A 72089-nucleotide genomic window follows, 5' to 3' on the forward strand; every position below is an offset into this window, starting at 1 on the left:
CTGGGTTGGGCCGTGCAGCCCATTATCTCCTTATCTATCGATTTGACCATACTTATGTGTCAGGTTTAGGAATTAATCATGAATGTCACAAAGTTGATATGACAAATAAGAAGGTCACGGGATGACCTCCTTACCAACTTCCAGGTGCCTTCTCCTATAAATATGGAGACCCTGGGAGTTGATAAGGGTTGGAACAAATAGTCTCTGGAGAGATATACTTTGTAACCAAATACCCAGAATATATCAATAATATTGACTAGTGGAGTAGAAGGATTTTAACCTTTGAACCACTTAAAAACGTGTCTCGAGTCACCTATTTCATTCACTAAGATCTTATATCTGTTACGGTTCTATATTTGGCACTAATCCTTTTCTCTCTTTCTCTTAATTACCTGTTGGCGAAGAACCGCGTCAACAGTTTGGTGCTTTCATTAAGAGCAAGTTCGATTAGTGCTGCTACAAACATCTAACTATGGTGACTACTCGATCCAGGCATGGCAACGAGACAGAACAACATGATGGGCAGGAGGCTCATCATACCGCCATCCCTGATGAACAAATTCCTGAAGTCCAGCAGCGGCCAGGAAAGCAGCTAGCGGGCCAAAACGATACTGGTAGTTCGGCGCCTCGGCCACCTAATCCGAACTCGTGTTATTATACTGCGGTGGAGATGGAGAACGCTCAGCTGAGGAGCCCATTAGCAACTGCTAGTCGGCAAATCCAGGATATCCTGGCCCGATTACCCCCTCTCACAACCAACGTTAACGTTGGAGAGAGGCAAGGTGAGGCTCCTAAGTCTCCCTGGGGTAATCGGTCCAGGCATAGCCATTCGGATAGACTTCCAGCAGCCAACTCCACCCCTTCATCGCACCATCGAGACGCAAACCTCGGGGAAATGCCTGGGACCGGACAACAGCAATACAGCCGTTCGGTTAGGACGTCGACTCCTAGCTCTCAACCATCCTTGAGGACGCCCAGGAGAGCTCGAGGAAATTCCCGGAGGAGATCCGGGGAGGGCCCACAACGTCAGCTCGTCCCCGAAGACCGTCCTGCTCCTCGTCCAGATCGCCCGGCGCGGGACCAGCAATTTGGCAGGGCCGAAAGGCCCCCGCCAAATTTGATTCGTCCAGACGGAACCAGGATCGCTTCTCCAGTCAGGCATCCTCCATCTCCGATCAGATATTCGTCTCCTCCTCGGCCCGTCCGAGATATTCCAGCTTACGGGAGTAGTAGGAGAAACCCACCATCAGTGGGACCTTCCCGGCATAGCGGGGCGCTGGAAGAAAGCTCGGGTCCTCACCGCCAAAGACAGACTCCAAGCCTATCCAGCAGGAGTCATTGGACCGGCAGTCGCCGGAGTGATCTCTCTGGAGGAGACCTATGTCAGCGACTAAGTTCGGCACAAAGCCACTAGACCACCCAGGGAGGCGACCTTCGAGATCACCTCAACTCTCACAGAGAGGATCGAGCTAGAGATGGTAGTCAGGCTCGCTCAGGGGGGGCCCGATCCGAAGTACGTAACGGAGGGAACGTCCCAAACAACCTATCTCAAGATAGGAGGGGCAATAACCCACCTAATATGTACAATGAATCCAGAGCTGTTGAACAGCCCCGGAATAACCAAGGATCTCAGGACCAAACCCTCGAGCGCCTAACTCAGATGGAGGAACTGATGAGGAAGCTCCTGTCAGAAAAGGAAAAAGACGAATATGATTCAGGAGATGAGATGGAACTCTTCGCCCCCAACATAGCAGCGACGGCATACCCATCTGGTTTCCGTATGCCTCACTTATCAAAGTTCAACGGGGACGGAGATCCGTCGGACCATTTAGGGATGTTCAACACCCTAATGATGGCTCATAACATTGGCCCGGAGCTAAGATGCTTGATCTTCCCTTCCACACTGACCGGACCTGCCAGACAGTGGTTCAAGCAAAGTAAAAGACAGTCAATCAGCTCCTGGAAGACCTTCTCAGCTGACTTCAAAAGGGCATTCCGCGCCTCCCAGGCCGCCCATGTTCAGGCTGACTCCCTGGCCAATGTGAGACAGCAGCCCGGTGAGACGTTGAAGGCCTACCTGAGCAGATTCGCGAACTTCACTGCCCGAGCTAGGGACGCGGATGAAAGCTCCAAGCTCATGGCTATGAGAACCGGAATCCTTGTCGGAGGAGATCTCTGGAAGGATATACAAAAGAAGGGAGTCAGTTCGGTCAACGAATTCCTTAATAGGGCCCAAGAATGGATAAACTTGGAAGAAGCTGAAGCCTCAGCCGCGGGAACCAGCCAGGTTCCCGAGCAGCCTGCTGGAGTGGGGACGGAGGTTGTGGTAGCGACCCCAGGCGTCACACAGAACAACCAGCCCGGTGGAGGCAAAAGAAAGGGGAATGGCAAAAACAATCAGAACGGCCAAAAGAAGAATAAGTCTGTAGACAAGTTCAAGCCCGTGTTCGCGACATATATCGAACTCACCCAGTCAAGGGAAAGTATTTTCCTGGCTAACTCTACTCGGGTCCCCTGGAAGAGGCCGGAACCATTGAAACACCACAAGGGAAAGAGAGACACTTCCAAATTCTGCCGTTTTCATAACGACGTCGGACACAATACCGACGATTGCAGGCATCTCAAAGATGAAATAGAGACTCTCATCCGAGCCGGCCCCTTGGCTCAATACTCACAGAACGGGGTTCTAGCAAGTCGACCTGCTCCGGAAGCCCCAGCCAGCCAGCCCGGGTCTCGGATAGATCAGGACGTCCCTCCTCCCGTGGTCGGAGGAGAGATATCCACCATCTCTGGAGGTCCGCATATGGCTGGCACGAGCAGAGGCGCCCAGAAGAGATACGTGAATGAACTAAAAGCCCACAACGGGGTGGAGTTCGTCCCGGAGCAGCGTCAATCAAAACAACAACGATTAGAGAAACAACCGATCACTTTTACGGAGGAAGATGCAGGCCATGTCCAGCTCCCTCACAATGATCCCTTGGTTGTAGCAGTCCAGCTCGCCAACCGGAAAGTAAGAAGGGTGCTGATAGACAACGGGAGTTTGGTGAACCTTTTATTCCGATCCACCTTAGAGAAGATGGGTCTGACTGTCGCCGATCTAAAGGCAACCTCCATGATGCTGTATGGTTTTTCGGGAGAAGGATCGGCAGCGATAGGGACGATCGAGCTGGTGATCACCCTAGGAGAAGAGTCTCAGATAGTCTCTAAACTACTTGAGTTCGTGGTCATTGACTACTCCGCTGCCTACAACGCCATTTTGGGTCGACCTACGCTCATAGCTTTCGAGGCTATCACTTCCATTCGACACCTCACCATGAAATTCCCTACTTCAATAGGAATCTGCACCATCAAGGGCAATCAGCTCACGGCCAGGGAATGCTACAGCATTTCCATGAAGGGAAAGTCTAAACCCGGGCAGCTGGCAATGGCCATTCAGGGTGAAGAGGAATCTCAGGAACCCTTGGTGGATCCTGAGATTGAAAAACCTCAGAGCGCCGAAGAGGAAAAGGTCGCCTTGGGTGAAGACATTGACCCCCGAGTAGGCGAAGACAGATACGAGCTCCAGGCTATTGAGGAGCTCGAGGAGGTGAACCTTGATCCACAAGATCCATCACGGATGGTCAAGCTCGGGAAAAACCTTTGTAACAAGAGGAAGACAGAGTTGATTATGTTTCTCCGAGCTAATTTAGATGTATTCGCATGGTCGCACGAGGACATGGTAGGGATCAGCTCGAGTGTCATCATGCACATGCTCCACCTGGATAAAAGCGTTCCTGCCAAGTCACAGAAGCAAAGACGTTTAGGAACAACCCGAGCTGAAGCCCTAGAAGAAGAAGTGACCCGACTCAAAAAATGTGGCTTTATCCGTGAAGCCAAATTTCTAATTTGGGTCGCCAATCCTGTGCTAGTTCCAAAGCCCAACGGGAAATGGAAGACCTGCATTGACTTCTCCAACCTGAATAAGGCCTGCCCCAAGGATTGTTTTCCATTGCCAAGGATCGATCAGCTGGTGGATGCCACGGCGGGGCACGAGCTCATGTCCTTTATGGACGCGTACTCAGGCTACAATCAGATCGCGATGAATCCGGCGGACCAGAAACACACCAGCTTCATGACCCCGACTAATGTCTATTGCTACAAGGTCATGCCATTCGGTCTGAAGAACGCCGAGGCTACCTACCAAAGGCTAGTGAATAGAATGTTCGCAGACCAGATCGGAAAAAACATGGAAGTGTACGTTGATGACATGCTTGTCAAGTCAAAGACTGCCGACAACCATGTTTCCGACCTGGAAGAATGTTTTAACATACTACGAGAATATGGCATGAGGCTCAATCCCCAGAAATGCACTTTTGGTGTCGCATCCGGGAAATTCCTGGGGTTCATAGTTAATACCTGAGGAATCGAAGCAAACCCCGACAAGATTAGGTCATTGCTCGAGCTTCCTACGCCTAGGTCGCGGAAAGATGTCCAGGGCTTGACAGGGAGAGTGGCCGCACTGAACCGGTTTATTTCCAAGTCAACCGATAAGTGTTTGCCCTTCTACAACCTGCTCCGAGGAAACAAGAAGTTTGACTGGACAGTAGAGTGCGAAAGCGCATTCCTCGACCTGAAGGTGCACCTGGCTGAACCGCCTGTGCTATCCAAGCCCAAGGCCGGCGAGCCTCTTTTTCTTTACCTAGCTTTCACTCAGGATGCAGCTAGCGCCGTACTGGTACGAGAAGAGGACCAAGCTCAGAAGCCAGTCTACTACATCAGCAAGAGACTCCTCGGGGCAGAATCACGATACCCGCTGATGGAAAAACTGGCGTTCTGCCTAATTACGGCCTCGCGAAAGCTCAGGCCGTACTTCCAATCTCACTCGGTACACGTCATGACCGATCAACCTCTAAGGCAGGTTTTGCAAAAGCCTGAAGCATCGGGACATTTATTAAAGTGGGCGGTCGAACTCAGTCAGTTTGAGATTTTCTATACCCCACAAACTGCCATAAAAAGTCAGGCCTTGGCCGACTTTGTGGCAGAATGCACAGGATTCCAGGAGAATCCAGCGGAGGACTCATCTCAGCTCACCTTGCCCCAATCGTTGTGGAAGATCTTTGTAGATGGTTCATTCAACGAAAATAGCTCCAGGGCCGGAATCATTCTGATATCCCCCGAGGGACATAGGTTCCACTCGGCGCTAAGGTTCGGGTTCAAGGCCTCCAACAATGAGGCAGAATACGAAGCTTTGCTGGCCAGCCTAAGGATAGCCAGTGAGTTAAAGGCGAGCTCCGTCCAGTGCTTCAGTGACTCCCAGCTCGTGGTTAACCAGGTCTTGGGCGAGTATCAGGCACGAGGACCCAAGATGGCCGCCTATCTGGCGAAGGTAAAAGCCGAGCTGTCCGCGTTTGGGCGAGGATCGATCGAACAGATACCTCGAGAATAGAACACCAATGCAGATACTCTTGCCAAGCTCGCCACCTCGGGAGAGACAGACACACTGGGGCTGGTGCCAATAGAATTCTTGGAAAAACCAAGTATAGAAGGATATCGGGCAGAGGTCGAGATGATCGACGCCAGGCCGACCTGGACAACCCCCATTCTTGAATATCTCATCGAGGGCAAACTTCCTGAGGGACGTAACGACGCGCGGTGAGTCCTATATCAAGCTCCGAGATATACGACAGTCGATGGAGTGTTGTACCGACGTGGGCACTCTTTACCGCTCCTCCGGTGCGTTCTTCCAAGTGAAGCGAAGGCCATCCTGCAGGAAATTCACAAAGGATTCTGCGGGGACCACACTGGGGGCAAAGCTTGGCCTTAAAGGTTCTCAAGCAAGGTTATTACTGGCCGACTCTGTCCAAAGACTCGATCTCATATGTGAAAAAGTGCGACAAGTGCCAGCGATTCGCTGCAGTTGCCCGATCTCCTCCAGTCGAGCTAAAAATGATTTCGGCCCCTTGGCCATTTGCCGTTTGGGGAATAGACTTAGTGGGTGCCCTGCCCACTGGAAAGGGCGGGGTCCGTTACGCCGTGGTCGCCATCGACTACTTCACTAAGTGGGCCGAGGCAGAGCCGTTGGAAACAATCACGTCTAAAAAGGTGCTTGACTTCGTGATTAAAAGCATCATTTTTCGCTTCGCCCTGCCCAAGAAGATCGTCTCCGATAACGGCACTCAGTTCGACAGCGACCTGTTCACTGAGTTCTGTAACAGGCATGGAATTGTGAAAAGCTTCTCTTCCGTGGCCTATCCTCAAGTGAACGGCCAGGTCGAGGCTGTCAACAAGACTCTAAAGGCGTGCCTCAAGAAAAGATTAGACAAAGCAAAGGTAGTCTGGCATGAACAGCTCCCCCAGGTCCTATGGGCATACCGGACCTCGCATCGGACTCCTACGGGTCATACTCCTTTCTCCCTAACCTTCGGGAGTGAAGCAGTCCTCCCCGTGGAAGTTAAGGTTTTGTCACATAGAGTCCAGTCCTACAACCAAGGTCGGAACCATGAGCTCCTATGCCATTCCCTAGACCTAGTTGATGAAAGGCGAGAGGATTCGCAACTCCAGCTCGCCCATTATCAGCAGAAGATCACTCACTACTTTAACACCAAGGTCAGAAAACGCGCCTTTAGCGTTTGCGATTTGGTCCTAAGAAGAGTTTTCCTGGCCGGAAAAGATCCCAAAGATGGAGTCTTGGGACCGAACTGGGAAGGACCCTACCAGGTCATCGAAGTCATCAAGGAGGGAACTTATAAGTTATCTCGATTTGATGGAGGGACCGTCCCACGGACTTGGAACGCCGTCCACTTAAAGAGATATTATCAATGATCCACTTGTAAGGCCTGGAAAGCCACTTTCTATGTATTAATAAAAATAAGCTTTTTTACGCATATTTGCAATTGTAATCTTAAAGTAACCACGAAAGACCCTTTCCCAGTTACTTGGGGGGCATATGGTACCTGGATATAACCAGGTCTCCTTAACGACTTGGATGTTGATCCTTGTCTATGGATCGTTTCTCTTCTTAAAGAGCTCGAAATATGGATAAGGGTTAACGCTAACTAAGTCCTATCCTGGATATAACCGAGTCATAAAACTTAGAAGTTAATTTAAATTTATTTCTCCTTGTTCTTCGTAAAGAGCTTGAGATATGGATAAAAGTTAACACGAACTAAGTTTTCTAAATAAGCTCCTGGTTTTAACCGGGTCATAAAACTTAGAAGTTGATTTAAATCTATTTCTCCTTGTTCTTCTTAAAGAACATGAGATAAGGATAAAAGTTAACACGAACTAAGTTTTCTAAATAAGTTCCTGGTTTTAACTGGGTCATAAAACTTAGACGTTGATATAAATCTATTTATCGTTCACTGTTCTTTTCAAAGAGCTCGAGATATACATAGCGGTTAACACGAACTAAGTTTATCAAAAAGATATATATTGTAGCTGAAAGCATGAAAAAATATGAGTTAAAGGTGCAAGGCAAATTGTCTCGAGGTGAAAACACCTCATGCAAAGGTTACAAAAAATACTTCAAAATATATAAAGAAAAAAAAAAAAAAAAGAGCGCCTTAAGCTCCGTCAGTCGACCCCTTCGAGGTCGTCGTTTCATCCTGCTCCGCCGCACTAGAGGCTTCCCCAGTCTCCGAAGGCGGCGCCTCTTTGTCGAGGCGAGCTTGGAACTTCACCAGCAAGCGCGCCCAGAGACCCGGTGGCATGAAAGAGAAGTTAGCCTCCGGATTGTAGGCCCAACAGTGATAGAACAGATCCTGCATGGACTGCTCCGAGATGGCCCGTTCGGCCTCCAGGGCGGCCTGGGCGACCTGGATCTCAGTCTTCGCTGCCTCGAGGTCTGCCTGCGAGGTGGCAAGGGAGGTCTCGAGCTCCTGGACCTTCAGGCGGGTCTTCTCCAAGTCGACCTGGGTCTTCTCCAACTCGACCTTCGAGGTCGCCAAGGCATCCTTAGTCGACTTAACCTCCTGAAGGGTGGCCTGGTGCTCGGTCCTCATGTCATCGAGCTGAGTTCTGGCCCTGATGATGCTTCGGTGAAGGGCGACGACACCCTGCGAGGAATAAAAGATAAACTGGCTCAGAGGAAAAAATAAGGCAGAGTGTAATGGTAAAATCTTTAAAAGAATAGGGCAGCTTACCGTTAGGGTCATGCTCATTGAAGAGTCCATAACGTCAACCGGGCTCATTGTCTCAATAGTCCGGAGTTCCTTCTCGGTGAACTTATAGATATGGCTAACGGCGTAGTTCGCCGATTCGTACACCGCTCCCCAGAAGGCCTCTGGGATCTTCTCCAGGTCCTGGGGATTGACCGGGATGCGTACATCGGAGGCCGCCGCAGACGGAGTCCCGATATCCATTCCCACGTCCTGGGCGGCAGGCGGAACTCGCTGAGGCGGTGGAGGCATTCGTCCTGCTCCAGCAGCAGGAAGGATCACCCCCACGACCTGGGCTGGCGGGGTTTTCTCCTTCTCCTTTGCCGGAGATTTGGTGGAGACCCCAGCAGTGCTCTTGGAACCCCGGAGCCTTTTCTGTCTTGGCCCGGCTGAGGGGTTCCCCCCGAAGACCACGCCCCGCAAGCTATCTTCGGGCTGAGACATCTCTTCTGTCAAACAAAAAAAAAACATGGTTATTACAAGTTAGCAATCATACAGAGATAAAGACAAAGGGTTAACGCTAAAAAGTATACGAATACTAAGGGAGCCCTATCCCCCGAGCTGGAAGAGCCTAAGACGATTATTTCTCGAACTGGCGCAAGTTCTGGGTCTGGTTCTGACTCGGGGCTAGATTCTTCTACATACTGCCTAAGCCCCGGAGCATAGATACCTCTCTGCAGTGATGGCCAGGTGCGTAGGTTGGTCCCATACTCCTCGAATAGGATCGACCTAAAAACTAGGGTATTATCTACTACTACGATGCCCCTAGGCTGGCTCTCTTGGTGATCCAGCACGAGCCGGTCGACACAATGGAGCAAAAGTGTGTTCAAGTCCGAATCGCTCCTGTGACGATGGACGATCTGCCTAGGATTGAACCTAGCCAGCCGGGGGTCTGCAGCGGCCCTATCTAGACTCCTAAGCAAGTAAGAGTTACCTTGGCCAGAAGGACTCGCGGCTGCTCCGGATTGGACCCTCTCCTCGCCCATGCTCTGGACGACGTCCAAGGTCCTCTTCCTGCTCCTCACGAGCAGAACTTCGGCCTCCTTGTCCTCCTCGTCTTCCGCGCCCGCAACCTCCTCCACGATGACAGGTCTGGTGTCCCAAGCTGGGGGCGGCCCCCGGGGCCTCTTTAGGTTCAAGGTCTGATTCGGAAAAATCAGCTTGCAGAACACCATCGTCTCGTCCGTCACGAGCGCGCGATAATCCTTCTCGCTGGGGGGCAAGCCCGCCAGCGTGTCATATTGGCCCCCGAGGGTCACAGACTTTTCGGTCCTCGCGAAGATGGCTGCAAGATTAGTTTGAGTCAGAGTGGAGTACGGGAGGTGCTAAAATAACGCTTAAAAGGCGAGCTGAGGACAGGAGCAACTTACGAGGACGATTGAAATAGTGGTACTCGCAGTTCCGGAAACTAGTCGACATGAAGAACTGGTCCTTGAAATCATTAGGATGGCTAGGTAGCTCGATGACCGCCGCCGTGTTGGGAAAACGGGTTAAATAGTAAAACCCGTCGCCTCACCTCCGCTGGTCCGGGCTGGCTTTGAGGCAAAAGAAATATAAAATATCCGCAGGAGTGGGGACCTCCCACTCATGCTTCTGGAATAAGTACCTCAACCCTGCCAGCAGACGGTAGGAGTTGGGGGGGAGCTGGAATGGGGCCAACCCCACGAAGTTCAAGAAATCAGCAAAGTACTGATCCAGGGGAAGGAAGGCCCCTGCCTTAAAGTGTTCACCGCTCCAGGCCGCGAACGACTCGTCGAGCAGCGAGCAGCTCCGCTCGCCCTCTGCAGCAGGTCGGGCAATGACGGAGGCTTTCCCCAGCGCGATGTTGTGAGTGAGGAAGAGCTTGTTAATCTTTGCCTGATCGGTTATCTTTGAGATGATTCTCTCTGCCTCAAAGAATGCGTCAGGCGCCACCTTGACCTCCTTCTCCACTGCCGGCCCGAAACGGGGGATCGGGGAGCTAGGCATCACCGCCTTTCCTTTTTCCTGCTGGGAGGCCGAGCTTCCAACGTTCTTCTGGGGGAGATTCTTTTTTGGAGCCATCTGGTCGCCTAGCGAACAAAAGAAAACACTTTAGAAAAGGCGACCCAAGCAGGAGGAAGAAGAAATTATTATTAGCACGAGCTAAGGTAAGCCCAGCTCGTGGAGAGTGGAACCACGCGGTTCAGTGAACACGTGCGTATGCTCCCAACAGATCCCAGATTACTCGAAATTCGTGTGTTAGGGGGTTCAGAATAGAATTTGCCTTGGGGGCAAAGTTTCAATAGGCAAAAAATTACGAAACCGCTTATGAGGCGTGTTCCCTAAGCTACCCGGTTTTGCACCCAAAATTCCCAAAACTCCTACCCAGAAATTTTCCCCAGAAAAAGTATCCTGAAACCCATATTCTAAAACGATTTCCTACAACAAATATACCCTAACCTAAAAAGGATTGTCACTCTCCATATCCACAAAACCCAGAAAAACCCTTGCATGCGGCTACAGTGAAATTTTTTACCTAAGCCACAGTAGCATGTTTTCAAAGTACGAAGGGTCAGGAAACTTACTGTGTATGACTGGGAAATAAACGAGAGTGTTGCGTTGACAGGAGCTTCGTCGGTGTAGTAGCTTCCAAAGCTTCGGAGAAATCCGTGCGCCTGAGCTTCTTGAACGATGAAAATGGCAGCAACCGAGTTAAGGGTTTCGTTCTTCTGGAATATGGAGAGGAAAGAGGAAAAGAGGTTTGAAAATTTTCGAATGAAAGGGTGGCCCGTGTGTAGGGTGGCCACCCCCTTTTTATATGCGTGGAGGATCACGTGTAGAAGGCTCTTGGATGGCCCTGATGAGGGATCCGAGGCCTTCCACTCGAAATACGAAACGACGGCTGGGCATAGGCTAGGCCATTAAATGCGGTTCTCGTGAGACATACCGTCACCACCCACGATGTGCCACGTGTCAGGCACCTGCATAAAGAGTGGAATGCGAAGAGTTGTGGGGAAGTCTAAAAGCCCCTACTATGGTCTTATATATGACGTCATATACCACGAGCAGGAGCTTGGGGGGCAGATGTACGCCCTGATTTTCCCACGGGCTGATTAGCAGGCCGAGCTTCGGACTGATCATGGTTAGTCCATAAACATCCCCCAGGTCAGAGATCCTGTCCTGAGGTCGTACCCCCTTAGCTCGAGGAATCCTCAAGGACTCACCAAGACTCTCAAGACTGGAGCAAGGAATCGAAAGGCCGAAGGTCGGGTCAGATGCACAGCTCGTGGTACGAGCTAGATATGGAGGCCATGACCACTTGTAAAGTCAACACACGCAAGATAAACGTGTGTATATCTGACATCACGTGTCTGATATCTCCCTGACTTCTCGGACACGCTGCAGGAACGTGCGTGTTCAGACACCCACGGCTGGGTTGGGCCGTGCGGTCCATTTTCTCCTTATCTATCGATTTGACCATACTTATGTGTTAGGTTTAGGAATTAATCATGAATGTCACAGAGTTGATATGACAAATAAGAAGGTCACGGGATGACCTCCTTACCAACTTCCAGGTGCCTTCTCCTATAAATATGGAGACCCTGGGAGTTGATAAGGGTTGGAACAAATAGTCTCTGGAGAGATATACTTTGTAACCAAATACCCAGAATATATCAATAATATTGACTAGTGGAGTAGAAGGATTTTAACCTTTGAACCACTTAAAAACGTGTCTCGAGTCACCTATTTCATTCACTAAGATCTTATATCTGTTACGGTTCTATATTTGGCACTAATCCTCTTCTCTCTTTCTCTTAATTACCTGTTGGCGAAGAATCGCGTCAACATAAGGAAAAGTAGACAGAAACTAGAAATCTCAGCACTCTCTCTCTCTCTTACTCGGTTCTCTCTCCCTCTCTTAGACATTTAGAAGTTGAAGAATTGTTGAGGATCTAAGCTAAGGAATTGGAGACTAGATGCTTGCTGAGCTTGGGGGAATTTAAAGCTTGTGGCAACTGGAGTTAGCTCAGGGCAAGATCATTACAATGGTAAGGATTAAAGCAAGTCTTTTTATTTTTTTGTATAAATTTCTCTATTCTTGTTAGAGTTTTGGGGTTGGAAACTTGGGTGATTGAATTTGGGTTGTAATAGGGGTTTGTTGAATTTCTTTGAGATTATGTGCTGCTCTGAGCATAGTATAAGCGATTTGGGGCTGAATTCTGGCATTAGCATAGGTTTGGATTGATTTGCAGGAGATTTAGAATTCTAAAAATGGCGGTATTTATGGGTTTTGAGGCTCAAGCCGCGGCCCTGCTCATCAGGCGCCGTGGCCCGCTTGAACGTAGAGGCCTAAGGGCCTAAAAAATTTGCCCAGGCACCGCAGTGCAGGGTTTAGAGCATCGCAACCCGTGTCCTTCAATATAGGGGGTTTTTCCCTCTGCCTTGAGCACGCTATGGCCCTTAAGGGGTTGGGCCATGACTCAAATGCAAAATAATGGCTATTTGAGGGTTTCAAGCTCGGGAACCCAAACGTTAAGGCTCAGGAAGGATCCTACTACCCGGATTAGTAGAATCCAAGGTCCAGGAGGCTAGATTAATATTCCGAAGTTATTAATTGGTTTAAGGCTTGATGAATGGTTATTATGAATGTGTTGTGACTAGGTTTTCAACGAGGCCCGAATTAGGGGACTGTGCTCAAGATCGCATTGACTTATCATCTTGGGACACAGGTAAGAAAACTGTTGTACCCGTAGAGCAGGGCATGGCCCTATTGTTTATGTTTAGTATATGTGTGAATATCTGTGAATAATATGTTGTTTCATGACAGCTTATGAATGAACAGCGAAGGCCGAGAACGGTGAATTCTGAGAACAGCAAAGGTCGAGAATGACAAAGGCTTGGAACGACGAAAGCCGAGAATGGAAAAGGCCGGGAACGGCGAAGGCCGAGAACGGCAAGAAGCCGGGTATGACAAGGGGCCGAGATCAGCGTTGAGCACGCTGAGTGCAAGTCGTTATGAGAGACCTTCCAAGGGTGTTGTATCCACCCGTTCGGTGAAGACCGCGAATCTAGGGCTTGGTAAAGCGCCTGGGTCGGCGTAGGCCGCTGTGTGTTTAGCCTATTTGTTGTTTTGCTGTATGTTATGGATTGTTATATTATATGTTATAGGTTGAGTTTTCTTGCTGAGCTTTGACTCACGGGTGCTCTATGGTGCAAGTAAGGGCAAAGGAAAGGTCAACCAACCATGAGTACGGAGAGCGTGGAGCAACGGGTACATGTTCAGCCTATCTAGCTGCCACGACTAGGGTTATTTTAGGAAAATGGACTGTAATGGTTGTTTTGTCGCCTAGGTTGACCGTATGTATAACTTTTTATGATTTCAATAAATGTCCAAATCTTTATAATTAATGTCATTAAACGAGTTTTATTTCAATTTAGTCACACTTTTAACCTAAAACCTCGATTAGCAAGCTAATGGTACATTTTTAACCCACATAGTAACGACTCTGAGGAAGTAGGGCATTACACTGTACGACCCTAAAAGACTGCCCAGACTATGCATTGCTTGCTAGGGCTTTTGCAGCCCTTCGCATTTAGGCGATGCTACGCCACTTAGGGGCGACGTATCGCCACCCTCTTTAACTTTGGGCCACGTCAATGGTCCTAAAATTGCTTCAAATGCTACCAAACTTTTTAGGAATGTTTGGATACCTCATTGTATCACTTTAGACCCATAAAAGTCACTTTTAGACGCCTTCTACACAATCTCATGTTTTCACTTCTCTTTAAGTGAAAACTATTAAGTGTTTTGCACCTCAACGTGTAAACAACTTAACCATTATATTTAACCAATCCCAATATTATGTACTTTCACCGTAATATATATTTTTTATTATTATTAGCTTTTATTATAAGTTTATAAATTTACAATTTCAAATTGAATAGCCAACCATTAAAATTAAAAGAAATATGTCCAAAACTTTTTTATTTTAAAAGATATGATAAAAATAAATTTTTATTTTGATTGTATTAAATTAATATTTTAAGATAAATAAAATTAAGAGGTCCAACTCCTCATTTTATCAAACAAAGTTAAAAAAAAAAATTGAACTCATATTGAGGTATTGAACTCATATTGAGGTGTTGGACCTCTTAATTTTATTTATCCTAAAAATTGATTTATTTTTATCAATTTTTTTTTTAAACAAAGATAAAATATTGATTTTTATCCTAAAATATTGATTTAATACAATCAAAATCAAAATTAATTTTTTATCACATCTTTTAAAATTAAAAAAAAAAAAATTTTGGATATCTTTCTTTTGATTTTAATGATTTGTTATTCTATTTGAATTTGTGAATTTATAAGCTTATAATAAAAGTTAATTAAAAAAAGATATAAGCGGTGGAAGTACCCAAGTTGTCTGAATTTGCACTTAAATACCCAAATTTATTTTTATTGACGACAAAAATACCCAAGATCAACTTTTAGGTGCACAGTTAGTAACTGTCGTTAACTTTTTCGGTAGATAGTAAAAACATGTACCAATGGTGCAAGTAAAAGTTGAACTGGGTACTTTTGCCGTCAAAAAAATAATTTTATACTTAAGTGTAATATTTTGTATAATTTGAGTAGTTTTGCCACAAATATCATTTTTTTTTAATATTAGATGATTAAATGAATTATTATAAAACATATTTAAATCATTTGGAGAATAAATTTAGTAAAAGGGAAAAGATGAGAATATTTTTTTAAACAAAATTATTTAGTATTTGAACATATCACATAGTAAATTAGTGTAGAGGTTATATTATTTGTTAATAAATTAAATGATAAATATGATTTTTTTTTTCCGTCGAATTATGCCCTTAAAGAGTTCTGCCCACTGAATTTTTTTTAGTGGATAAAATCCCCCCTAAATATAGAAACTATTGAAAATGTGTCCATTATGTTGCATATATTCTATTTTTTAAAAAAATTATTTGTTGATGTAACACTGACGTGATACTAATGTATCGCGAGTGATTGGAGAGTTCAGATGGAAAATATATGCATAGATAATAATCTAATGAAAAATTATAGAAATATGTATTCTTAAAGCTAATGTTTGTACATTTATAGCACAATAAATTTGATTTTTGCTAGTTTCAATTAGTTAAATAAACTTTCATAGTGCAACTGTAGAAGTGGCTTGTGTTCACATCAGCAAAGACTAAAATGCAATAGAAAGAGCGTGTTTTCAATAGTTTTTATAGTTTTGGAGAAATTTTTGCCATAACTCTACCGAGTAGTGATGCACACGGGGCGAGGAATTGGCAGGGAGTGCTCCCCCCGTCCCCATTTATATTTCTAATCCCCGTCTCCGCTCTATCCCCGCTTATTCCCTGTCGGGGACGAGGTGGGGAATCCCCTATTGAGGCGGGGAATCTCCATGGGGAACCCATTTATTTAAAAAATAAATTTTAAAATAAAAATTATAAATTATATGTAAATTAAAATGTTGCACAATATTTATTATTTAAAATATTAAACACTATCCTAAATAAAATTTAAAATATTAAAAAAGTTACTACTATACTACAAAAACACATAAATAAATATATAAAATACATATAAAATATTACAAAAATATATAAAAATTTAAACGGGGCCCCGTCGGGGCGGAGAGTGCTATCTCCATCCCCGCCCTATTTAACATTAGAGGATTAAAAGTTATCCCTGTCCCCGCTCTATTCACCATTTAGATAGGAATTCCCCACCCCATTAGGAGCGAAGCGCCTCCCCATAGGGAAAATGTGCTTCCCTACTACCGAGTAATAGTTAAAGAATCTTATTTGACCTAAATTAAATAAACATGACACTCTGCTGTTTTTATTATTATTATTTCACGTGACTATGTCTAAAATGATGAGCTAGAGTTATATGATGCCAGTTCGTGTGCTCTATATTATCATGAATTTTATGGGAATATATTTTTTCTACTATGTATATTTTTTCATTTTAAAAAATATTTTTGGATTCTATATTTTGTAAATTGGTTCAAATAGACTCATAAACATAATTTTGATGCAGAAAAAATTGAATATAAAAATAGCATAATTATTTTATTTTTGTTCTAAATTGTTAGTTTGTTGAATTATTTGTGATTTCAGTTGAAAAAAATTTGACCAAAATCGAATTTAAAATTTTATTTGAACTATTTTATAAAACATATGATCCAAAATATAATTTTTAAAAAAAATACAGATCCAAACAAACAGTACAAAACACGTGGTCCATCAAACTATAATTTTTTTATTATTATTATTAATTCCAGGACCAAGACTCAAACTCATGTGATTATTTTTTATTATTAACTCCAAGACCAAGACAAGACTCCCATCCATTCCGGTAGTCCGCATTGCTCTATTTATTTGTTTCATACTTCACTTGATCTAATAAACAAAAGAGACAATAAGAATTGCAATTAAATTAACAACACTCTTTGAAGAAGAAGAAAATGGGGTGGGCTTTAGCACTTCACGGCGGCGGTGGCGGAATTCCTCTCGATTATCCGCCGGAGCAACTGCAGCCACGAGTGGACAGCCTCCGCCACTGCCTTCAGATCGGCATTGAAGCTCTCAAAGATGGAATGCCTGCCTTGGACCTTGTTGAACTTGTGGTACTTATATATATAAATATAATATAATTTCACTCTTTTTTATAGATATATTTATTTATTTTAAAAAGGAAGAAGATATGTTTGTAGATCTGCAGTTACAGGTTTAGTAAAATACTCGTGGTCGTAATATTAATATATATATATATATATATATATATATATAACAACATCTCCACTTATTATAAATTTTTTTAATTAATATATATATATATATATATAGAACAACAACATCTCCCCTTATTATAAATTTTTTTAATTAATATATATATAGAACAATAACACTTATTATAAATTTTTTTAATTAATATATATAGAACAATTTTTTAACTCATAATTACCCCAAAAAAAAAAAGAGACTATTAATCATTCCATTTATCACTAATTAATTTTAAGTTACTCGTGGAGTCATTAACTGGTCCAACAACAAAATATAAGATAACTTGTGACAGTTTAAATTTTATAATAAATATTTGTTTTTCTTGTTTATTAATTTTATTATTTTATCTATTGGATATTTTTTTGTAAACCTAGTTAATTTTGATATTATTTTACTTTCAAAAGGTGTTATATAAGATATATATTAAGAATGTCTAACAAAAAAAAACTTGTGATATCTGACAACTTAGCTCCCCATTAATAATATAATATTAGTAAGCTAAAAGAACAATACTATCCTAATTGCATATAAAGGTCTCATGTATTAGAACCTCATAGATATAAATAAAATCACGCTCTATTTCTTTAGGGAAATTTTAGACAGTATGTGTAATAACATACTTAATTTTTTTTAAATGCCACCATAAAATAATCTCTCATATATATGCCATTTTAAAATTTTGGACAAAAATACCCATCAGGACCCTTCACCTTCTCTCTTCCCAGCCAAACCGAACTCTTTACTCTTCCCAGCCAAACCAAATTCTTCCCTCTTCCCAGCCAAACTCTCTCATTTCTATCTCATTATTTTCTCTCGGGTCACATTCTCACCATCTCAGGCGAAGCTCTCTCTCTCCCCACAGTCGCCGTCGCCACCGTCTTCTCCATCTCCGGCCACGGTAAGGTAAGACATTCAGTTTTCATGTGTTTTTTTTAAAAAAAAATTGAATCGTAATGTATAAATCGATGAAATGGGTTTGATTGTTAATCTTTATTTTGCAAAAAATGTAGCTTAAAATGGGTTTGATTCTATGTGCATTCTGCAAATTCTGCAAAAATTTTGTGGGTCGATGTTCTTTCGATTCCACATCGATGACATACAGTGAGTAATCGATGCTCCATCGATGGTATATCGATTCCATGTCGATTCTTTCATAATCGATGCATAATCGATACTGAAGTATAATCGATGCCACATCGATGCCACATCGAGTCCATATCGATGCTGAACATATATGGCATCGATTCGACATCGATACACCATCGAAAATAACATCTCAATTGGATGTTCGCATCAGCATCGACATGGCATCGATGGAGCATCGATGTGGACTCGAAAGGCTGCATCGATGTACCATCGAAAGGCCATCGATGGTGCATCGATGCTACATCGATGCTACATCGATTCTACATCGATGCCATGTCGATACCGATGCATAATCGATGGCAAACGATGGTTTATCGATGCCACATCGATGCCATATTGATGCTGAACATATATGGCATCGATTCCATGCTCCATCGATGCTATTTCGATGGTACATCGAGCCCATTTCGAGGCTGAACAAAAGATTGAGTATTTTTTATAAATTCAACTAATTTTTTTTTTTTTTTTTTGATATTTTGCAGATGCCACCCAAACGTATCCCACCACTTGAGATCCCTATGGAGGATCATTATGTCGGTCGTATGACCTATAGGGGTTCCGGGAGGTTAACAAAATTGAAGAAAAGATTTGAGGAGCATGGATTGTTGGGGAGGGTGAATGAGTCTGTTTTTGGACCATTCTTCACAGCCCCTCCCTTTTCGTTCTCTGGGGCATTGGTTCACACACTACTTTTGCGAAAGGTCAAGTCTCCGCGTGGCGATGAGGTGCACTTCTTGATGGGCCCAAACTTATGTAAGTTTGGGGTGCACGAGTTCGCCATTATCACCGGCCTGAGCTGCTCCTGTCCACCACTTGCCGTTGACATTGAACCTCACATTACTTCCTCCCGCCTAGTTGATACATATTTAAATGTGGAACCCGAAAAAGACATTCGGTTCAGTATCTTGGAACGAGCTTTTAGTATGTGCGATGTACCTGATGATTTGTACAAGCTCGGTTTGGTTTACTTTGTGGAGGGGATACTATTGGGCGCTGAGAACGACAATGCTATTTGGCGAGATTCATTGTCGATGGTCGAGGATTTAGATTATTTTGAGAAGTATCCATGGGGATCCCTTTCATTCGATACAACTGTGAAACAATTCAATAGAGATATGAAAGCGATTGGTGGTACAATACCAGGTAAGAAGGCGAAGAAGATCATTGAGGCGGAGTCTTCTAAGGGTTTTAAGGTGGAGGCAAAGTACACTTGCAAGGGGTATCCACCAGCCTTGCAATATTGGGCGTACGAGACGATTCTTGATTTACAGAAGGAACACGCCAAGCCCTGTGGATTCAAGTTCCCTAGGATGCTACAGTGGGAGAGCATAGGCCAGCCGAAGCATTTGCATTTGAAGGATGTACTTGCGAGGAGACATGTAAGTTATAAAACATTTAAATAATTCAAGAAATTTTGAATTATACTAATCAACTTATGTCATTTCTAATTTGATTGTTGTGTTTCCATTACAGTTGTCATGCATTTCTATCCTAAGGCCTCGACCAAATGAGCGAGACTTCTTTGATGCCGTATATCAGAGGACAGAGGGGGATGCTCCTAGGTATGCGATGCTGCAGAATATGATCCAGCCTGCACCAGAGGATGGAAGACCTTACGATCCTGAGGCAGAGGCTGTTGCGGTGGCTGAGATAGCCGTTGAGGCTGGCATATTTGTGGAGGATGCCCCGACAGAGTCTGCTCCAGATACTAGTACAGAACCTACTTCTGCTCCTGCTCCTGCTCCTGGGGCTTATGAGGAGGTGTTGGGTGAGATAGCCAGACTATCAGGTGCAGTGGACGATGTTAAGGCCACTCTAGGTATCGTCCTTAAAAATCAAGAAGTCATATTAGAGAAGCTGGCAACACTAGGTAGTATACCTACTCTTGCACCTACTCCTGCACATACTCATGCACCCACTCCAACAGATGATGTAGAGTACGACATTCTCCCCTCATGTTACGAGCCTTCTGTTGGAGAAGCCACACATTCTCAGCCAGTGCAGACGGTCTTAGGTACGACTAATCCATGAGTTTTTTTTTTGTTTTAAAAAGATTAGATACTAATTGCTCCTTTACAGGCAAGCGTACTAGACAGAGACCAGTAAGGTACGAGGACTATACTCCAGCAGCCAAGAAACCAAAGTTCAAGGAACCAGTTACGATCCTTCCTTTAAAGGTGTTGGATCAAGAAATGTTGACAACTTTTAACCGATGGGTACTCGGTGAGATTGATAACAGCAGACCGAGGAAGTTGGAATGTTGTGATGGGACCCCTGTTTGGTTCTTGAAGTTGAAGGTGGCAAAAGAATGGTTGGCAGAAACTGTAAGTCTCTTATGTTTGTTAGAACATTTATCTCATTTTAACAATCCACTCTTCCTTAACGTTACTCTATTTATTTGCAGCATCTCGACGCTGCGAATTATCTTATACGGAGACGTCTTTTTGAGTAGCCGAAGACGTACCCCGTGAAAGCCACCGTACTTGATTCATCATTTGCACAATATATTCCTGCCAGATACGAGGAATTCAAGAAAAATGGCAGGACTTACCAATGGGACTCGGACATTCTTGATTTCCTGAAAGGAGATGCCAAAAAGTACAAGAAGCCTTGGGGTGATTGCAACGAGGTCTACTTCCACTGGTGCATGGAAAATCGGCACTGGGTCCTTTGCGAAATAAATTTCGCTGATTGGATGATCACTGTATTTGACTCATATCATTCTAACTTTAGCCATAATAAGTTGTCTGAGTTGATGGAGCCTTGGACTAGGATGCTTCCATCTTTACTCAACGCTTCTGGTATGTTTAAAGGACACCCCAAGTTAAAAATAGCTAGACCGAAGATCACCGTTCCAAACTTTGATTGGCGGCGCATGTCCACTGATATTGTCCCACAGTCTAGAACCAGGTAGACGTACTAAATTCATATTTTCAATAATGTTCTCCTTTAATTTTCAATACACTCACAATAAAGATTTCTTGGTTTCAGCGGAGATTGTGGTGTATTCGCCATCAAACACTTGGAGTTCATTCTTGGAGACATTCCCTTATCATATGCCATCGAGGACAACATTCAGTACTTCAGGGATAAATTATGCATCGACATTTTTTATGAGAATGTGTACCCTTGATGTTAGAACATTTATTTTGATTTCGATGACACACAATAGTATATTTCTCCTTAGTATTGTATATAAAAAATGTCGTTTCGATTAACAAAGTCCATTAATACACAAATATAAAGAGTAACAAAGTCCATTAATACACAAATAAAAAGAGTAACAAAGTCCATCAATACACAAATAAAAAGAGTAACAAAGACCATTAGTACCCAAATAAAAAGTTTAACATTGATGCCATAAATTTCAAACACGAACTTTACAAGTTGCCCTATTATGGCCTAGACCTCCACAAGTGCTGCACTTGCGTGGAACAACCAATTTATCTCCATTGGAAGGATGGCGTTTCGTCTTAGGCCTACCTTGTTTCTTCTTTGGACGACCAACCGGGTTTTTCTGCGCAGGTGTTCTCACTGTTATTGTCATAATGTCATGTGGAACAATCCACTCTTCCTCGTTACCAGTAGGATATATAGATTCTGTGTAAGAGGACCTCCATGTCTCAATTTTATAGTAATTTGAACACAACGAATAAAAGTTCACCCCTCGCTTAAGGGATCCAGATAGTGCATGAGCACATGGGATACCAATAATCTGAAACACGCCGCATGTGCATGTCTTATTCAGGAGGTCGACTTCACCATTCAGCTCACCATCTAACACATGGAACTCATGCCTCCCTATTGCATAAGGAATCAAGAATCGAGCTTTCTCAGCCATATCCACCAAATTTTTCTCATAGGTCGGTGCAAGAGTAGTAGTTGTCTTCTCGCTAGTTTCTCTCCTATTACAGAACCAGGACTGTAGTGTGAAGCGAATAAATTCGACGAATGTAGTTATCGGAAAGCTCCTAGCGTCCCGGGTCTTATTGTTGAAACTTTCAACGTAATTGCTTGTCATTATATTATACCTAATATCCAGGAAAACTAAAATTTAATAGTAACATACATTTAGAAGATTTCAAAAATTAAAATACAATTGACAATGACATACCTATTTCCAGGAAAGTAAGCACGGGATCACTTATCAAAACCCATTCCTTCTAGGTATTGAGCAATGGCTGGGTCTTTTGATTTGATTTTTTCGAAGTTAGCGTGGAACTCGAATTTCCTAAAAGCATATGCCGCATTATACATCAACACATGACAATGATCAGTCTTGAATTTAGCAACCACATTCATACTAATGTGGTGGTAGCAAGCACCGTGATAGGCATCGGGGAAAATAGTTTCCAAGGCATGTGTAATACTTGCATGCCTGTCAGATACAAACGCCAAGTCCTCGACTTCCCCAATCGCTTCTTTTAGCTTTGACATGAAATACTTCCAAGAATCATGATTCTCACTATCCACAATACCAAATGCAACTGGATATAGATGGTTATTTGCATCCAGTGCGACTGCACATAACATCTGCCCACCGTATTTTGTCTTTAAAAAGGTACCGTCCACACATAACACAGGACGACATGTACGAAACCCTCTTCTACTAACTCCGAGTGAGAAAAAGCAATATTTGAATCGATCTTCCTCAGTGACAAAATCTGTCAACGTCCCGGGATTTTTCTGTTGAAGCATGAACAGGTACGATGGTAACCTCTGGTAGGATGCTTCCAGTGTCCCTCTGACATAAGAAAGAGCCTTCTCTCGGCATCTCCAAGCTTTTCCATATGATAACTCAATGCCATAATCATTCTTAATGTCCTCTCTTATGTTGTTTGCCATGTACGCATTCGATCCAGTCTGATATTTTTTCTTTATGCAATGACCAATAACCCAAGGTGCAGCTTGGCGATGGCCTTTATGTCGGAGGTCAAGTGAGCAAGTGTGTTTGTTGGTGAAACGAGTTATCTCGAACATATCAGATTTAGGAATTCTCTTCCCCCTCAATCTCCACCCACAATCAGGATCCTTGCAAGTGATATACCAAACTTCAGTACCTGACTTCTTCACCACAAACTCGAAGTTCTGCTTCATTGCATACAAGTGTGCCTTCGTCTTCAACTCTAACTTGTTCTCAAAAACTTTCCCAACTTCTATTACTCCACAACTCACCCCAGATAACGTGGGGATAACATAAGAGGGGCATGGGATATCTTCAGCAGTATACGCTGGAGAACTCCATCTATTTCCATCATCTTGTGTAGTTGGACGACTGCTCTCTGATCCAGCAGTCCTCCGTCCTTGGCTTTCTTGACGACTTGGCAATGGTCGTACATTTAAATTATCTACTTGAACCACATGTAGCATCGACAACTGATCCTCTGAGTTATCATCAGAACTACTGCACCCCTCAACTCTTTCATCATCATCACCAAAAAGGGCAACTGGATCGTCATTGACATAAGGCTCATACTCATACCCATCATCATGCGGGAGATTTGTTGGGGGAAAAAAAGTTTCATTATGACTAGGACCTCCCATGCATACACTTGGCCCAGTAGCTGTTTGTGGAATAGCCGTGCATGATTGATTATGATTTTCCATATTAACACTCGCTCTAGGAGATGGATCAATAAGAGCAATGTTCTTTACAATCGAACTAACGCATAAAGGAACCCGATGTTTTAAGGACTTTGAATTTTCAAGAATAAGAGCACTAACTCCTTCATCATCTGTGATTTCAATGGGATCTACACTAAAATCATTGCATGTAAACGGCACTTCCAACTTTAAGTCAAACAATGACCTATCCACTTTCAACTTTGAATACAACTTCTCCAATAATTCTATGTAACCAACATCAATTGGTACATGTATTATAGTGTTCGAACCAGCTTTGAAATTCCATTTTTCTCTTTTCTGTTCCCAAACACCGTTGTAAGAAACAATTATATTAACTCTGGAACCTGCAAATTTACAAAAAAGAAAACATAAGAAAATTATAAAAATAAAGTGTAATCTATGAAGAATCAATGGTAAATCGATGCCTATGAAAATCTGTATTGTAGTTCAAAATCGATGCCACATCGATGACATTTCGATGCATCATCGATGCTGATGGTTGCCATTTCGATGCGATACCATTTCGATGCCACATCGATGCCTTACCGACGCTGAACCAAATAAACATATATGGCATCGATTCAACATCGATACCACCATCGATACATCATCGATACCAACATCGAAATTATATATTTGCCTCAGTATCGATGTAATATCGATGGTGTATCGAAATGCCATCGATGCCATATATGTTTATTTGGTTCAGCGTCGATGTTACATCGATGCCACATCGATGCTACATCGACGCTGAACCAAATAAACATATATGGCATCGATGGCATTTCGATACACCATCGATATTACATCGATACTAACGTCGAAATTTTCCTCAGTATCGATATGGAATCGATGTAGAATCGATGTGGAATCGATGCTGATGGTTGCCCTATGTATGCGATTCAATTTCGATGTAATATCGATGCCACATCGATTCCATATCGACGCTGAACCAAATCAACATATATGACATCGATGCAACATCGATACACCATCGATATTACATCGAAAATATCATCTAATTTAGATGTTCGCATTAGCATCGACATGGAATCGATGGGGAATCGATGGAGCATCGATGTACTATCGATTTTGGAAATCTCAGATCCGAAGAACAGTTCAAAAGTTGCAGAAAAAAATACAAACTCAACTTCGGAACAGTTCAAATCTAATTTCTAACTATGGCATTTCATATTCATAAGTAAATTAATGAAATGATACTTACCCATGATTTTTTCTCTTAAAAACGCCAAGAAACTTCCAATTCGTTCCACCTCTGAGCTGTGAAAAAATGGCTGTAAATGAGGGATGAGAGAAAGAGATAGAGAGAGTGAAGTGTTAAATTTGAGTGAGGAGGGTATTTGTGTCCAAAATATAAGAGGGGGCATAATATGGGGAGAATTTTTATGTTGTCATTTAAAAAAAATTAAATATATTATGATGCATAAAGGATAAAATTTCCCTTTCTTTATCTATGAAAAGATAGATTACAAAAGAAACTATAGTGCGACACCAACGACGGAGTTAGGGGAATAAGGATGGCCATATGGTTACCCCTAATTTTTTAAGGGAAATTTTCACATGATCAATTTTTTAAAAGAAAATCTAAATATATGGTAACTAAAATTATTTACAAATTTACATCACCTAGTTAATAGAATAGTTCATTACACACACAATTCCAATCCACAACACCACATCCACCCATGCCGATCGAAACCAGAGAACCAGCAACGTCAAACAGAAAAGAAAAAAAAATGTGGCCGATCAAATCTCTGGAAATTGATCGCGAAAGTTGCACCACCAACGCCGATCGGAACCCAGGAAACCAAGAAAACAACAATGCCGATCGGAGAAAGAATCGATCTAAGAAGCTCGGAGTTTAAAGAAACACTTCAGTATAAATATGCAACTGGAGTTAAAAAGAAATCTAGTGAATCGAATTGTTATGAGATTGTAAACCTCCTTTACAGAATTGTATTTGTTTTCATGGGGGTATCTTAGTGTGTCCACTACTATTGTTCTGTCTTTTCTGTTTGACTTCATCTTTAATAGATAAGAATGATATACAATTGACAAGGAAAAGAGAAAACTTGTTTAGAAAATAGCCATACATAACTTCCCTTCCCAAATAAGCATATTTGATTAAAAAGACTCCAAAATGTCATATAATAAGAGCAAAATGAAAAATGAGATTCAGATTTTTCAACGACTAAAGTTGAAAAACGATTATATAATTCTTTATTCATAAAGAGATTTCATATGTTACAAAAGAAAATCAACAGAAGCAAAGATCACTCCAAACTATCAAAAAAAACACACACACACATACACCAAATCAGTAAACAACAAAATATAAGTAAACAAACATGAATACAATAAAACTAATAAAACCATTAAATTATCAAGTCAGTAAACAAAGTTTACAAAAATCATGACGGTAAAAATCAAAATAAAATAGTAAACATACTTTACATAACTGTAACAGATTGTTACAGAATATATATTAGCCAAAAACTATAACAACTACTATCAGTGTTTCAATACTAAAATAATACCTGACCAACAAATAAAACTCATATATTACTCTATATTCCAGAAATATTAGTTATAAAAAAAACGATATTTCTCTAATATATATATAACCATGTTATATTATTGCATACCTCTTTTTAGTCTTTTGCACTAAAAAATATTTGCTATATGTTTTTCTAATGGTTGGGAGATCCAATAATCTAAACTAATGCACAACTTGACTTTTAACCTGATCATACTTTGAGATTGTGTACGCGATAAATTAATTGGCAGTGGATTAAAAGAGAGCTGATGGTCCTAAAGAATTTTATCAATCATGGAAATGAGAATATCCCTAGTTTAATTCTTGCATTTTAAACTTGTAACATATGCTCAATAACCAGCTATCTTACACTAATGAAGAGGAAATCACATTCACAAACTCATTTCTTATGACTCAATATACCAAATAGTATAATACACATTCACAAAATTGTCACAAATTGTTACAAAACCAAAATATAACATATTATATATTCACGAACTTGTAACAAATTGTTACAAAACCAAAATATAACATATTATACATTCACGGACTAGTAAAAGATTGTTACAAAATCAAAATATAACAGAATTTATAAATTAATCATGTAGCTCAGTCAACTCCAAGTAATGGACAAATAAAATCATACTGTCTGACCAACAACCAAACCCTAAGTGAGAAGCAATCTTGCATAAAATCCTTATTCATTTATTGCATAAACATATCCCCACTTTCTTACGTAGCATTTTTTTTCTACCAATGACCGAGTCCAGACTACCAAATTATAGATACACAATCATTGAGTCATCTACCAGTTTTGAAAACACAATTCTAATGCCCTAATTTACCAAGCTCCAACATCATAACAAAGTATTTCATTTGCTAGTGTAGACACACACACATTAAAACCAAGGATTCGAATACCAAACCAACAAAAATGGTGAGTAGCCAGAGAAAGAAACCTGGTAGATGAATGGAAAGAATGAGTTTAATCTTCAAGCCACAAAGATAAATGGGGAGAAAAACAGAGAGGGACAATGAGACCATGAAAAAATTTAGAGAGAGAAACAGTGAGAATGGGTAGAGATAACCAATTTACTATGGTAGTGAGAGTGGTAAGAATGAGGAGTAAAAATTGTGAAGATGTGAAGAAAAAAAGAAGGGAAAGTTGAGGGGATACGGTCATAGACTCACAATGGGGGAGAGAAATGAGTCACTGTTTTTCATCAGAGATATAAAATACATGTATATTTGATATTACAAACCGTATTTTTAATATAAACTGTATATGTCCATTTTTTTTTTACTTAGCGTGAATTGTGTAATTTGTATTTTTGAAAAATTAATATAAATGTGTATAACTTCATATTGATGTAAAATTTTAAAAATTCTATACATTTATATATATTAGTATAATCTTTATTTAAAAAAAACCGTATTTAAAAGTCTAATAATATAAAGACTGTCATAACCGGAGAACTAAAATAAAACTATTAATATCCTTCACTATATATGCTAATAGACAATGAGATAAAAAAAAAAATAATGAATAAATGAATATAAAGGACACTTTCTCATTTTTCAATTGCACTATTAGTATATGGGATTATACTTTTTTAGACCGTGTTTTGTCCAATTATTTATTTGGACTCTGTGTTTCGACAAATTACTTTTTGGACCCTATGTTTTGTGAAATGGTTAAAATAGAATCCTAAACTCAATTTTGATGAAGAAAAAATTGAATATAACAACACAATTTTTAAGCAGAATGATTTTATTTTTGTTCTGAATTGTTAGTTTAGTAAATTATTTGTGATTTTAGTTGAGAAATCATTGACCAAAATTGGGTTTAGGGTTCTATTTTAATAATTTTACAAAACATAGGGTCCAAAAAGTAATTTGTCAAAACACAGGGTCCAAACAGGTAATAGAACAAAACACAAGATCCAAAAAAGTATAAACCCTTAGTATATTTCATAAGTTTTCTATTAGGAAAAGTTTAAGTTTCACCATTGATTTATTGTGTGTCTATATTTGTAAAAGGCATTATCAATTTTTTGGGGACAAATCTAAACTAAGAATTCATTAAGACCCTTCATTGTCGTATGCTTTTTCTTTTTTGGTAGGTTGTGAGTCTCAACTGTGTATTATAAATTCATAATACATATATAAATTTAACAAAATGAAGAGTACAAGCTAAGCCTTGGTGGGTGTTGTATAATTTTGCTACTATGAACTTACCAAGTAAGCATATGGTGTATATATGTAGGTCCGTGAGCTGGAGAACAATCCACATTTTAATGCCGGTAAAGGCTCTGTTTTAAATTGCAATGGCGATGATGAAATGGAAGCTAGTATTATGGATGGAAACACAAAGAATTGTGGAGCTGTTTCTGGCCTCAAAACTGTTGTTAATGCTATATCATTGGCACGTTTGGTCATGGAAAAAACTCCTCATATATACCTTGCATTTGATGGAGCAGAAGCCTTTGCAAGAGAACAAGTAAGTGCCTCCTCTTTCTTGGACTTCTCAATTGGGGTCATGCACCATGTTTTCATCCATTTTGTTCATAAACTCGGTATCTAACTTGAAAAGAATCCAACACTCACCTTAAATTAACTCACTATTGATTCTTCTAGTATGTTTTTGGTGAAATTTTCAGGGTGTTGAGACTGTAGACTCGAGTTATTTCGTTAATGTTGGAACCTTTTGTTATGAATTATTAAAAATTGATACATTTGTGTGTGATATGGGAAAAGTCCCACATGGATTTGGAACACTCTTCTTGGAGTGTATATATATTGCAAATGCAATGACTTGGGGTGTGCCCCAAGGGGTACCCAGTTTTGTGCGAATGGGTGAGGACTCACACACTTGACCACCACACGCGCGCGCGCCGCTGTCCGACCGAGCTGAGCTGGCGGGTGGTGTTAACGTTTTATTTTTTTTAAACAAAGGTATCTAAACGTTTATATCATTTTATTAATTAAATTAATTTTAAAACGTTCATTTTAATAATACCAAAAACGGTTTTATTTTTACTTAATGATAAACGTTTTGAGCCGTTTAATCCTTAATCCTCCTCTGATTTATTAAGAAAAAACGTTTTTGACCGTTTTGGGGATTTCTCTGTGTATAAATAAGACACAACTTTTTTGGAAATAGATTAAGAAAAATACAGAGAGTTTTCTTCTATGAAATTTCTCAGAGAGCAATTTAATAAAGGGTGTACAAGAACGATCCTCTCGGTGCAGGGAGGATTCGTACAGATGGCTGTTTTATCCTGGGGACGGCGTGGTTGATAGACTGCCGTGCACACTTGGGGCAGAGCCGCGAAACGTCTTAAAGAGAGCGACTTTGTCCGCGACTCAGCCAGAAAATTTTGTTCGGTAAATTCGTTCCATTTTATTTTTCTATTGTGGAATATCAATTTTAAGACGTTCTGTTCTGCTATGGCTGCGACCGATGAATTTTCTGGTTCTACCTCTGTTGATATTAACAAACCATTTCTCTTTGAGGGTTTGCACTTTAAGCGTTGGAAACAGAAGATGCTTTTTTATCTGACCATGAAGAAGGTGGCGTTTGTGCTCACTGCTCTGAAGCCGGTTGTCCCTGAAGCCTCGACCGACAAGGACAATCAGACTGAACGTGAGAAGCAACAGAAGGACTTGGACTCATGGGTGGAAAACGATTTCCTATGTAAGAATTTTATTCTTAACGGTTTATCTGATGATCTATATGACTATTATAACTCAGACAAGTCAGCAAAGGAGATTTGGGAGGCGCTGCAAAAGAAATACGATACAGAGGAGGCGGGGACTAAAAAATACGCTGTTAGTCGCTACCTGAAGTATCAGATGGTTGATGACAAATCTGTGGAGGCCCAATCTCACGAAATTCAGAAAATTGCTCATGAGATTATCTCGGAAGGTATGGCCCTTGATGAACAGTTTCAAGTTGCTGTTTTAATTGACAAATTACCTCCTTCCTGGAAGGACTTTAAAAATGTTCTCAGGCATAAGACTAAGGAATTTTCCTTAGAAAGTTTGATCACCCGCCTTCGTATCGAGGAGGAAGCAAGGAAACAAGACCAGAAAGAAGAGGTGCTTGTTGTCTCTAACAGCATCCCTAAGAAGCCCACACCTGCGGTTCTGAAGCCAAATGGAAAAACCTTTAAGAATCAGAACCGCAACTCGAATTCAAATTCCAACCGCAACGCGAATTCAAATCCCAACCGCAACAACCAGCACAATCCTCGAAACAACAATCAGAATTGGAACCATAACAGGAACCAACATGGAAGGCAGCAGCCTCCACCTAAACAGAATGACTCTGGACAATTCTTTTGTTACGTTTGTAACAAGCCAGGTCATATGGCACGTAAGTGTAGGAACAAGCCAAGCACTGCTCCGCAAGCTAACTTGACTGAAGAAGCTTTTATAGCTATGATTTCTGAGATCAACCTTATTGGTGGATCAGATGGGTGGTGGGTAGACACTGGCGCTTCTCGCCATGTCTGCTATGACCGTGCTATGTTTAAAACATACACTGCTGCTGATGATAAGAAAGTGCTGTTGGGAGATTCCCACACCACTATTGTTGCTGGGATGGGAAATGTGGAGCTTAAGTTTACCTCAGGAAAGACTTTATTACTGAAAGATGTAATGCATACTCCTGAGATGAGAAAGAATGTGGTTTCTGGTTTTCTGCTTAATAAGGCTGGGTTTACTCAAACTATTGGGGCTGATTTGTACACCATCACTAAGAATGGTATTTTTGTTGGGAAGGGTTATGCTACTGATGGTATGTTTAAATTAAATGTTGAATCCAATAAAGTTTCTCCTTCTGCTTATATGTTGTGTGATTTTAATGGTTGGCATGCTAGACTTTGTCATGTTAATAAGCGCATTATTAAGAACATGAGTAACATAGGACTGATTCCTAAAGTGTCAGAAAATGATTTTGAAAAATGTGATTTTTGTAGTCAAGCAAAAATAACTAAGACTCCTCATAAATCTGTTACTAGAGAATCTGAGCCACTAGATTTAATTCATTCAGATATTTGTGAACTTGACGGAACGTTAACTAGGAATAATAAACGTTATTTTATCACTTTTATTGATGATTGTTCTGACTTTACTTATGTGTACTTGATGAAAAATATAAGTGATGCGCTTGACATGTTCAAATTATTTGTGACTGAAATTGAGAATCAATTCAATAAGAAAATTAAAAGGTTTCGTAGTGATAGAGGAACTGAATATGATTCAAACATGTTTATTGAGTTTTATAATTCACATGGCATTGTACACGAAACCACTGCACCATATTCACCTGAAATGAACGGTAAAGCTGAAAGGAAGAATCGAACTTTTACTGAATCTGTTGTGGCTATTTTATTGAATTCTGGTGCTGCATCTCATTGGTGGGGTGAAATTCTTTTGACTGTTTGTTATGTGCTGAATAGAGTTCCTAAGTCTAAAAGTAAAGTTTTACCTTATGAGATCTTGAAAAATAGGCAACCTAACCTGTCTTATTTTAGAACTTGGGGTTGTCTGGCTTATGTTCGTATTCCTGATCCTAAGAGAATTAAACTAGCAAGTAGAGCCTATGAATGTGTATTTATCGGATATGCAGTTAATAGTAAAGCATATAGGTTCTATGATGTAAATGCGCATGTTATTGTGGAATCAAATGATGCTGATTTTTATGAACATAGATTCCCTTTTAAATTGAGAAATAGTGGGGGCGCATCTACTAGCAACATTCCTGTGATTAGGAATAATGAACATATTGAGGATAGAGAATCAGAACCTAGGAGAAGTAAAAGAACTAGAGTTGCTAAAGATTATGGTTCTGATTTCTGTGTCTATACATTAGAGGAGGATCCTGCTAACCTCCAAGAAGCCTTGTGCTCTTTAGATGCTGACCTTTGGCAAGAAGCAATAAATGATGAGATGGAGTCTCTTGAGTCTAACAAAACGTGGCACTTAGTTGATTTACCTCCTGGTTGTAAGCCTATAGGTTGTAAGTGGATCTTGAAAAAGAAATTGAAACCCGATGGTACTGTTGAAAAATACAAGGCTCGTTTGGTAGCCAAGGGTTTTAGGCAGAGAGAGAACATAGATTTCTTTGACACCTTTTCACCTGTTACGAGAATAACATCCATTAGAGTTTTGATTTCCCTAGCTGCAATACACAATCTAGTTGTACACCAAATGGATGTTAAGACTGCTTTTTTGAATGGTGAATTGGAAGAAGAGATCTATATGGATCAACCGGAAGGGTTTGTGATCCATGGCCAGGAACATAAGGTTTGCAAGTTAGATAAATCTCTGTATGGTCTTAAGCAGGCACCTAAGCAATGGCATGAGAAATTTGACAATTTAGTTATCTCACATGGATTTAAAGTGAATGAAAGTGACAAATGCATTTATTATAAATCTGATAATGACATTTGCACTATTGTATGTCTATATGTGGATGACTTGCTCATATTTGGTTCGAATATCCATGCTGTTAATGTTGTGAAATCTCTGTTGTGTGCTAACTTTGATATGAAGGACCTCGGAGAAGCGAATGTAATCCTTGGTATTAAGATTACTAGGTCCGAAAAGGGAATTTCTCTGGATCAATCTCACTATATTGAGAAGATTCTAAAGAAATATAATTACTTTGATTGTAAACCTGCTTGCACACCATATGATCCAAGTGTAAAGTTATTTAAGAACACTGGTGACGGTGTAAGACAATCTGACTATGCGAGCATCATTGGCAGTCTTCGATATGCCACTGATTGTACGAGACCCGACATTGCCTATGTCGTGGGATTATTGTGCAGGTTTACTAGCAGACCTAGTATAGAGCATTGGCATGCTATTGAAAGGGTCATGAGATACCTAAAGAGAACCATGAACCTTGGATTACATTATCAGAAGTTTCCAGCTGTTCTCGAAGGTTATAGTGATGCAGACTGGAACTCTCTGTCTGATGACTCCAAAGCAACAAGTGGCTATATCTTTAGTATAGCTGGTGGAGCTGTTTCTTGGAAATCAAAGAAACAGACTATTTTGGCACAGTCCACCATGGAGTCAGAAATGATAGCACTAGCTACAGCTAGTGAAGAAGCAGGTTGGCTGAGAAGCCTGCTAGCTGAGATCCCTTTATGGGAAAAACCGATACCAGCTGTGTTGATCCACTGCGATAGTACCGCGGCTATTGCAAAAATTCAGAACCGTTATTACAATGGTAAGAGACGACAGATACATCGTAAGCATAGTACTGTTAGAGAGTTTCTCTCAACAGGAGCTATTAGAGTGGATCATGTACGCACTGATGATAACCTAGCAGATCCTTTGACGAAAGGATTAGCTAGAGAGAAAGTCCTTAAAACATCGAAGGGAATGGGACTATTGCCCTTAGAATGATGAATCACTCATGATGGTAACCCAACCTAAAGACTGGAGATCCCAAGAACTAGGTTCAATGGGTAATAACAAGTTGTGAAGTGATATGAGTTGAATCATGCTATTTCCATTAAAGCAAATAGAAGCATGAATTCCTGAAGCGATGAGAGGATGAGTTAAAAGAAACTCTTAATGAGATCTATACTCTATGTGGAGTGGAGTACCGAGCTACAGGAGTACTCTTGATAGACTCACCTACGTGAATGTGGAAGTGGGGCCGCTTCCTATGGAATTTGGGCAAAATTTCTAGAGCATTCACTATACTGGGATAGACGTGCATGGCCATTAACGCACGGGCTGTTTTGATTACACCCTTGAAAGGTTGGTGCGTGGTACGATGTTAGAAATAGAGTTCAAGACTACGTGTCACTCTAGTATAATCTAAATCGTATTCACTACGCAAATGTTCAAATCGAAAGATACATTTGTTTATGCACAATCTTATAGATTCTGAAATTGCTCAAGAAAGTATTTTTAAAAATTCAAGTGGGGGATTGTTGGAACCTTTTGTTATGAATTATTAAAAATTGATACATTTGTGTGTGATATGGGAAAAGTCCCACATGGATTTGGAACACTCTTCTTGGAGTGTATATATATTGCAAATGCAATGACTTGGGGTGTGCCCCAAGGGGTACCCAGTTTTGTGCGAATGGGTGAGGACTCACACACTTGACCACCACGCGCGCGCCACCGGCCGTCCGACCGACCTGAGCTGGCTGGTGGGTGGTGTGGTGTTAACGTTTTATTTTTTTTAAACAAAGGTATCTAAACGTTTATATCATTTTATTAATTAAATTAATTTTAAAACGTTCATTTTAATAATACCAAAAACGGTTTTATTTTTACTTAATGATAAACGTTTTTAGCCGTTTAATCCTTAATCCTCCTCTGATTTATTAAGAAAAAACGTTTTTGACCGTTTTGGGGATTTCTCTGTGTATAAATAAGACACAACTTTTTTGGAAATAGATTAAGAAAAATACAGATTTTTGGAAATAGATTAAGAAAAATACAGAGAGTTTTCTTCTACGAAATTTCTCAGAGAGCAATTTAATAAAGGGTGTACAAGAACGATCCTCTCGGTGCAGGGAGGATTCGTACAGAGGGCTGTTTTATCCTGGGGACGGCGTGGTTGATAGACTGCCGTGCACACTTGGGGCAGAGCCGTGAAATGTCTTAAAGAGAGCGACTTTGTCCGCGACTCAGCCAGAAAATTTTGTTCGGTAAATTCGTTCCATTTTATTTTTCTATTGTGGAATATCAGTTAATGAAGAAAATATTGAACGGCTAAAGCAAGCAAAAGAAGCCAATAGAACGCAGGTACATTAGCACTTTCTTCCTTTAGGAGGCTAAGATAAAACTTTGTACACGTCTTGATTATGAATTTAAAATTACTTTCATGATCATGGATCTACACAGCTTGATTATACACAACCAACGCCGAAAGATCTCAAGAGTGAGAAATGGATTCCAAACGGAGACAGCAAAGGGACAGTTGGATGTGTGGCTGTTGACAAACAGGGAAATTTAGCTTCTGCTACTTCTACGGGTGGACTTGTCAATAAGATGGTGGGAAGGATTGGGGACACCCCCATCATAGGTGCAGGAACTTATGCCAACCATCTCTGTGCAGTCTCTGCCACCGGAACAGGTGAGGCCATAATCCGTGGCACAGTGGCAAGGGACGTGGCAGCTCTCATGGAGTTCAAAGGCCTTTCTCTCAACGATGCTGCAGATTATGCTGTGGAGAGCTTTCCAAAAAACACTGCTGGCCTTGTTGCTGTATCCGCCACAGGAGAAGTTGCAATGCCTTTCAATACATTGGGAATGTTCCGAGCTTGTGCTACTGAAGATGGCTATTCAGAGGTTGCAATATGGCCTTCCACGATGAATTGAATGAAGTTCATAGTCAGTTTCAGTTGTTTAAGGTTTCCTACATTTTTTTAAAGTGGAACAATGCAAAAAATATATAATATGTCGGATGCAAAATTCTGCTGCACGTTCAAGTCGCATTGCAGTAACTTGAAAACCATGGTTTAGAATAAAAAATTGGGAGCATTTGCTGGACCTAAAATGGACCGAGTTATAAAAGAACGATCTTTTTAGTCCTATGATTTTGCAAGAAATAGCGAGTTCAAGCTAACTCTCAAAACAAAAAACAAATGACATGTTCCACCACTACAACTACGGAAAAACTCAAAAGTGCACTCTGTACTAACAATCAATCAGTAGCATCAACCATAATAATACATTGAAATCTATAATTGGAGAACCGACAATTTCAAAAATTTCACTCAACATAGGATTTTCTAGTTGATTGTTAAGTGAAACAGTAGAGAGGGGGAAAATTTGTTTTGTTACAACATAAATTAAAAAGAGCTGATAATTATTACAAGAATAGCTGAACAAATAATTCTATGGCTGGCAGAAGGGTAACACGAAAACCCCATCAACCAAAAATGAATCTTTCACACTTTTTTGCCTAGTACGTTTGGAGTTTCTAATGTATAAAAGAAATCTTTTTTGCTCTTGTAAAATACTATAGTGGAGAAGAAGGATAACTTCCTAACAAAGTCAAAATTTTCTACTTCTGACTCTACAGTAATGTAAGCCCAGATTGGAAGTTTTAAAAAGTTTGTGTAGATCACAAAAAGTACCACCGGCAGGAAAGTAGCATACTTTAACTTGTGATGCATTCTTGGATACAAGGGTGGCTTTGGTTTACATACCGTTCCCACAAAGGCTTGTACCTGCCAATGGCCAACTTCAGCCATGGTTTCATGTTCCCATTGAAATGAATAACAGCTGCGCTCTCAATCAATCTATTGTCTATATTTATATCATAGCCCAATCCTAAGACATGCCATCTCCGGTCAAGTGGCTCTGTCAGACCATAAAAAGTCAAAAGACCAGGAGGAAGAGTTCCCAGCTTCCAAAGCGTCCCTTCACTATTCTGCTCCTGCCAGTAATGGTACCTTGCAGTTACATTTGCTTTCCTCCATGCGATTAGATCAAACACATTCATGCCAAATGCCCATCCACATGCTTGTGGATCAATTTTGGAGCTTATAATTGAGTTTGAGAAGTTGAGATACTTGTAATAACGATGGAATGCTTCAAGACAAGTTTCTACTGCTCCGTTCACATTGCCATGTAGATCCAACGAAAAAAGTGGGGTCAGATCCTTTTGGACAACAATATCATCATCAAGAAAAACTATCTTCTCTAGCTGTGGATAGATCTGTGGGATATAAAACCTCAGGTGATTCAGCAAAGACAGATACTTGGGATTGTGTAATTTTGGCTCAGTGTTCAAATCTTGAAAGCCCCCAAAATAATAGGCCCGTGAATTTGTATCTAGAAGCTGTTTGACAACTGGGGCATAAGAAGCATTCAACCATGAAAGTTCCTCAATATTCTGCACTTCTATTGTAGATCCTTTGAAGTCATTGCTCAGGAACCAAGCTTGCATTGCACCATAGTTGATTCTATTGGTAACAATGTGGAAGACCAGCTGTTTTGGATGTTCGGCATTGGAGACAGTGGAGTTGACAACCACCGATGTGCCCAGCACATTATCTGAAAATATGCAGAAATGGTAAAGATTGTTATCCACAAGCCGTGGAGAGTTTCTATTTTCATTTGCAAGTTCTTGCAGATATGACTTCAAAAGCCAATCAGTTGTAAGCTTAACAATTAGGCAACTGAGGCTTTTGGGCAACGATTCAGCTGCTAGTTGGCCAAACACAGTGCTCTGAACAGTTGCCGCATTTGCACGCTCTTCAAGGGCTTGAATGTGAGACTTCATTGTCATTATTGTTGTCGCAATGTCATAATGAGTGTCTTGTGCTTTAAATATTAGAGATGACAGGCTCTTAATTATTGGTTCTGCTTCCTCAAATGTTAAAGGCTCCCCCCGCATAGCTGCTTTTGATAGCAAAAGTTGACAGCTTCTGATCTTTGTGCTAAGCTGCCAAGCAAGATGAAGGTTGTTGTGCTCCTTGGCAATAATGACATATGCTTTAGCTAGTGTTATTTGCTCTGCTAACTGCCGAGAAAATGAGGAAGCACTTAATATTTCTTGCATAAAATTCAAATCTTCACGGGCAACATGTTGGATTCTTGAGTTTTTCTCCTGCCATAGAAAAGTCACTGATGAACTTTGCAGTATGCAGTTAATAAATCATATAATATAATATCCTATGACTAATATGTCCACAAAGTGGTAAAAAAACAAATACTGTAACAGCCAAATTTACAGTGTGTATGTATTTCTATATATATTAATATGTTTCTCTCTTCTATCAGTATTGTTTGACGAAACAGTAATACCAATTTTTTCTCCTAAACCTAACTTAATCTTCAATTTTAAAGTTGAATAGTTCAAAGACAAACTTTTTTAGTCAATAGAATATATGGCCTCTAATGTTAAAAACACTGAACCACATGTTTGCAGTGTTAAATATTTCCGCTTTAAGCATCCTCTGACAGAAATCAACCACTGTATCAACCAATAACAGTTTGATATAGATGTAATATCACGAATGAAACCATGAATTAAACAAAAGTACATTCAAATACTAAGCAGCCCAATATCAATCTATTTCTCCTATTAATACTAACCTGAAACCATTTTATGTAATACTTGCCAAATCTACTAACTATTATCACTTACAGTCATAATCATGATTAACTGATTAAGGCAATAACAAAGGATCTCTTGAAACTTATTGATAATTAATAATTACTATAGCTTATCTTTCTCCTTAAAAATCGTTCCAAATTATTTTTTCTCAAAATTGCCAAAGCTACCATCAAAATTCTCATGTTGACATGACTACCATTAACTATCATTAAATCACTACAAGCTCAATTTTTTGTAAGGCATTTCATGCTCACAGAAAATCCGATAAACTTATCACAACCATAAGGGAAAATTTTAGCATATAGCATATCTTTTTGTTCTTTGAAGTTCCATCAACTTTAAATTACAATTATGTTATTTGCTGTTTAACTGAATGCCGATTCTTCAAGACCATAATATATCCAAAATCAAAAAACAAACCACAGAGGTGAAAGAACAATAACATAACCATACATTAATTGTAGTGCTGATATATTATGGTGAACATTATACAACTCTGATTAGAGATTATTAAGAATATCATGTACTTCTCAGTTTTGCACCCAAACCAAACCAAATTACAAGAACAACTTAGTAAATAAATAAAGTCCTCACAGACTATGTTTATTATGCAAAAGATAGCATGTTAAACAAGCATCGTGTGAATGGATCATTAAAAATATTGCATGCATGAAAAAAAAAACACTAATATATTTTTCAGCAATATATGTGACAACAGAGATCTAGAAAGGAAAATTCGCAATAATGGTTCTGTGCCATAATGATAAATGGAACAAGTTTGAACATTGCTATAGTGCATGAAATTACTTTCAGCCTTCAACGACTTGACTAATGAAGAAGGTAATATTATATCATCGTGAACTATCTAGTTCCCTGAAGTTAAAATTGTACATTTCTTCAGTCACAAAATTGGAAATAACTACAAACAGATTCTACAAAATCTTGGTCAGAAATTACAACCTTTTCTTTTTAACAAAGTCAGAAATTTTACTCTTACAGAATGTATTTTGGCATAAAAATTGGGAGTATAAATTAAAACAGAAGTGATTTTCCACTTTACCATAACAGCAATTCGTGTAAAGATTTTACATTTGCAAAATACTACAATTGCCAACCAGTGAAAAACAAAGTGCGATTTAAGATAACAGTTGATCCGTACTTGAAGTTATGATAAAAAAAATATATTGATTTCGTCAGCTGAAAGATCATAATGAGATGCAACACAAACAGAATCTCCTCATAGCCAAAATACCCAATAAGATCAATACCATTGTGACTCACATTTTAAAGGGCAAGCTGAATGATAGTGATTAATAGCAAAGCACTGAATAATCCAGTTTAAAGCAATAGTCAGTCAGTCCAGTCAACAATCAGAATTGAAATCAAATTATTGAATTTAGTCATTTAAAGCCTCCCATGTACCGCAAAACAACAAACTCCAAAAGTTCAAAAACTAAACAACCCCTGAAACCCCTCCCAACTTTTCATTCGCCATTTCTATCAAAATTTCAGCATAAAAACAGGGATCAATTCAAACGACATAGTTCGAAAACACACGACAATTCAATGCATCAAAGATCAAATGGGCATTGCTCTAAAAACACCAAGGATCAATTAAATAACAAATACTCTCTATTCTCTTACCAGTATCGGCTGTTCTACCCGATCTTCATTCTGGTTATGGTGAACTATGAACAAATACAGGCCTGCAATAGAGAACAATCCAAGAAGAACCCAGATCCAATGAGGAAACCTTCTCCTAACCGAGCGCCGGTAATCGGCCGGCCGCCGCCGCATCTTTCACAAATTCTTCTCTCAATTCACCACCAAATCAACAATTCACACCGACCCATTTCCTTGATTCAACCCAAAAACTAGCCAAAAGGCACTTAACCATAGCAACTATGGTTTAACTCACTTGGGTCAGAGTCAGAATCCAAAAAAATTCAGCCAATAGTAAACACAAGCACACACCTTTTGAATCAAAATCTTTCCTTTTTCTTCCTTTTACTTTTCCAGATGGCAGCCCTCGAATCTACCTAGAGTTAAAGATAGTGACAAGAATCAAAGCAGTCTTGGGCTCAAAATCGAAGATGAAGTGACGGTGACGGTGATCTGTATAAAAAAGGGGAGAGTGAATGTGAAAAAAGGGTGTGGAAGAACACTGCATGTGTATGTGGTTTTGGGTATTTGGTGATGAAAATATTTACATTAAATAACTAAAGAAAAGGTCACTGCGGCACATGAGAAGAGAGCAACTAGCCTTAGCTAAGGTACTGTTGAGTTCAGTAATCTAATAGATGGATACCAATAAATTTATTAAATAAATGAAGCTTTGAAAAATATTATATAATGAATTGATTTTTTTTCGGGGAATATAATGAATTGAATTCATTCAACCAAAAGTTAAAAAATAAATATTTCCGCTTAATATATTACTTCCTTACATACCATTTTGCTAAAATATTACTTCCGCCCTCAAAGTTCTCGCCATTAAGAGTAAATTACATTATGTTTGTGCTCTCTTTTGGCTTATTATTTCTTTGTTATCGATATCATCGAATCTTGTATATTAATTATGAAATGGAAATATGATTTATTCTTGTCAAATTAGTATTGTGATGCTAATGCTTATTATTATTAGGTAAATATCATTTTGCATCTTTGTTTTTGTAAAAGTTACGGATCAGACTTTCTGTTTTGTTAAATAATAATTTGGACCATGTATTTTACAAAATGCAACATTTTAATACCCTGAGTTTGATTTTGGTCAAACAATTTTTTTAATTGGACCAAAATACCCTTACTTTTTTTTTTAAATTAGTTAATTTATCAATTTAAAATAAAATATTATTCAGTTAAAAATAAATAAAATTTGAAAAAAAAACATTTTTTTTCATTAAAAGAAATTTTTTAACAAAATATAACCTCAATTACATTAAAATTAAAGATAAATAAAAATCTTATCCCCAAATTCTTTAATTAACAATGTTGACGCGGTTCTTCGCCAACAGATAATTAAGAAAAGAAGAGAAAGGGATTAGTGCTAATGTTGAACCGAAACAGATATATGATCTTAGCAATGAAAGGGTGACTCAAGACACGTTTTTTAAGTGGTTCAAAGGTTAAAATCCTTCTACTCCACTAGTCAGTATTATTGCTATATACTGGGTATTTGATTATAGGGTATTTCTTACAAGAGAGAATCCAACCCTTATCAACTCTCAGGGTCTCCATATTTATAGGAGAAGGCACCTGGGAGTTGGTAAGAAGGTCATCTCGTGACCTTCTTACCTATCGTATCAACTCTGTGACAATCATGATTAATTCTTAAACCTGACACATAAGTGTGGTCAAATCAATAGGTAAGGAGGTAATGGGCCGCACGGCCCAACCCAGTCGTGGGTGTCTGAATACGCACATTCTTGCTGCGTGCCCGAGAAGTCAGGGGCATATCAGACACGTGATGTCTGATATATGCACGTTTACTTTGCGTGTGTTAACTTTACAAAGGGTCATAGCCTCCAGATCCAGCTCGTACCACGATCTGGATACCTAACTCGACCTTCGGCCTTCAGAGTCCGAACTCAGTTCTTAGGCAAGCTTGGCGAACCCTTGGGTTACCTCGAGCTAAGGAGGTACGACCTTATGACGGCAGCTCCGGTGTTGGGGATGTCCACGAGATAATCATGATTAGGCCGCAGCTCAACTCGCTAATAAGCCTGTGGGAAAATCAGGGCGTACATCTGCCCCCCAAGCCCCTGCTCGTGGTATACCTGTTAGGAACGAGTTTCCTAATACGCAGCGGAAAGGTGGTGTGGTTGGCCCAGTGTACAACAAAAATTTTGTAACATATTTAAACTACCTTTAAATATGCGGATCCATTAATATACATACATTAATCATAAACAAGATACTAATAGAAATCATACCTCTTGAAGCTTATCAAGTGTCCTTGCTATCTTTTCGTATTTAGAACGATCTTCCTATCCAAGCCGCTCCTACGTACTCACACCAAGATCTTCCAAAGCGTTCTCTACACCTCAAGAAATGTGTGAGCACTTAGAGAATGAAGGATAGTTTATTTGTGATTCTTCTTGATGTACTCAACTCATGAGATCAAGAGAATAGGCCTGAGAATTGGTTCTTTATTTTCAGAGAGAGAGAAAACTATCGTTCTATTTTTCACAGAGCGAATGTTCTGAGTTGTCTCACACTCACTTCTCTTATCTTTGAATAATAATCTGATCAGTCTTACTTAACAGAAAATATTCAAAATTTAAAAATTAAATATGTAACCATTTTACAATTTAATTTTTAATTAATTAATTATTCCATTAATGAAAAAATTCAAAAAACCAATTTTTTGAATTATCCATTAATTAATTAATTAAACAAATAAAATTGAAAATCTCATCCCTGAAAATGCCAGCCCTTACACGCCACACACAGTCTTGGACTGTGTGTGAACGTGTAGCTTCCTAATTTCTAGGGATATTGGTTTTTCAAATTTTATTTAATTATTTATTCAAATTTTTTTGTCAGATAAGATCTAACAACCTGATAGCTAATTCAAATTAACTATCTTTTTAATTAATTATCAAATATAATTAATTATTTGAATAAATATCAATCTTTTAAATTCAAATCCAATTTGAACTTATCAGATTATCATCTCCCACTCAAATAAAGATATTTAATTAATTCTACTAATTAATTAAACCCAAATTTTCGAAAATAAATATTTAATTAATCATAATTTCGAAAATTACAATTAATTAATTATTTAATTAAATTTCGAAATTTAATTTAATTATTTAGTATAATTTCGAAAATTATATAATAATTAAATATTAATTAATTTGGTTAACTACAACTAATTTGTAATTAATTAATTAATCACCATTATCATATAATTGCATATTTGGCCTGAAGAACAAATTTCTTCCTAAATATGTCTTTAAACTATTTTCCCTTCATTTTAACTCTTACCTTGAACAGTGTTGATAGAGCCGCTATGGGGACCTATGGACCTATAATTCCAAGCTCCAATAAATTTGAGATTATTAATTAAACTCTTTAATTAAATAATCTTAATTTATTAATCTCATGATTATTCCACTATAAATATGAGATTGAACTCTTGTAATTATAGACATTTCATTTACTGAGTACTTTATAATCATAAAGCGTCCATTGATTTAATCATTGCATACAACTTGACCCTCTAATAATGGTTCATAATTAATCGGGAATAAAATTACCGTTTTACCCTTTTAATTATGTCTTGTTTCCTTAAGTACCATTGACTCTACTAGTGAAGGTTAATTCATAACTAAATTATGAATTTGAGCTCAATAACCTTTCAGTCCCAAAAGTCAACCCTTAAGAGAACCATCATTCAATCTCTTGCAAGAAGGTATAGATTCCATATCTGTATACTATGTCCCCACCCATCTATAATAATGAGTTCCCAAAACAAAAGTTTTTAGCCTGATCATTCTGACAGACCCTAACAAGTGAATCAAAAAACTCATATAACATAAACAGGAGTTCATAGTAACCTCAGGATTAAGATCTATTTGTATATGATCATCAGTTGATATATTTAATTAATACTTCGAAACGGTATTTAACTAAGTATTAATAAACATATCTGGTCCAGTTCTATATATTCTCAATATATAAAGCACCTCCACTAAAGTGTCCTACCACACTAGTGATCCGGATCTAGATCACATGTATTCATAATACTAGTGGACCGTACTTGTAGTAATTAATCTAAAGATTCCATAACTTTATTTTACTGCGAACTATTCAAGTTCATTTATGTCAAACACAATCCTCTCATACTAATACGTGTTTGAGATTACATTCATGAACTTAGGAATTTTCCTGATATTTACATAATATTATCATAGAATAATATAGTCCATAAAATATATGCATAACAAATTCAATTTATTTATTTATTTCATAAAAACAATGTCTACTACATATGCTTTCAGGGCACATCTCCAACAATACCACGTCGTATAAGGCCACAGTAGGGGCTTTTAGGCTTCCCCATGAACTCTTCACATTCCACATCTTACGCAAGCGCCTGATACGTGGAACATCGTGGTTGGTGACGGTACGTCTTACGAGAACCGCATTTAATGGCCTAGCCTATGCCCAGCCGTCGTTTCGTATTTCGAGTGGAGGGCCTCGGATCCCTCATCAGGGCCATCCAACGGCCCTTTATATGTGTCCCATCACGTATATAAAAGGGGTGGCCACCCTACGCATGGGCCACCCTTTCATTTGAAATTTCTCAGAACTTCCTTCCTTCTTCTCTCTTCATCTCAGAAGAAAAAGAAACCCTCTTCTTCGTGACTGCCATTCTCAGTTGCTCAAGAAGCTCAGGCGTAAGGACTTCTTCAAAGCTTTGGAAACAAACACTCCGACGAAGCTCCCACCTAGGCGACACCTTCATCCACCTTCCAGCCAAACATTGTAAGTCTCCTGACCATGCGTGTTTTGAAAATATTTTTCACTGTAGCTTAGGTAAATATTTACTGTAGCCACATGCAAGGGTTTACTGGTTTTTGTGGGTATGAAGGGTGGAAGCCTTTTAGGTTAGGGTATTTTTGCTGTAGGAAAACGTTTGGGAGTATGGTTTACAGGATGCATTTTCTGGGGAAAATTTCTGGGTAGAAGTTTTGGTATTTTGGGTGCAAAACAGGGTAGCTTAGGGGACACGCTTCACAGGCGGTTTTTCCTTCCTTGCCTGCTAAAACTTTCCCCCCAAGGCAAATTCTATCCTGACCCTCCTGACACACGAATTCTGAGTAATCTGGGATCTGTTGGGAGCACAGACGCGTGTTCATAGAACCGCGTGGTCTCACTCTCCATGGGCTGGGCTTACCTCAGCTCGTGCAAATAACACTTTGATTCTTCCTCATGCTTAGGTAGCCTTTTCTAAAATCTTTTCTTTTGTTTGCTAGGCGACCAGATGGCACCAAAGAGGAATGCCCCACAGAAGACCATCAGCAACTCGGCCTCCCAGCAGGACAAAGGAAAAGCGGTGATGCCTGACTCCCCGATCCCCCGCTTTGGGCCGGCAGTGGAGAAGGAGCTCGAGGTGGCTCCTGATGCATTTTTTGAGGCGGAGAGGATCGTCTCAAAGATTACCGACCAGACAAAGATCAATAAGATATTCCTCTCCCACAACATCGCACTGGGGAGGACGTCAGTGATTGCCCGACCTCCCGCGAAAGGCGAGCGGAGCTGTGCGCCGCTCGACGAATCGTTCGTTGCCTGGAGCGGTGAGCATTTTAAGGCGGGGGCCTTCAGTATTTTGCTGACTTCCTGAATTATGTGAGGTTGGCCCCATTTCAGCTCCCCCCCAACTCTTATCGGTTGTTGGCGGGGTTGAGATATTTATTTTTGAAGCACGAGTGGGAGGTCCCCACTCCAGCGAACATTTTGTACTTCTTCTGCCTCAAGGCCAGCCCGGATCAGCGGGGGCGAGGTGACGGGTTTTACTACTTAACCCGATTTCCCAATACGGCTGCGGTCATCGAGCTGCCCAGCCACCCCAATGACTTCAAGGATCAATTCTTCATGTCGACGGGGTTCAGAAACTGCGAGCTCCACTACTTCAATCGTCCTCGTAAGTGTTTTTTTTTTATCCTTAGCTCGTAAGTTAAGTGTCGTTTTAGCTCCTCCCGTATCCCTTTCTGACTTAGACTAATCCTGCAGCCATCTTCGCGAGGACAGAGAAATCTGTGACCCTCGGGGCCCAATACGAGACACTGGCGGGCTTGCCCCCCAGTGAGAAAGATTATCGTGTGCTCGTAACGGACGAGACGATGGTGGCCTGCAAGCTGATTTTCCCAAATCAGACTTTGAACCTAAAGAGGCCCCGGGGGCTTCCCCCAACTCGCGACACCAGACCCATCATCGTGGAGGAGGTCGCGGGGGATGAAGATGAGGAGAACGAGGACGACGAAGTTCCCCTCGTGAGGAACAGGAAGCGGGCTTTGGAGGCTGCCCAAAGGACGGGCGAGGAGAGGATCTAATCCGGAGCAGCCGCGGGTCCTTTTGGCCAAGGTAACCCTTACATGTTTAGGAATCTAGATAGGGCCACAGCAGACCCCCGGCTGGCTAGGTTCAATCCTAGGCAGCTCGTCCATCGTCACCGAAGTGATCCGGACTTGAACACAACCCTGCTCCATTGTGTCGACCGGCTTGTGCTAGACTACCAAGATAGTCGGCCTAGGGGTACCGTAGTAGTAGATAACACCCTAGCTTTTAGGTCGATCCTATTCGAGGAGTATGGGACCAACCTTCGGTCATGGCCATCACTCCGGAGGGGTGCCGTAGCTCCGGGGCTTAGGCAATATGTAGAGGAATCTAGCCCTGAGTCAGCCTCGGACCCAGAACTTGCGCCAGCTTGGGAAGTAATCAACTTAGATTCTTCTTCTAGCTCGGGGGGTAGGATTCCCTTAGTATTCATATACTCGAATTTCTCTCTTTACCCCTTTGTTTTTGTTTTTGCATGATTGCTAACTCTCGTACTAACCATGTTTTTGTTTTGACAGAAGAGATGTCTCAGCCCGAGGAGAGCCTGCGAGGTGCGTTCTTCGGGGGGAACCCCCCAGCAGGGGCCGCCGGGCCAAGGATGAAGAGGCTCCAGACGTCCAAGCACGCCGTCGGGACCCCCGCCAAGTCTCCTGCAAAGGAGAAGGAGAAAGCCCCAGCTGCCCAGGTCATGGGAGCGGTTCCTGCTGCTGCAGGGGGAAGCAACATGCCTCCACCCCCTCCGCGAGCTCCGGCCGCTGCCCGGGACGTAGGAATGAAGCTCGGGACCTCGACGATTGTACCCTCTGAGGTACGCATCCCAGTCAATCCCAGGACCTGGGGAAGATCCCCGAAGCCTTCCGGGGAACGGTGTATGAGTCGGCAAATTACGCCGTCAGCCATATATACAAGTTCACCAAGAAGGAGCTCCGGGCCATCGAGACAATGAGCCCAGTGGGCGTGCTGGAGTCTTCACTGGGCATGGCCATGACGGTAAGCTAACTAACCTTTTTGTGGTTTTTATCATTACATTTTGCCCTGTTTTTTTCTCTTTTTTCTAAGGCAATTGTCTTTTCACCTTCGCAGAGCGCCGTTGCCCTTCACCGGAGCATCGCCAGGACCAAAACTCAGCTCGAGGACATGAGGAGCGAGCACCAGATGACCCTGCAGGCGGCTAAGGATGCCTTGGTGGCCTTGCAGGTCGAGTTGGAAAAAACCCGCTCGAAGGTCCAAGAGCTCGAGACCTCCCTCGCCACCTCGCGGACATACCTAGATGCCGCGAAGGCTGAGGCTCAGGCCGCCTGGGCCGCCCTAGAGGCCGAGCAGACAACTTCGGAAAAGTCCCTGGAAGACCTGTTCTACCATTGCTGGGCCTACAATCCGGACGCTGACTTCTCCTTCCTGTCGGCGAGCCTCTGGGAGCGCTTGCTGGTGAAGTTCCAAGCTCGCCTTGATAAAGAAGCGCTCTCCGAGGCCAGGGAAGGCTCTGGTGCAGCTGAGCAAGGCGAGACGGCGACCTCCAAGAGGTCACCTGGCGGAGCTTAGGGTGTTTCTTCTCTTGCGCCCTTCACTATTTTTTAATATTTTTTTTTGTGTAACCTTTGCATGAGGTGCTTCCACCTCGAGAAAATTTGATTCAACTCTTTTAATTGATCCTCTTTCTTGCCCTTACGCATTTTGGTTACAATTTTTTGAAAAACTTAGTTCGCGTTAATCTTTTATCCATATCTCGAGCTCTTTAGGAAGAACAACGATCAATAGATTTAAATAAACTTCTAAGTTTTATGACCTGGTTATGACCAGGAATTTATTTTGAAAACTTAGTTCGCGTTAACTTTTATCCATATCTCGAGCTCTTTAGGAAGAACAACGATCAATAGATTTAAATCAACTTCTATGTTTTATGACCCGGTTATGACCAGGAACTTATTTTGAAAACTTAGTTCGCGTTAACTTTTATCCATATCTCGAGCTCTTAGGAAGAACAACGATCAATAGATTTAAATCAACTTCTAAGTTTTATGACCCGGTTATGACCAGGAACTTATTTTGAAAACTTAGCTCGCGTTAACTTTTATCCATATCTCGAGCTCTTTAGGAAGAACAACGATCAATAGATTTAAATCAACTTCTAAGTTTTATGACCCGGTTATGACCAGGAACTTATTTTGAAAACTTAGTTCGCGTTAAATTTTATCCATATCTCGAGCTCTTTAGGAAGAACAACGATCAATAGATTTAAATCAACTTCTAAGTTTTATGACCCGGTTATGACCAGGAACTTATTTTGAAAACTTAGTTCGCGTTAACTTTTATCCATATCTCGAGCTCTTTTAGGAAGAACAACGATCAATAGATTTAAATCAACTTCTAAGTTTTATGACCCGGTTATATCCAGGATAGGACTTAGTTATCGTTAATCCTTATCAATATCTCGCGTTTTTTAAGAAAAACAATGGTCAATCGATATGAATCAACTTCTAAGTCATTAAGGAGACTTGGTTATATCCAGGTACCATATGCCCCCCTAGTAACTGGGAAAGGGTCTTTTGTGGTTACTTTAGATTACACTAGCAAACATGTACAAAAAGCTGATTCTCATTAATACATAAAAAATGGCCCTCCTAGGCCTTACAAGTGAATCATTGATAATATTTCTTTAAATGGATGGCGTTCCAAGTCCGCGGGACTGCCCCTCCATCAAGCCGAGCTAACTTATAAGTTCCCTCCTTAATGATTTCGATGACCTGGTACGGTCCTTCCCAGTTTGGTCCCAAGACTCCATCTTTGGGATCTTTCCCGGCCAGGAAAACTCTCCTTAGGACCAAGTCACCAACGCTAAAGGCGCGCTTTTTGACTTTGGAGTTGAAATAGCGAGTGATTTTCTGCTGATAATGGGCGAGCTGGAGTTGCGACTCTTCTCGCCTTTCATCAACTAGGTCAAGGGAATTGCACAGTAGCTCGTGGTTGCGGTCCTGGTCGTAAGATTGGACCCTATGCGAAAGCACTTTAACCTCCACGGGGAGGATTGCCTCACTCCCAAAGGTTAGGGAAAAAGGAGTATGACCCGTAGGAGTCCGATGCGAGGTCTGGTATGCCCATAGGACCTGGGGGAGCTGTTCCGGCTAGACCCCCTTCGCTTCATCTAATCTCTTCTTGAGGCTCGCCTTTAGAGTCTTGTTGACAGCTTCGACCTGGCCATTCGCCTGAGGATAGGCCACGAAGGAGAAACTTTTCACAATTCAATACCTTTCACAAAACTAGGTGAACAGGTCGCTGTCGAACTGAGTGCCGTTATCGGAAACGATCTTCTTGGTCAGGCCGAATCGACAGATAATGCTTTTAACCACGAAGTCAAGCACTTTTTTGGACGTTATCGTTGCCAAAGGTTCTGCCTCTGCCCACTTCGTAAAGTAGTCGATGGCTACCACGACGTAACGGACCCCGCCCTTTCCAGTGGAGAGGGCGCCAACCAAGTCTATCCCCCAAACGGAAAACGGCCATGGGGACGAGATCATCTTTAGCTCGACTGGAGGAGCTCGGGAAACTGCGGCGAACCGCTGGCACTTGTCGCACTTCTTCACGTATGAAATCGAGCCCTTGGACAGAGTTGGCCAGTAATACCCTTGCCTTAGGACCTTTAAGGCCAAGTTTTTCCCCCCAGTGTGGTCACCGCAAAAACCCTTGTGCACCTCCTGCAGGATGGCCTTTGCTTCACCTGGAAGAACACATCGTAGGAGAGGCAGGGAGTACCCACGCCGGTATAACACCCCATCTACTATAGTATACCTGGGAGCTTGATAGAGTACTCGCCGCGCATCATTACGCCCTTCAGGCAGCTTTCCCTCGACGAGATACTCAAGGATGGGGGTCATCTAGGTCGGCCTGGCATCGATCATCTCGACCTCCGTCCTGACATCCACTATGCTTGGTTTCTCCAAGAACTCTATTGGCACTAGCCCCAAGGTCTTCGTTTCCCCAGAGGTGGCGAGCTTGGCAAGAGCGTCTGTGTTAGCGTTATGCTCCCGAGGTATCTGTTCGATCGAGCCTCGCTCAAACGCGGACAGCTCAGCTTTTACCTTTGCCAGATAGGCGGCCATCTTGGGTCCCCTGCTTGATATTCGCCCAGAACCTGGTTTACCACGAGCTGGGAGTCACTGAAGCACTGGACGGAGCTCGCCTTCAACTCCTAGGCTATCCCCAGCCCGGCCAGCAAAGCTTCGTATTCGGCCTCGTTGTTGGAGGCTTTGAATCCAAATCTCAGCGCCGAGTGGAATCTATGTCCCTCGGGGGATATCAAAATGATTCCAGCTCCGGAGCCGTTCTCGTTGGACGAACCATCTACAAAGATCCTCCACGACGCCTGGGGCGAGGTGACTTGGGGTGAGTCTTCTGCGGGATCCTCCTGGAATCCCGTGCATTCTGCCATAAAATCGGCCAGGGCCTGACTTTTTATAGCAGTTCACGGAATGTACAAAATCTTGAACTGACTGAGTTCGATTGCCCATTTTAACAAACGTCCCGATGCTTCAGGTTTTTGCAAAACCTGCCTTAAAGGTTGATCGGTCATGACGTGTATCGAGTGGGACTGGAAATATGGTCTGAGCTTTTGCGAGGCCGTGATAAGGCAGAACGCCAATTTCTCCATCAACGGGTACCGGGATTCAGCCCCGAGAAGTCTCTTGCTGATGTAGTAGACTGGTTTCTGACCTCGGCCTTCTTCTCGTACCAACACGGCACTAGCTGCATCCCCAGTGACAGCCAGGTAGAGAAAACGAGGCTCTCCTGCTTTGGGTTTGGATAGTACGGGCGGCTTGGCCAGATGTGCCTTCAGGTCGAGGAATGCGCTTTCGCACTCCTCTGTCCATTCAAACTTCTTGTTTCCTCGGAGCAGGTTGTAGAATGGCAAACACTTATCGGTGGACTTGGAAATTAACTGATTGAGGGCTGCCACTCTTCCTGTCAGACCTTGGACATCTTTTCGCGACTTGGGCGAGGGAAGCTCAAGCAGGGATCTGATCTTGTCGGGGTTTGCCTCGATTCCTTGGGTATTGACTATGAAGCCCAGGAACTTCCCGGACGCGACTCCAAAAGTGCACTTCTGCGAATTAAGTCTCATGCCATACTCCCGTAGTATCCTAAAACATTCTTCCAGGTCGGAAACATGGTTATCAGCAGTCTTTGACTTGACTAGCATGTCATCAACGTAAACTTCCATGTTTTTCCCGATCTGGCCTGCGAACATTCTGTTTACTAACCTTTGGTAGGTAGCTCCGGCATTCTTCAGCCCGAACGGCATGACCTTGTAACAATAGACGTTAGTCGGGGTCATGAAGCTGGTGTGTTCCTGGTCCGCCGGATTCATGGCAATCTGATTGTAGCCTGAATACGCGTCCATAAAGGACATGAGCTCGTGCCCCACCATGGCATCTACCAGCTGGTCAATCCTTGGCAGTGGAAAACAATCCTTGGGGCAGGCTTTATTCAGGTCGGAGAAGTCTATGCAGGTCCGCCATTTTCCGTTGGGCTTCGGGACCAGCACGGGGTTGGCGACCCATATTGAAAACTTGGCTTCACAGATAAAGCCGCATTTCTTGAGCCGGGCCACCTCTTCCTCCAAGCCTTCAGCCCGAGTTGTTCCTAGGCATCTTTGCTTCTGGGACTTGACGGAAATGCTTTTATCCAGATGAAGTGTATGCATGATGACACTCGAGCTGATTCCCACCATGTCCTCATGGGACCATGCAAACATGTCCAGGTTATCCCACAGAAACTTAGTCAACTCCGCCTTCCTCTTGCTACAGAGGTTTTTCCCGAGCTTGACCATCCGTGATGGATTCTACGGATCAATGTTCACTTCCTCGAGCTCTTCAATCGTCTGGAGCTCGGATCTGTCCTCGCCTATTCGGGGGTCAATATCCTCACTTAAGATGACATTTTCCCCTTCGACACTTTGAGGTTTTTCAATCTCAGGATCAGCTAAGGGTTCCTGAGATTCCTCTTCACCATCTTGAATGGCCATTGCCAGCTGCCCGGGTTTAGATTTTCCCTTCATAGAAATGTTGTAGCATTCCCTGGCAGCGAGATGATCGCCACGAACAGTGCATATTCCCGTGGAAGTAGGGAATTTCATCGCGAGGTGGCGAATGGAAGTGACGGCCTCAAAAGCTATGAGTGTAGGTCGTCCCAAAATGGCGTTGTAGGCAGCGGAGCAGTCAATGACCACGAACTCGAGAAGTTTGGATACTGTCCGAGATCCTTCTCCTAGGGTGATCACCAGCTCGATCGTCCCTATTGCTGCTGATCCTTCTCCCGAAAAACCATACAACATCATGGAGGTCGCCTTCAGCTCGGCGACGGTCAAACCCATCTTCTCTAAGGTGGACCAGAATAGGAGGTTCACCAAGCTCCCACTGTCGATCAGCACCCTCTGCATCCTCCGATTGGCGAGCTGAACTGCCACGACCAAAGGGTCATTGTGAGGGAACTGGACATGGCCCGCATCTTCCTCCGTAAAAATGATCGGTTGCCTCTCCAATAGCTGCTGCTTTGACTAACGCTGCTTCGGGATGAACTCTACTCCGTTATGAGCCTTTAGTTCGTTCACGTATCTTTTCTGGGCGCCTCTGCTCGTGCCGGCCATATGCAGACCTCCAGAGATGGTGGATATCTCTCCTCCAACCATGGGAGGAGGGACATCCTGATCTACCCGAGGCCCAGGCTGACTGGCCGGGACTTCTGGAGCAGGTCGACTTGCTGGAACCCTGTTCCGTGTGTATTGAGCCAAGGGGCCGGCTCGGATGAGAGTCTCGATCTCATCTTTTAAATGCCTACAATCGTCGGTATTGTGGCCAACATCGTTATGAAAACGGCAAAACTTGGAGGTGTCTCTCTTCCCCTTGTGGTGCTTTAATAGCTCCGGCCTCTTCCAGGGGACTCGAGTAGAGTTAGCTAGGAAGATATTCTCCCTAGACTGGGTGAGCTCTGTATAAGTCGCGAAGACGGGCTTTGTAACGTCCTGCATTTTCGGGTACCTTTAAACGACTCGGGTCGGGATTTTCCCCCGGGTTAAGAATATTATTTTAAATAATATTATATTTTGTTTGTAAGTATTCCATGAGTTATTGCTAGCCAAAATATGAATTTTGTGATTTTAAAAGTCAAGATAAGACTTTCGGTCCTGGACCGACACAAAAACCCTGATCGGGTAAAAATCTCGGAAAATAAAATGAAAAATCATGGCAATTATATTTTGGGCATAAAATACATTCATAAAAGTTAAAGTTTGGTCAAAAATAATAAACCTAAAAGAAAATGGAAATTTTAGGGCATTTTGTGTTAAATGCCTAATTTTACCAAAATGGGGAATTTTATTCCATGAATGGACCTTAGGTTAAATTTTACTATGTGATTAATTAAATTAAATGTGAGAGACATTTAATTTAATTAATTAATGTTAAGTTTGGTGATTAAAACTTAATAAGAGTGAAAAAAAAGGTGTCAAAAGCCAATTTGGACTTTTCTTCTTATGAAACCTTTATTAACCTTTAATAAAAAAATAAAAAAATAAAAAAATAATGAAATGATCATATATGGGAAAGGGTGGCCGGCCATGTGGTGTTTTAGAGTGGTGTGAACCCAATTTTATAAAGTTTAACTCCCATTTTAATTAAGAAGTCAAGTGGGTAGAAAAGCACTCAAGTGTTTTGTGATATTTTGAAGAGTTGTGTGAGCCATTCTAACCCCCAAATCCGACCACTCTCCCTCTCTCATTCACTCTCATCTGATTTTTTAAGACCATTCAAAGTGTTCTCTCAATATTCAACCTCAAGAACACCAAGGAAAACTTGGAGGCTAAGTCTTGGTCTAGGAAGTATTTTCCCTAAGGTAAACTTTTACTAATCTAGGTTTTTGTAAAGTTTTAAGCATAGAGTTTCAAATAGCTAATTGACTATGTTGTTGGGGGAAGTTTGTTAGGGTTTTTGAAAGGTTTTGAAGGAGTCAAAGCTTATAGGAAGGTCCAAACCTTAAGCAAGAACACCAAAGAGGTAAAAAGTTTACTTTTGATGAGTTTGTTGTAGGGTTTTTAGTTTTAAGTATTATTTTGTATATCTAATGCTTAGAGTTTCTTGTTGATGATGTAATAAGGTTATGGTAGTTGTTTAATAATTTTTATGATGCATGTGTATTGATTTTTGAAAATGGGAACCAAAACCCCCAAGGGTTTTGTAGGATACCCTAAAACAAAACATGTTTTAAGCTGTGACTTCCAAGGGGTCAAGCAGCCACTGTATATTGTTTTTGTAAAATTAAACTGTACTCTGATGTTTTTGAGATTGAGTACATAAAATTGAGCTTTTGAAACACTAAAAAATGTTTAGAAATGAGTAAGTTATGATATTTCAAAGTTTAGGTAAAAAACTGTTTTTTCGTATTCTTATTTTCGGAACCAAATTTGGACAGCCACTGTATAGGGAAAATGAACCCAGTTTTTTTTAAAATTTTGTGGACATATTTCTGGAATAACCTATTAGTCCACTGTAAAATTTTGTAAGAAAATATTAAACGGTTTGAAAGTTATTAACTGTCAAAGTTTGGAAAAAAATAAGGACTTGAAAATAAGGTCATTTTTACCTCATTGTTGGAAAATGATTTCACCAATCAAAAATGCTCATTTTGACCTAAGATTTTACGAAGACCTAAATGGCATAACAAACATGGAATTGGGAAATTTTGCTAACAATTGGGTAAGTAAATTTCAAGTTATGAACTAACGAAGTATGTAGTTAAAAATGTGAAAAATAGGTTTTTCACACTTAGTGTAAAAATGAGATTTTGGAACATAAGGTAAAAAGTAAAATTTTGCTTATTTCAAGATATAAAATGGTAAGTCTTGAAATCATATTTTCACTAAAATTTACCCTTTGAGTTTAAATGAATTATTTTTATTAAAGAGTTTTTATTCTTTCTAAAAATAAGAGATTTAATTTATTAATAGTTAATAAATTAAAAGAGGGTTTAAAACCCTATATTTTGAGAAAATAATTATATAAATTATTTTCCTAGTAAGTAAAATTGATTAATTGCTTTTGGAAAATTAATTAGTCAAGATGAGAAATTTATAACGGTTTTCCTAATTAAGACAAATTAGGCAATTTTCTTAAAACGGTTTTTAGATATTAAAACCTTAAGAAAAATAAAAGGAAAATTTAAAGAGTTTATTTTCTTTAAAAATAATTAAGGAATTTATTTGTATTTTCTGGATATAATACCGGCTAAAATCTTACATATTTTAACCGACTAGTCGAAAGTGCGGGTTAATAGCGATATCTGGAAAGAATAAGATTTTTAGCGGATTGTGGGAAATACCATTGTGATACCCGAGCCTAGGTATCGAGACCTTAGGATAGGTCTCCCCGAGACTTAGGGTTTAGTCTAGAATATTTTGTATAACTTTCCTTAATAGGTTTAAAACCAAATAAGGATTGTAAATCCTTACAAATGACTTTTATTAAAATAACTAAACTGCCCAAAATAATAATAATGAATTATGAGTGCCATAATTAATCCGAGTATACTGTATGGATAACTACAGTATTGGCTAAGCGTAACTGGACTGAACGTTGGAGGGTGAAAACTTGCTGAGCGCTAAGGACTCCAAGTAAGTCAACTTATATTGTATGGCTGCAACATGAAATGATTATTGTCTTGTATGTTAGTATAGGGATACATGCATATATATAGACTGTCATAGAAAGTTGCTTAGAGACGTTAGTCTAGTGAGTGCTGATTTAGAAAATATGAACGGTAGAAGTCCGTCATATCCTAGACGGTTGATCCCCGTCACACTGCTTGATTTTATTTATGTCCGGTTCATTACCGCGACGAGTGGCCATGAGATGAGGATAAGCTGGTTAAACCTAGGGGCGCCAAGATAAATGGGACCTAGGGGCCCTCATGCTTACTTAATCATTGGACGGTTAGAATCCGAGCAAGTGCTCTGATAAGTTATTCCCGGATAGCAGCCGTGAATATTGGCCATTCCGTGAGAGTGCCTAGAGATACTAGGGGTTGCCAAGATTGAGTGAGGTTAAACACCCTAGGGGCAGCTGCTCACCAGCACCACTGATTAACATAAAAGTCTCCGTAAAACCGTGTAAATTGGATTACACTCTTGGATAAGTCGCGATGCCCTAGGTAACACGATAGTTACCATTGTTGAGGATATTTATTGGCTAGATCTTAGTGTGGAGACTCAGTTCTCTTTTACAGATTAGCAATTATGTTGGAGGGCGCGTTACGCCTGAATTGTTGGAAATTGTCGAGCGTTGGTCTCGAATTATATGGTGGTATAATATATCTGCTTGCTCTGGGATTTTCTGAGTGCAGGGATATAATTGTTGGTAAGAATTAGTTGCGATATAATATATCTGCTTGTTCTGGGATTTTCTGAGTGCAGGATTTTTATCTAGATGTGAATTAATTTATCCTTGGTTATCAGGCATGACCATAAGTTTGCCAGGACGCTTTAGCGTTCTTGAAATTGATTGTGAAGGGTCCGGATGGGTCCGGATCCCTATTTCTCTATCTGCTTTGTTTGGAAGTTGATCTTACTAAGCGTTTTCGCTTACCTAGTTGTTTCATGTTGTAGGTAAGAGCAAGGGCAAGGCAGAGCAGTGAGCGCTGGAGTCTTCCTTGCAAATGTACATGTGGACCGACCTTTTGGGAAGCCTTTTTATTTTTGGAAATGTTGTGTAATTTTCCTAAACTAGGCTCACTCTAATCTTTATAAAACATGTTTGTAACTAAATGTTAAGTATGGCCATACGACTTTTCAAAAAGTTTTTTTTTTCTATGGGTTTTTGAGACATTTTGTTAAATGAAAACATTTATATTTCCGCATTATCGAATCTTGAAAATCCGGGTCGTTACAGGCTTGACTTTGTCTACGGACTTATTCTTCTTTTGGCCGTGTTGACTGTTTTCGCCATTTCCCTTTCTTTTGCCTCCATCGGGCTGGTTGCTCTGTCTGACGTTTTGGGTCGCTGCCACGACCTCCGTCCCCACTCCAGCGGGCTGTTCGGGGACCTGGCTGGTTCCCGCAGCTGAGGCTTCAGCTTCCTCCAAGTTTATCCATTCTTGGGCCCTGTTAAGGAATTCGCTAACCGAGCTGACTCCCTTCCTTTGTATATCCTTCTAGAGATCTCCTCCGATGAGGATTCCAGTTATCATTGCCATGAGCTTGGAGCTATCATCCGCGTCTCTGGCTCGAGCAGCGACGTTCGCAAATCTGCTCAGGTAGGCCTTCAGAGTCTCACCGGGCTGCTGCCTCACGTTAGCCAGGGAGTCGGCCTGAACACGGGCGGCCTGGGAGGCTCAGAATGCCCTTTTGAAATCTGCCGAGAAAGTCTTCCAGGAGCTGATTGACTGTCTTTTACTTTGCTTGAACCACTGCCTGGCAGGTCCAGTCAGTGTGGAAGGGAAGATTAAACATCTCAGCTCGGGGCCAAAGTTGTGGGCCATCATTAGGGTGTTGAACATCCCTAGATGGTCCGATGGGTCTCCGTCCCCATTGAACTTTGACAGGTGCGGCATACAGAAACCAGATGGGTACGCCATTGCTGCTATGCTGGGGGCGAAGAGTTCCATCTCGTCCCCTGAATCATATTCATCTTTTTCTTTTTCTGACAAGAGTTTCCTCATCAGCTCTTCCATCTGAACCAGGCGCTCGAGGGTTTGGTCCTGATGCCCGTGGTTATTCCGGGTCTGTTCAATAGCTCCGGACCCATTGTACATATTTGGTGGGTTATTGCCCCTCCTATCTTGAGATAGGTTGTTTGGGGCATTCCCTCCGTTACGTACTTCGGACAGGGCCCCCCCTGAGCGAGCATGGCCATCTCCTCCTGCTGGTTCCCTCCTATGAGAGTTAAGGCGATCTCGCAGGTCGCCTCCCTGGGTGGTTTGATGACTTTGTGCAGAACTCAAACGTTGACGCAGGTCTCCCCCAGAGAGATCACTCCGGCGACTACCGGTCTAGGTGCTCCTGCTAGATAGGCTTGGAGTCTGCCTTTGGTGGTGAGGATCTAGGCTTTCCCTTGGCGCCCTGCTACGCCGGGAAGGTCCAGCTGATGGCGGGTTTCTCCTACTACTCCCATAGGCTGGGATATCTCGGACGGGCCGATGAGGAGATGGATATCTGATTGGAGACGAAGGATGCCTGACTGGAGAGGCGATCCTAGTTCCGTCGGGACGGATCAAATTTGGTGGGGGCCTTTCGGCCCTGCCAACCTACTGGTCCTGCGCCTGGCGATCTGGACGAGGCGCAGGATGGTTGTTGGGGACAGGCTGATGCTGCGACCCCTCCGCGGATCTCCTTCGGAAATTTCCTCGAGCTCCCCTTGGCGCTATCGAGGATGGTTGGGAGCTAGGAGTTGACGTTCTGACCGAACGGTTGTATTGCTGTTGCTTGGCTTCAGGCATTTCTTCGAAGTTTGCCTCTCGGTGGTGTGATGAAGGAGTGGAGTTGGCTGTCGGAAGTCTATCCGAGCGGCTATGCCTGGACCGGTTACCCCGACGAGACTTAGGAGCCTCGCCTTGCCTCTCTCCGACGTTAGCGTCGGTTGTGAGAGGGGGTAGTCGGGCCAGCACATCCTTGATCTGCTGGTTAGCTATCACTAGCTGGCTCCTCAACTGAGCGTTCTCCATCTCCACCGCCGTGTAATAACACAGGTTTGGATTAGATGGCCGGGGCGCTGAGCTTCCGGTGTCATCTTGGCCCGCCGGCTGCTTTCCTGGCCGCTGTTGGGTTTCAGGAACTTGTTCACCAGGGGTGGCAGTATGATGAGCCTCCTGCCCATCATGTTGTTCTGTCTCGTTACCGTGCCTGGATCGAGTAGTCACCATAGTTGGATGTTTGCGACAGCACTAACCAAACTTGCTCTCAATGAAAGCACCAAATCGTTGGTGCGGTTTTTCGCCAACAGATAATTAAGAAAAGAAGATAAAGGGATTAGTGCTAATGTTGAACCGAAACAGATATATGATCTTAGCAATGAAAGGGTAACTCAAGACACGTTTTTTAAGTGGTTCAAAGGTTAAAATCCTTCTACTCCACTAGTCAGTATTATTGCTATATACTGGATATTTGATTACAGGGTATTTCTTACAAGAGAGAATCCAACCCTTATCAACTCCCAGGGTCTCCATATTTATAGGAGAAGGCACCTGGGAGTTGGTAAGAAGGTCATCCCGTGACCTTCTTACCTATCGTATCAACTCTGTGACAATCATGATTAATTCCTAAACCTGACACATAAGTGTGGTCAAATCAATAGGTAAGGAGGTAATGGGCCGCACGGCCCAACCCAGTCGTGGGTGTCTGAATACGCACGTTCCTGCTGCGTGCCCGAGAAGTCAGGGGCATATCAGACACGTGATGTCTGATATATGCACGTTTACCTTGCGTGTGTTGACTTTACAAAGGGTCATAGCCTCCAGATCCAGCTCGTACCACGATCTGGATACCTAACTCGACCTTCGGCATTCAGAGTCCGGACTCAGTTCTTAGGCAAGCTTGGCGAACCCTTGGGTTACCTTGAGCTAAGGAGGTACGACCTTATGATGGCAGCTTTGGTGTTGGGGATGTCCACGAGATAATCATGATTAGGCCGCAGCTCAACTCGCTAATTAGCCCGTGGGAAAATCAGGGCGTACAAAAAATATACCTACATAAAAATTAAGATTCAATGCATATTCAAATTAGGATTCCAACAATATCATATGTAGAAACTCATTAAAATAAAAAACTAAATCATGAAACATTTTCGACAAATCCAAATGGAATTCATGACTGCACTAGTATTGTTCATCTTCTTCTCAAGCATCAATCCAAAATCGCTCCAAACCTAGACCTCTCATGCCAGTACCTCACACTCTCTCTCTCCCTCTCTCATTTTCAATCCTTTCTCTCTCTCTTTCTCTCTCATTTTTGACACAACAAAAACCCAGAAAAAAAATATAAACCCTCGTCACCAAGCTCCAAACCCACAAATTTGACATAACTAAAAACCCATAAAAAAATAGAAACAAACCCACAAATCTTCCACCCCGTTTACCATCTTATCAGCTCTAGAGAATGACTTCTTTATTGTCAACATAATCATCAGTTTGTAGGTGTGGGTTGCATCAACTCATGGAATCCCAAAATCAATGCCAAGTCAAAATCAAAATCAAAGAAAAACGAGAATGGAACATCCCTAGAAGATGGATGAAGGCCTTAGCCCCATTCTGTCATCCTTGTGTCGACCAAGCAGGTCGAATACTCCTCTGAGACATCGTCCCAACTCATATCTGAACGAACGAGCGTACGTCGATTTCCACCCTTCGACCCAAGCACCATGAACAAGCGTTTGTTGATTTCCAGCCTCAATCACCAGATTCTCGATCCAGCCATTGACGATGTGTAACGCCCTGAATAACCAAGACAGTTACACTGTGTGTTTAAAATAGTGCAAGACTTGCTAATCAAGTCATTTGAATAAAGATGCGATCCTAAAGTCATAATCAAGTTAGGGTTAAAAATATTTTGGTCATAAACAGACAATTTTCATTAAAATAAATGTTTAGCACATGGGATCCCAAAACCAGGGTTTAAAGGATGAATTTACAAACTTCCAAAAGTTATACACAAGAAAAGGTCACTCTAATGGAAAAATATACATTTTAGGTTTTTTGTCCCTGTACAATCCCTCGGCCATGGTGGACGAGCATCTGAAAATGTACATCTCACCCCCAGAGTTCTCAAACTCATGGTTGGTCCATCTTACCCTTGCCTTTACCTGCACCACGTAACACCCGTGAGCTAAGGCCCAGCAAGAAAACCATAACAGCACAACAGACACATAATCAGTGATGACAATCAATGAATCAGAAGTCAATCATCCAGATATTCAACTAGCCATAAGCATTAGATTAACAACATAAAACATATTTATATTCACCAGTTTATCACAATCATCATACAATATTCAAGGTCGACGCCCTTAGGCCGCACCCTCTGTTTAACCTACTAACTCCGGCTCGCTTAGGCCGAGTCCAGTGTTTATTTAGTTAACCTTAGCTCACAGTGGCCGAGTCGCGTCCTGTGCGCAAATTATTAGCCCCGGCACTCTTACGTCGTTCATTTCATGCTCACATGGCATTATCACAATTATACAACATCTCTATTCAAATACAGGGAATCTCAATCCCAACATAGCCACACAATGGTGCAATTTTCTTACCTTTAATTCCGAACGGAGATAATGGAATGGTCCTAAGCACAATCCTCAGTCCTGAGCCTTGGCGATAAACCTAGTCACAGTGTCCAATGGGTAATTGTTAACTTCCAATCCAAATAAATACTTAGGAGGCAGAAACTAGCCTCCAGGACATCAATTTCTAATAAACCGGGTAGTAGAAATTGTCCTGAGCACCTAGGTTCGAACCCCCGGGCCTTACCAATTCTAGAAACAATTTTAAGGTTAAAATCCCCAGGCGGGTCGTGACTTGGCTTAGTGGGTCACAACTTGCCCCCAAGTTAGAGAGCAAGGTCCCAAGCCAAAGAGGAGGTGGGCCGCGACTTGGCTTAGTGGGTCGCAGCGTGCCCCAATCTCAGAGAGTAACCCAGGCCCTTCTGGGCACACGCGACGCGACACCCCAGAGCTGGGTCGTGGAGTGCCCTCTTCGAACCCAGAAATTCTGGGTTTTCCTCATGTTTCTCCCAACCAACTATTCTAGAACTCAAACCCAATAAGGCCTCTCAATTATAACTAAACCCAGCTACGAGTTCAGAATTAAATCACATACTTTAAACATTAATCTCCTAACAACTATACTAAAATCAATACCCTAATTTAGTAGAAATTACCACTTAACACTCAGCTATTTTAATACCCAAAATTCAGTCTAATCCCACACAAATACCAGAATTCCTTAACATGATCTGTGATGAAAACTTACCTCAATTATAGTTGATTCCGACAAGCTACAACCTCCAAGCCTTGAACGTATGTCCTAGCTAAACTTCCTGGTTTCCAAGCCTCAATTCATCCAAGTTCCAGCTTCAAGCCTAAGCTCCTCAACCCTTCAATTCCTTCAGCAACTCAAATTCAATCACCAAATGAGAGAGAAAGGGGAGAAATCGTGAGAGAGATGAGAGAGAGAGAAAGTTGAGCATTCCTTTGATTCTAGTAGAGAGTAGTGGGTTCCTGTAACAACCTTGATTTTCAAGACTCGATAATGCAGAAATATAAATGTTTTCATTTAATAAATGTCTCAAAAACTTGTATAAAAAAACTTTTTTAAAAAGTCGTATGGCCATACTTAACATTTATTTACAACATCTTTTATAAATAGTAGAGTGAGCCTAGTTTAGGAAAATTACACAACATTTCCAAAATAAAACGACTTTCCCAAAAGGTCGGTCCACATGTACATTTGCAAGGTAGACTCCAGCGCTCACTGCTCTGCCTTGCCCTTGTTCTTACCTACAACATGAAACAACTAGGTAAGCGAAAACAGTTAGTAAGTTCAACTTTCAAACAAAACCATGTGGAGAATTAGGGTTCCGGATCCATCCGGACCGGACCCTACACAATCAATTTCAAGAATGCAAAGCGTCCTGGCAAACTTATGGTCATGCCTGATAACCAATGATAAATTATTTCCTATAAAAAGATAAAACGCTGCACGCAGAAAATCCCAGAACAAGCAGATATATTATACTGCAACTATTTCTTATTAACAAATATATCCCTACACTCAGAAAATCCCAGAGCAAGCAGATATATTGTTTCACAATATAATTCGAGACCAACACTCGACAATTTCCAACAATTCGGGCGTAACACGCCCTCCAACATAATTGTTCATCTGTAAGAGAGAACCGAGTCTTAACACTAAGATCTAGCCAATAAATATCCCTATCAAGGGTAACTATCGTGTTACCTAAGGCATCGCTACTTATCCAAGAGTGTAATCGAGTTTACACGATTTTACAGAGACTTCTATGCTAATCATTGGTGCTGGTGAGCAATTGCCCCTAGGGTGTTCAGCCTCACTCAATCTGGCAACCCCTAGTATCTCTAGGCACTCTCACTGAATGGCCAATATTCACAGCTGCTATCCGGGAATAACTTATCAGAGCACTTGCTCGGGTTCTAACCGTTCACTGATTAAGTAAGCATGAGGGCCCCTAGGTCCCATTTATTTTGGCGCCCCTAGGTTTAACCAGCTAATCCTCACCTCTTGGCCACTCGTCACGGTAATGAGCTGGACATAATAAAATCAAGCAGTGTGACCGGGATCAGCCGTCTAGGATATGACGGATATCTACCGTTCATATTTTCTAACTCAGCACCCACTAGACTAACGTCTCTAAGCAACTTTCTATGACCGTGTATATATGTGCATGTGTCCCTATACTAACATACAATACAATAGTCATTTCATGTTGCAGCCACACAATATAAGTTGACTTACTTGGAGTCTTTAGCACTCAGTAGGTTTTCACCCTCCAACGTTCAGTCCAGTTATGCTTAGCCAATACTGTAGTTATCCATACAGTATACTCGGATTAATTATGGCACATAATTCATTATTATTATTATTATTATTTTGGGCAGTTTGGTCATTTTCAAAATCATTTGTAAGGATTTATGATCCTTATTTGGTTTTAAACCCATTAAGGAAATTCATACAAAAATATTTGAGACTACACTCTAAGTCTTGGGGAGACCTATCCTATGGTCTCAATACATAGGCTCGGCTATCACAATAGTATTTTCCCACAATCTGCTAAAAATCTTATTATTTAAAGGTATCGCTATTAATCAGCACTTTCGACAAGTCGGTTAAAATATGTGAGATTTTTAGCCGGTATTATATTAAGAAAATACTAATAAATTCCTTAATTATTTTTAAAGAAAATAAACTCTTAATTTTCCTTTTATTTTTCTTAAGGTTTTAATCTCTAAAACTGTTTTAAGAAAATTGCCTAATTTGACTTAATTAGGAAAACCGTTAAAAATTTCCCTTCTTTACTAGTTAATAATCTAAAATCAATTAATCAATTTTAATTACTAGAAAAATAATTCACTTAATTATTTTATCAAAATATAGGGTTTTAAACCCTCTTTTAATTTATTAACTATTAATAAATTAAATCTCTTATTTTTAAAAAGAATAAAAATTCTTTAATAAAAATAATTCACACTAAACTCAAAGTGGTAATTTTAGTGAAAATATGTTTTCAAGACTTACCAAGTTTATATCTTGAAATAAGCAAAATTTTACTTTTTACCTTATGTTCCAAAATCTCAGTTTTACACTAAGTGTGAAAAACTTATTTTTCACATTTTTAACTACATACTTCGTTAGTTCATAACTTGAAATTTACTTACCCAATTGTTACCAAAATTTTCCAATTCCATTTTTGGTATGCCATTTAGGTCTTTGTAAAATCTTAGGTCAAAATGAGCATTTTTGATAGGTGAAATCATTTTCCCACAATGAGGTAAAAATGATCTTATTTTCAAGTTCTTATTTTTTTCCAAACTTTGACAATATTTTCTTACCAACAACAACTTCAATGTAGGATTCAGGAGGAAGAAGGTCACGATTGAGGAAGAATGTGAGGGTCACGGTTAAGAAGAAGAAGAAGAAGAAGAAAAAGAAGAAGAAGAAGAAGAAGAGAAGAGAGAAAATAAAAAAGTTCTATTTTTTGTTTTGTATTTCTATAAGGATGTTAATTTTGAGGTTTCATCTTAATTTTTTTTGGTTGATAAATTTAGGGTTTATATTTAATTTTGATTTTAATTTTAGTTTTAAGTTTAAATTATAATTTGAATTAAAATAGATGTTTAATTAAAAATATTTTTTTATTTTAAAATCAATTTAATTTATTTTTTAAAATATATTTTTAATTATTGAATCAATTCAATAATTAATAATTTTGAGGGTATTTTGGTCATATTAAAAAATTATTTGACAAAAGTCGGGCTCAGGGTATTAAAATGTTCAATTTTGCAAAACATATGGTCCAAATTGTCATTTAATAAAACAGAGGATCCGTTCGGTAACTTTTGCAAAATACATGATTCAAAATGGTATATACTTTTATTATTATTATTATTATTTTGAAATAGTAATACGCAATTAAGCAAAAGTAGTATCTAGTAATATCTGGATTTTTTTTTGACGATTTGGATTTTTTTTTGACGATATGATGTAATTATTTGATAATTAATTTTGTTGTAGATTATTTGTAATTCATCATTATAATTTTTTCTTTCGTTTAGTTTCTTATGGAATGAAATACAAATTATTTATAATAAAATAGATTTTGTTTTATTGAACCAATCTCTCGGTGATTTATATTTTATTGGAAGGTTTAACTTGTATGTTTGATCTGTAAACTATTTTTGAAATCTTTATTTATTGCTTTTTTTTCTTTCACAAAACAACCATAACTTTTCATTAAGAAAAAATAAAAGTATATAATAATTTTAATTGGTAAAGAGAATATCTCTAACCAATCATATTTGTTACAACTGTGAAAAAAGTAATGACATGTTAAGTGTTGACGACGTTTTTCTTCAATAAAAAAATAAACAAGAGTAATTAAGCTTTTCCAAAGAATTAGGAAGAGAAGAAAATAACATATATTTTTTACGTGGTTCAGTAGTTAAATCTACCTAGTACATGAGTCAATGTTATTAATGTAATATGCGTTAAAGATTTGAAAGCAATTTCACAGAAGTTTTGAGTACAAGAATTCTACGTACTTTACAAATAAAAAGACATGGTATTTATAGACTGAATTATGATATTCCTTCCTACATTTTTAGGAAAGTTACAACAATATACAATTTAAATTTAAAATACAAAAGATCCCATGAAAATAGGATTGACTAAGCAAATGTATAATTAAGCCCACAATTGTAGGCTTTTAATTCGTAAACACAACTGCTTGTTGTCCTCCGAATATACGCTTTTGAGCCTACACCATGGTTCGGGCTGACAGTTGCGGTTCTATCCACGTCACCATCTTTCGAGCTATCAAAGTCAACCATTGGGACAGTCCGTTCCTTTCAAGCTAGCTCCTTATTTCGAGCCAGGCAAATGAAGTGGCATTAGTGTGGATGACACTTGAATAAATCAATACGTTCATTTAACTTATTCCTTCGAACCTTATCTCTGCAAGCCTACATTTCAAGATATTTAAATTCATCTCGAAATTTGGGGTACAATATTTTGCCCCCTCAAAAGTATCTGCTCGAGCCTTGAGAGATATAAACTTTTGAACTTCTCTTTCGGGAAACGTGCCCACCTACCACACTCGAGTAGGCACACATGTCAACTAGATAATGGGTAGCTATAGTACTCGAGTGTTATAGCCTCTGCCCATGTCCTTTCACATACCTAGTTGCTGCCACTTTTGAGATTAAATGTGGTCCGTTGGATTGGTGTCAACCTTGAATTAAGGGCCCTGATTATTCCACCGATTACCACCTTATGGCTATTTAAGCCCTTCCTTCTCCATTTTTTTCATTTACTTCTTCAAAAACTCATCTTTGCATGTTTTCTAAAAGAAAAAGACCAGAGCTCTCTCATTCTTATGAATCTCCAAGGTTCTTTCTGTTCGAGATTTTCCAATTCATGCTTCAATCCTTTCCTCAATTACTTTCATGTAAGTTTTATCCATCTTTCTCTAATTTTTTTATCAAAAAATAATCCACGTACACGAACCATTTATTTTTCAAAATTTGTTCTTGAGATGTTCTTAAAGTTTATGAATAAATATGAGGTTTTGATCTATTTTGAGCGAAGGATTTTGAACAAAAAATGGTTTATCTTGGGTTAATAGGGTATAAGTTATAGGTGTCGTGTGGTACAAGAAATAGAGTTTTATAAGTAGGGTTTATTTGCACACAAACCGATAATAACCCCTTTTTGGGTAACTGCCCATTTTCCCTAGAAAATCGAGACAACCCAAAATGGAAATTAAACACCCACTTCAAGTGGGCTTACCTCAATGCTTTGAGATAAATTTATTCAATTACTTTTTATTTTAAGTGACGGGCCCTCACCTTTCTCTTTATTGTTAGATGATGCAATCTTTTGAGAAGTATTGGTGGCGGTTTAACTACGCCATTCCTTATCGAACTCCCTCTCCTTGAGTTGAGTCTTTGTTTCCATGAAACCAAAGACTCATTGACGAGTACAAAGAGCGGGTAGAATGTGAAGACATATGTTCTCACTTTCGACGTCAGATTATCGAGGTCCAAAAGGGAAAAAGGAAAAGGCTCGGATTAGTTGTTCATCCCAAGATTGATTCCTTTATTTGTCCTATACATTAAATCTTTCTCTCACGGTAACCATTGCATTTCACCCAAACGAACTCTCCTTTGAACTCATGGAGAGATCTTCGAGCCATCCTCAATTCTCTTCTACCCAGCCCCTCCCCAAGTATCGTCTCTTCCCTCCTCCTACAGTGAATTTTTTGAGGCCGACTTCTATAAAAGCTCGGTTAAAACTGCCAGACAAGTTTCAAATATCTTGTCTGCCCAAAGCCATAAACTATCTACTAAGCTGGTGTGCCAAGCTACAACACCTAAAGACAGGAGCAGTTATGCTCCAGGCGAGGATAAGCCTGACAAAAAATATAAGCCCACGACTTGGAGTCTGGAGCATATGAGGGCTACGACAATATTGCCCTTAAATGACTATTTCATGAAATTCACCGACTGATTCGGTATCACTCCATTCCAGCTACAATCTAACTCATACAGAGTTCTAGCGGCACTGAAGTCGCTATACCACGAGATGAAGTGGGAAGGGCCTTCAACATATGAGATTTTCTATCTCTTCTGCCTCAAAAGCAACCCAACTCAAGCTTGGGGTGGAGATGGATTCTACTATCTATCGAGTTGGCCTCGAGAGAGGAGGCTCTTCGAGGACATACCTAACCATCCAAGTTCTACTCCTTCCACCAGATCCGCAATTATTTGTCTTAGTACTCTAAGACTAGTTTTAATCCTGTAGTTCAAACATTTATCCATATGCTTCTCTGTAGCAAATTTTGATCGTCCCGAGGCTTCAAAGGAGACGGAAAACCGTCAAGATGAAATATTAAAGCTCCTCTACGACAGGCGATCTCTAAATTACTTGCTACATGGGGATAAGCTCTGATTATGTGGTTTGCTTAGCGAAGGCTTGACCACAAATGATGATAGTAACGTCCCAAATTTGCTAATAAAACTTAGTGCATTGATTAGCGTACCGGGAGGGCAATAACTAATTTAATTATGTTAATACGTGGATTAAATGATTATGTGATTAGAAATGCATGTTTAGGTGAATTAAATATGGATGTGGGCCCATTTTGGTTAGTAAGGGCATAATTGTAATTTTGGCCTGTTGAGGGCATAAATGTAAATTATATGTGTGTTATGCTTGATACCACAAGATTGTGGTGATATATTTGTGATGTGTGATCTGAGACGGTCCTAGGGAGCGGATTAGCGAAATAGTCACAACGGGGTCGAATACTCGACTTGGGTGAGCCTAGGGGTATTTTGGGAATGTTGCACGAGTTTAGGGTTACTAAGTAACAGGTAGTAATTTAGTGATTATTTAAGTATGTCGGGATTAATTGGGGAATTATAGGAATACTTGAGGAACTAGCGGGATGTGGAAAATGGCAGGATTACCCTTGGAGGCATTAAGTGGCTAGGATTGATCCTAGGGGGTAATTTGGTCAATTTGGAGGCTGGGGATAAACTTGAACTTAGGCTTAGACACCAGAACCCACCAGAAATTAAAAGGAAAAACATACTCTCTCAAGCTCATCATTCTCTCTATAACGCCCTAGATAACCAAGACCGTTACACTGTGTGTTTAAAGTAGTTTGAGACTTGCTAACCAAGTCATTTAAATAAAAATGTGAATCTAATGACATGAACAGTTTAGGCTTAAAAGATTTTTGTTATAAACGAGTAATTTTCATTAAAATAAATGTTCGGTACATGGGATCCCAAATCAGGGTTTAAATGACATATTTACAAGATTTCCAATTGTTATAAATAATCAAAGCCACTCTAATGGCAAAATACACATTTTAGGTTTCTGTTCCTGTACAACCTCTCGACCGTGGCGGCTAAGCAGCTGACAATGTACACCTCAGCCCCAGAGCTCTCCAACCCATGGTCAATTTATCTTACCCTTGCCTTTACCTGCACCACGTAGCACCCGTGAGCCGAGGCCTAGCAAGAAAACATAATAATATAGCATGATCAATATCAATAACCAATTATTCCACAAAGCATAACCAAGTACTCAACAATTCATAACATTCACCTATTCAGTGATAACAATCGACAAATTAACGATTTGTCATTCAGATAATCAACATATCATATCCATCAGATTAACAATAATAATCACATTCATAACAAGCAGTTTATAGCAACCATTAAACAATATTCAGGGTCGGTGCCCTTAGGTCGCACCCTCTATTTAACCCACTGTCTTCGGCCCACTTAGGCCGCCCCCAGTGTTATATCCATTGACTCTGGCCAGCTTAACCGAGCTCAGTGATTAATAAGCTGTCCTCAGCTACCAGTGGCTGAGACGCGCCCTGTGCGCAAGTATTGATTCCAGCACTCTTACGTCGTTTATCACATATTCTCTATGGCATAATACCACCTCATTACTTTCATACAATTATAGGGAGCTCTTAGTCCCAACATATTCACATGGTTTATCACAATCATATAACAATGCATACAAATATAGGCAACACTTGGTCCCAACCTATCCACATAAACGAGTGCAGTTTTCTTACCTTTAATTCCAAGTGCTTTGATTAAGAAAGACGACCCCCGAGCATGATCTTGCCCCGAGCCCAAGTGTACACCAAGTCACAACCATGATAAAGGATTCCATCAATAATTAATGATTAAGGGTTTCCAGACCAAGTTCTAGCCTTCGGGACATCCAATTCCACCAAGCACGATAGTGGAATCGATCTCGAGCACCCTAGGTCAAGTCCCCGCACCTTAAACCTCTAAAAGACCAAGAATGCCCTTAAGAGTCGCGGCCCAAGCTTCCTATGCCGCGACTTGCCCCTGACTAGAGGCTCAGCCTCACCAAAAACCAGACACGGGCCGCGGCCCAGCACTCCCTATGCTGCGGCCCGCCCTTCTTCCCCAGCTCTATCTGCTTCAAAGGGCCGCAACGCACCAAAAACTGAGCCGCGGCCTGACCCCTTCGAGCCCAGAAAATCCACCATTTTTAACACTCAAATCCATCCAAAATCATCATAATGATACAATCCAATTATCACAAACATTCTAACATGTATTCAGCAAAAAAACCCAACAAGAACCCAGCTTAGAAACTCACCAATATAATACTTTAATCTTGAAACCCATAAGCTCAAGAACACCAAAACCCAGCCAATAAAACACATAATTCAGACACTAAACCATAAATTAGAGCATACCTTCACTGAATGACCAATCCTCCAAGAGATTGATGAGCTAACTCCCAAGTCTTTAGCATCAATCCAGTCTTAAATTCAAAACCCAAAACTCCTAGAAACCAGTCCAAACCTACATAATAAAATGACCAAAACTGTAATTCAAGTCTTACCTCAACTCCTGTTGAATTCCTTAGCTAAACTGAGCTAATCTCCAAAGCTTCAACCCAATTCCCTGAGTTTCCAGCCAAGCTTTTCCTTTGTTTCTGTGGTTTCCCTTAAGAGAGAAGGAGAGAGAGAGGAGAAGGGTCGGTTTGGGTATCTTCTACTATTTTCTTAATTTGTTTTATCTATCCTTAGTTACTTAAGTAAATCCCTAGGCTCAGGGTACCCAAAACGCCCTCGAGGGAAAAATGGTAAATTTCCCCAGTATTCTCACCTAGGCTTCCTAACCTCAAATATATCTCCAATTATTTATTTCCATAACCCGATAACCCAAATAACTATCTAATACCCAAAATACCCCTTGACTCGCCCCGAGTCAAGTATCGGGTCCTGTTGTGACTTTCCCGCTACTTGCTCCCTAGGATCGCCTCGTGCCGAAGGCTGCAAACATATATCCACATAATAATGTGGTCTCAACAGTTTATCCCAAATAATCACATTTATGCCCTTACATACTAAACAGGGCCTGCATGCTTATCTAATGGTCATAAACATGCATTCCACATATCCATACAGTCATAGGATCATGCATACTACATAATCATGCATTTTCACCAGTAACTCACATAACTTCCAATTATGCCCTCCCGGCACGCTAATCATGGCCCTTAAGCCTTATTAGTAATTTTGGGTCGTTACAACTATCCCCTCCTTATAACAATTTCATCCTCGAAATTTACTCGAACACATCAGATAGTAGATCTCGTACCTTTGACTATAATTCCAAGGTCTAATGCCTTTATTTCTTTTCTCTTCGCTAACACTCTCACGAGAGTAACAATCTTGTTCCACAAGATCTTGTCTGATAACTATAATTTCGTTAACCTTCGCTTGCACATCAAATCCGCTGAAACTTAATGGTTTTCTTATTTCATCAGCGTTCACTTTATTATCTTAACATTGATACTAGAAATACTTATG

The 72089-nt window shown here is 40.8% G+C and overlaps 3 protein-coding genes across 3 annotated transcripts; 2 read left to right on the plus strand and 1 right to left on the minus strand.

The window, feature by feature from the left end:
* The first annotated feature begins 16455 nt into the window (after positions 1-16455).
* On the plus strand, positions 16456-35627 carry LOC133830746 (isoaspartyl peptidase/L-asparaginase-like). Its single transcript, XM_062260795.1, has 6 exons — positions 16456-16759; positions 28514-28747; positions 28908-28943; positions 32329-32332; positions 34988-35042; positions 35127-35627. Exons 1-6 carry the CDS (start codon positions 16598-16600, stop codon positions 35608-35610), a joined length of 975 nt encoding a protein of 324 aa, XP_062116779.1. The 5' UTR covers positions 16456-16597; the 3' UTR covers positions 35611-35627.
* On the plus strand, positions 17230-21284 carry LOC133830744 (uncharacterized). Its single transcript, XM_062260793.1, has 6 exons — positions 17230-17819; positions 18545-19441; positions 19536-20076; positions 20142-20386; positions 20467-20972; positions 21054-21284. The coding sequence occupies exons 2-5, from the start codon at positions 18545-18547 to the stop codon at positions 20512-20514; spliced, it is 1731 nt and encodes a 576-aa protein (XP_062116777.1). The 5' UTR covers positions 17230-17819; the 3' UTR covers positions 20515-20972; positions 21054-21284.
* Positions 35628-35943: 316 nt separating the features above from the next.
* Positions 35944-40662, minus strand: LOC133830745 (hexosyltransferase GAUT11). The gene is made up of 2 exons (XM_062260794.1): positions 40004-40662; positions 35944-37849 (listed from the first exon to the last, which is right to left on the minus strand). Exons 1-2 carry the CDS (start codon positions 40154-40156, stop codon positions 36395-36397), a joined length of 1608 nt encoding a protein of 535 aa, XP_062116778.1. The 5' UTR covers positions 40157-40662; the 3' UTR covers positions 35944-36394.
* Between the last annotated feature and the right edge of the window lie 31427 nt (positions 40663-72089).

Source organism: Humulus lupulus, chromosome 4 (genome assembly GCF_963169125.1).
Source record: "Humulus lupulus chromosome 4, drHumLupu1.1, whole genome shotgun sequence".
In the NCBI taxonomy this organism is placed as follows: Eukaryota; Viridiplantae; Streptophyta; class Magnoliopsida; order Rosales; family Cannabaceae; genus Humulus; species Humulus lupulus.

Coding starts and splice junctions, on each gene's coding strand:
- LOC133830746 (XM_062260795.1), top strand. CDS start 16,598: ATGGGGTGGGCTTTAGCACTTCACGGCGGCGGTGGCGGAATTCCTCTC. Junction 16,760..28,513: donor TGGACCTTGTTGAACTTGTG/GTACTTATATAT, acceptor GTATATATGTAG/GTCCGTGAGCTGGAGAACAA. Junction 28,748..28,907: donor AAGCCTTTGCAAGAGAACAA/GTAAGTGCCTCC, acceptor TGAAATTTTCAG/GGTGTTGAGACTGTAGACTC.
- LOC133830744 (XM_062260793.1), top strand. CDS start 18,545: ATGCCACCCAAACGTATCCCACCACTTGAGATCCCTATGGAGGATCAT. Junction 20,077..20,141: donor GCCAGTGCAGACGGTCTTAG/GTACGACTAATC, acceptor GCTCCTTTACAG/GCAAGCGTACTAGACAGAGA. Junction 20,387..20,466: donor AAGAATGGTTGGCAGAAACT/GTAAGTCTCTTA, acceptor ATTTATTTGCAG/CATCTCGACGCTGCGAATTA.
- LOC133830745 (XM_062260794.1), bottom strand. CDS start 40,156: ATGCGGCGGCGGCCGGCCGATTACCGGCGCTCGGTTAGGAGAAGGTTT. Junction 37,850..40,003: donor GGGTAGAACAGCCGATACTG/GTAAGAGAATAG, acceptor TTTCTATGGCAG/GAGAAAAACTCAAGAATCCA.